General features: G+C 38.8%; 1 protein-coding gene across 4 annotated transcripts; it reads left to right on the top strand.

Moving 5' to 3' along the window:
• Positions 1-36,990: 36,990 nt before the first annotated feature.
• Positions 36,991-65,202, top strand: LYPLAL1 (lysophospholipase like 1). Of its 4 annotated transcripts, none has more exons than XM_030035640.2 (7): positions 36,991-37,223; positions 41,542-41,641; positions 44,798-44,876; positions 51,181-51,269; positions 52,471-52,640; positions 64,206-64,321; positions 64,945-65,202. In XM_030035640.2, exons 1-7 carry the CDS (start codon positions 37,139-37,141, stop codon positions 65,182-65,184), a joined length of 879 nt encoding a protein of 292 aa, XP_029891500.1. In that variant the 5' UTR covers positions 36,991-37,138; the 3' UTR covers positions 65,185-65,202. The 4 variants fall into 4 exon arrangements, with proteins under 4 accessions (XP_029891500.1, XP_029891502.1, XP_029891501.1 ...); XM_030035641.2 differs by lacking the exon at positions 36,991-37,223 and adding an exon at positions 37,441-37,653; XM_030035642.2 differs by lacking the exons at positions 44,798-44,876; positions 51,181-51,269 and having other exon boundaries at positions 37,024-37,223.
• The last annotated feature ends 6,887 nt before the right edge of the window (positions 65,203-72,089 follow it).

Genomic DNA, 72,089 nt, shown 5'->3' with positions numbered 1-72,089 from the left:
TTTTGGGAAGAGGACCGGAGAGCACCCTACTTGCATTGCCAGGAGGATCCCATTGTTCTAGCTCTGCTGCAGGAGCCAGAGCCACCCGAACCACAGGCTCTGCAGCCTGGGAGGGCATCTGTAACACGCTCCCTCCCTCCCTCATCCACAAATGCACATAACGCTAATGAGAAGGGTGAAAAACAGCATGGTGAAGCAACATAGCCACCTCCCTGAATTTGGCTCCTCTTAACTGGATTAGAAATGGCAACAACAGTCTTGTGTCTGTGAGTGTCTTGAAAGACTGTAACAACATAGACAAAAACGCTGGAGGAAGCTGAAAAAGGGAAAGAGGAACATTACCTGCTGAAAGAATAATAGACTTTTCACATGCAGAAAATATTATTTCACAATCTTGAATGTAATCATAACACTTCGTTCTGCAATATATAATCATAATACAAGCATATTTGCAAACAAGCACTTGTCCCTCTCTAATTGCATCATCTGTTCGCTACCTACGCTGCCTGTAAAGTAAATGGCACATTTTCTTTTTCGCTTTGCATCCAGAGTGATGTTTTTATTAATCAAAGTTCACACTTGATTAATGCTCCCCTGCCATCACTACCACAAAACTGACATTTAGCCCAACCATGAACAAGATGTTGGCTGCAGTTCTCCTATCATTAGAGTGTATTTCCCTAATATCCCATGCTAATATGGTGTATATGACTAGACAACTAAGACAGAAGCAGAATTTTCATATTTCACTTCAACACATTGTATTCTAGGAGTTGACGTTTTGGCACAACACAACACAGGCTGTAGCTCAGCAAAAGTATCATTTGCTTTGCGAGAATCTTGTGTACAAGTTGTTAATTGAAAATCCTTGCTTTGCGGTTGGTTGGACTGGATGAAATGTAAATATATGTTCCTGATACTTTGCCTGAAAGAAAGGGAACAAGGAAGCACGTTTTTAAGGTTTTGCTAGACTGAGATCTGAGGCTTGAACCAAGATGATACTCCATTTATTCAGTAGGCAGGGGGGAGGTTCAGAAAAAAATAAGAATCCCACATGTTAAAATAATAACCTGCTTTTTACAAAATCGAAGCTGAAACAGAACTTTCTGAGGTTCCAAGGTACTTGTTTTTATTATTTTTTTTTTGTTTTCTTTTTTTTTCTCTTTAGCACAGGAGTGGGAACACAGGTCGAGGCTGAGGAAGATGAATTTGTGTTATTCCCAACACAATCAGAATGGGTGTGTGAGAACACTTGGACCTCCCAGGGCTCAGTTTTGTAGAGGGCTGATTATTACCCAGTAACTCTGCTGCGTTTTTCTCCTGGCTTTGTGCTGCTCTTACACAGCCATCATTGCTCTTCCTTCAGAATAATTATTTCTGATTCATACCACAGGCTGTGAGAGAAGAACTGGCCTCTCATTTCCAGTGCGGTTGTACGGGGGTATATTTGACTCATGGGTGTCAGATAATCTAGGTCAGCATCAGCTACACATGCGAGCTCTTGGGTGGTTTTCCCAATTAAAACCATGCTACTAGCTCCCAGCATTTTTTCCTTCACAAATTGATAGCTGAAAAATGCACACAACTCTGGATGACAGAAGTTACTGAGCAATGAGGAATATTTGAAACATCATAAAAGGAAAAAAAAAAAAGAAAAGAATGCTATATTTAAAGCTCTGCTTTGTGCTGTGGTTGGTTCTTATTAATATAGTGATTCCCCAGATAAACTGCAAGGTGACTGACCCCATCTTCTAAAGTATGGCCATCTATGTGTGGCCCATGTGATTGGACATCTCACATACATCTATCACTAATGGCACTATGTCACTATGTATTTATTCACCCATATTATAAGTTATGCCTCTCACTTTAAATTTGAATTTACTCTCACCCTCATAAACCAGATGGTATCTTATTAGTAGTAGGAGTTGTGGGGTCACAGAATTTTTGGCTATAGAGGCTTAGGCTGTGAGCCCAGCCTGCTTTGGAGATCAAAGGAAGAATACAGTCTGAACATCTTCAGAGCCTGGTGAACAGACCTCCTTTTCTTTGCGAAAATGAACCTCAAATGAGGTCAGATTCACACTGCTGCAACTGACAGGTCCATTTGCATTACAGAACTAAAAGAAACACAGCAAGGAGAAAGACGCAAACTCAAAATGAAGAACAGGTCTTGTCTTACACAACTGCTGGTAGACCTTGCTTTGATTATAACACCAGGTTTACTCTCAGCTCTCTACAGAAAGCTTTGTGTATACTATTGCATGGAATAGAGCTCTGTCAGCCTTCTAAGGGAAGTATGACAAGGGAGTCCTATACATGCAACTTCCCAAATGCAGAGCTCTACATATAACATTGCAAAGTCAGGACTTTCAGTTCTTTGCACCCTATGTCAGAGGCTTAGAGAGGCATTAAAAAAGCTGAAATTGCCCCAGCAAGCCTTGTCTTGGGAAATCCTTCACTAAAGGAGAATTTCTGAGGAGTATAGTGTTTTCACACCAAGATCCTCCCATCAGTGCCACTGCTCCCATATTCAAGGTATGCTTGTGGTGGAGGGCAGTGAGCAACAGTGGTGGGATAGCAAAGTGAGCAGTGCGCCATTAATCCTCCAGCTAGTACAGTCACAGAGAGTGACTGTACATTCACCTCATCCAACTTGGCCACCTAAATTTTAGGCATACAGTCTAAATTAGTCACTCCCCCTCTGGTCTACATGGCCCAGTTAATTCCATCCTAAGACAGATTTGTGAGCGTGCCTACCTCTCTCCACTGACTCCAGACAGAGCTTAAATGAGCATTGCTGAAGTTAGATGAGACAGACCCAACTCTTAAGGATCATCATTCACTGGCATGATTCAGAGCAGCCCCTCAGAGATTTCAGGGAGAGGAGTTATTACAACCTGACACATGCACATTTCTCACAGTTAACTCCTGATGCACTTAACTGAACCAGCACAGTGACACTGGATGAATGTGACCCTGCTTATCCTGCAGCATCCAGCATCCAGAGTTCCTGCCCACTTGCCCACCAACAAAGAGTGAGAGATTACACCCACAGAACCTCAGTGATTTCACTTACTGAAGATACTATCCAGCCTCTGATGCTTAACCTCAAAGAAGGCATGATAAATAAAATCAAATAAACCCCATCTGTGATGAATTACAGCTGCAACACTAACTGGAGCTCTGTTCAAACACCAGTCTTCTTGTCGTCACTGTAAGGTATTTAAAAACTCGACACAAAGAGTTACAAATGAAATCTCTGTAATGCTTTAAATCCTTTCATTCAGTCTCTAAAGCTCTGTAGCTTTTCCCATATATTCCATGAATAATATTTTAAAATATATTTTAGTGGCAGCACCTGATAAATCCTCCTAAAGGATCATTAATTAGTTACAAGATCAATTGCTCCATTCTTTTTTTAATTTATTAATGTAAAATTTATTCAGTTACACAGTATTTATTTTCTCTCTTTTTCCCTTCTTGTTTTCTTCTTATTGCACTTTTTTTTCTGAGTCAAATTAACACACAATTTTTGCTAAGGCAGTATGAAAAAATCAACCAGCTTCCCTCCCTCCCTCCCTCCCTCCTTCCTTTTCTCTCTCTCTCTCTCCCTTCCTACATGTCAGTCCCAATTCATTTTAATATGTCATTGGGAAATGAAGGATGTTGCTAAGCAGTTCAGGATTGATTCTTTGAAGGACTTCCAAGTAGCAAAAACATCTTTAGAATCAAAGCACCCTCCCATGGGCTTTAGAATTCAGGTGGGACATTCAACAAAATGCTACCTTTTCTTTTTTTTGCTATCTACATTTCAATCAGTTCTTTTCTCTCTGTTATCTGTGTGCTCTGAAAAATGTCAGCAGACCTCTGTATTACACTGTACATGGAAAGTCTGCAAGTTTTCCAAAACTACTATAATTAAAGCACTGGAGAATTTAATTTGATCCCTACCAGACACTACAATGATTTAGGGATCTTATATTTTCTTACACTGCAAATCAGTAATAATTAGTGATCAGATTTTGACTTCTGGCAGCTTTGACTGATCAGTCCAGTTCATAGATGAGATGAAAGTCTTGTGGACTCTGGTTTTGTGATGGCAGCTTAGCCTACTTAAGTGGGCTGGTAAATCAGACTCCCAGGACTCTCTCTAGCAGAGATATTTCTCAGGTTAGTTCTGTAGGTCTCTGAAAAGTATAGCACAGCATTTAGATCACTAGATTTAAAAAAAAGAAAAATTCCCAGAAATGATATTCTATTTGAAGACCATCAGAATAGGATCCTGGAAAACTGATAGTCTTTTGGCTTAATAGCCCTATGGCATAATTGCTAGAGGGTGATTTATAGCAGGACTGTAACAGGATGGGTATCCCTCTTTACTGTTGTCCACAAAGGTTCTCTTCCCATCCCCTAGTTACTTGTTCCCACTCCTATAGCCCAGGGGAAAATCTTTGCCTGCAATGTTTCTGTGGCCCTTTTTCAGCTGAGGAAATGGAAATTTTTGGTGAAGAGGCAGAAATGGATTTTTTTTTAACTATTATTTTAATCTCTCACTGACTTGTCTATGTAGGACAATTGACAAGCCTAATTTTGACCTGTTGTCTTGGGTGTATGCCCCATTGCCCTCTATTGCCCAGGACCAGAGCCCTGTGATGGACCCTTCCCAAGGAAGACCAGCTCACCTTCTGGAACGCACCTGGGTGGTGTAAGAACAACAGGCTCCTCCTTACAGCTTCCTGACCTACCCTCACCCTAGAGAAGGAGCCATGGATTTGCTGTAACCTGAAATTAACTACAGCTGCCTCTCCAGAAGTCTGTATGTCCCCTTTGGACAACTACTTCAAGGTCCTTATGTTTACCTGTACGTCATCCAAAGTATGTGACCAACCTGGGTCCTCTAAGCAGGGTGGGAAAACAACCACCTTTCTTCTTCCTCTACTCTTGCTGACCTGGAGTGGAGCACCCTCAAGGAAAGCTAGGGAGGACAGAATTGAGAACAAAGAACTACACTACTAAAAACTGTATTTTCCTGATCACGATGGCACTGACAGATACTGAGCTCAGGAACTAGCAGCCAGATAAAAGGTGGAAGCCTTGTTACCTGGACCTGAAAATGAGATCACACACATGATTGTCACCGAGGACAGTAGTCAGGCTTTGAAGATGTGCAGAATATGGAAGACCAAGAGAGGAGCAGATGCTGTGTAGTGAGAATGATTTTCACAAACAGAGATCCAGCAGGGAACAAGCCAGAAAAACTTGACTTAGTGATTTTACAGTCTAATAAGGCATTATTAGCATTCCTTTGGCAAATAAGGATTGATTTGCTTGTGTATGATAGATTACCAAACGTGGAGTTAAAAATTGGTGCTATGCCATGTAACTATTGCTCAAGTCCCTTTTTAAAAGTCACTTGGTACATCATTTAAAATCAGTGTAAGTGGTCACTGGGAAACATTAGTTACAGAGCTCCCATTGAAAATGAAAGTACCTGTTTATAGTTATGTATTCATGCAAACAGACAGTGTAGCATAAATAAATATCACCATTCTGTACTTAACATCACAATGGAAGTGAAATAAGGCAAAACCCAATGCATAAAATCTTTATTGGATCTCAGGAGGAAGAGAACGGCAACTTTTTCACTGAAATGTCCATTGCTCTGTGCTGTCAACACTAGTCCTCCAGTGCAGAACAGTCTTCCTAATTGTCCACAGGAGAGGAATATAGTGTTATAGAAAACATTTGGTAACTTCATATAACCTGGTTTCTTCTGCATAGAAGTTTTAACTGTTTACTGATAGTTGTCACACTGTTCTTGAAGTATCATTTACTTTTCATTTCTTATTAGGGAGGTTAAAGTGAACTCTACTTTTTGCGCTTCAGTATGAAGTCTTTGGCCTCCTCGTCTGAGGAGTGAATGTAGGAACTTCTGTCTTCCATCTCCTGCTCTTTCCAGTACTCTTCCCACCTAGTCACTAGGAAATGATGCAAGGAGAAGGGTACAAGGACCCAGCCTCCTCTTCAATCCATTCTGCTCTCTGATAGGAGATGATTTGTTTCACTGCATGAGTATAGGAGCACAGCCTAAGGTCCACTGAAATAAACACTTTTCCTTCTGATTTAAACCCCAGTAGAAGAGTAGGTGCTGTCCCAAGCACAGAGGTTTCCCTTAGGCACAGCAGAAAAGGCAAGCAAGGAGGAAGGATGACCTTCTGCCTCCTCTCACTTGCACAACACTGCATGATGGCTAGTGTAACAAAGTTCTCAGAAAACCCTTAAAAAACAGAAAAAGAGAGAGAGGGGACTGTGCAAATACTGTAATCTTTAAAATTGGCTTGTGGACAGGAAACAGAAGGTGTTAGTAAGAGTGAAGAGTTCAATATAGGGCGAGGTAGCAAGCTGTGTGCTCAAAAAGTCAGTATACCATACATATGAATGGTCTTGTGGAGTGTGAGAGTTTTACTTCAAAACTGGTTTTACTGATAACACAGTAAGTGAGGGTGGGAAGCAAAAGAAACAGAAGAACCAAGTCAGAGGGACTGGGAGGGCAGAAAGGGAGAGGAGACAGAGAGGGGGGATGAACCTCTCATTGGTAAGTGGCAAAGTCATTTTAATGCAGTGAATAAAAGTGGAAAGGAAATGTAGAAAATATTTTCCTTTGCTCTCCTCAAAAATGATGGGTCTGATTCTCAGCTTGTATAATGATCACAGCTCCAAAATAAAGAATCAAGGGTTGAACAGATGTTGTTTAAATCAAATTAATTCTAGACAGTAAATTTAATTCCCACCAACTTTAGTGAAAATACAAAGTGCTGAGCAAATGACATTCTGACTTGGATTTTTGTCCTCAATAGAAAGGAAGAAGTTTACCAGTGTTTATGGTACTCTAAGATACCTATTTTTTATATAAAGTTCATGAACATAGGGTGTATCGAAACCAGCAGTAAAGAGTGTTTCCAGAATTAACAGGAAGAGTTTTGGAAATGTCATACTAGAATGTTATGACTTTATTTAAATAAAAGCTGTTAAAATCATATTTGCAAATCTAATATTTATATTTCATGATAAAGCAAAAACCATAAAGAACACTGGCCCCTGCTGTAACAGTTAAAAGCTGGAGGCATAATTATATTGTCATTCATCTAATAGGGTAGATTTTACATCCAGGATTAAAACATAGTTTAAAAAAAAGTGGGTTTGAATTATAAAAAATGTACAGTTTTATATTGCCCTCTTACTACAAAATTTTATTGCTTGGTAAAAACAGTGAAACACCTCATACCTCACTGGAGGCTCTTTTATACAGTTCTCTTCTGGCTGATCAGCAGTGATGCATTAAAACACACTGAAAAATTATAATTAATTTCTGAAAACTGACTTTTTCCATTTGTTTAAGGAGCACAAAGTTGACCTGAGGAGCTTGCAGCTTCTCTTGCCTCTGCTGGTTTGATGGTCCCAGTGCTTCAGGAAATATCATCTTGCTGCTAGAGTAATGGAGATATAACTCTTTTGTGCTTAATATTCATTTTTACTTCTGAAACACAAGGTTCCCACTTCAAGCTTTCACATCACAGGGAGAAATAATCCTTTACATTTTTCTATCCATATTTCACCCTAGACCCTAAATAAAAGAAAATTAAAATAAGAGTCTCCTTTCTTACTTAGTCTGTTTGAGATCTTTCACTTAGTCCTCTAAAAAGCATTCAGAGGCGTGTGCTCATGTGTATTGTGCGTGGATGGGTTGTTTCCAGATAGCTCGTCGTTTAGGTTTATCACCTTCCTTCATTTTCCCACAGTTGTAGTACCCCAATGTACTAAGGAAAAAGTTTTCCTGATGCCAGAAAAGAATTTTTTCATATTTTTCTTGCCATGGATACTTTCCTAGATGAGTTAATTTCCACCTAGAGAACCTTTTGAGTCATCTAAATCAGAGGAGACGAGCCTTTTCCTTGCAGAGGGCCAAGGAGACCTTTCACACACCTTTCACAGGCCACACATTAACACACAGATTAGTGTTATTTTATAATCTGGGAGGAAAAAAAAATATAGCTTCAAGTCATATAAAATGAAGTCGCAGGGTAATTCTGCCAATAGGTTCCCACATCTTCTGCACATGACCTCCCTCGCACAGTGGACTCCCATATTTATACACCTCCTTGAAAAACAACTGAACGCTTTATTAAGGGAAATATCACATATTCAGCATTCCAGCCCTGGAAAAAATCACAAGGAATGTCTCTGAAAGTACATAAAAAGTGTAGCTCATCTCTGACTAGGTGCTTATTTAGCTTAAAAAGATACCTGCTGAAGCAAGAGGAATACATGCATTTTCCTTTGCCAGCTGCTTCTCTACACTGATGCATTCACTAACGAGTGGCTGGACAGCAGCACCCATGCACTCCCGTTACAGGATGCCAGTTTTAACCTCCCTCCCACAAAGGTATATGTGTAAGCCGCGACAGCTGAGGGGGATGTGAAATCACCCTGGATCTGGGCACTTTGCACTGGCAGCCTGCAAGTCTTCTAACAGACGGGATGAACAGGCAGTGCACCCACCCTCCAGTCACTCCGGGCACCCACCACCCATCCACACCACGAGCTGCTGAAGCACGTCTTAAGTAAAATTCATACTTGCATTTCAAAGCAAGCTCCGGAGGAAATACCCACATCAGTATCTTCTCCGGGCTCACACTAGGAAGAGTTTGCAGGATTGGGTGCAGGTTCTCAAAGCTGTGCTCTGGACAGCCAACCCTTCCTCTCCCTTCCCACATCTCCTCTGTGAATTCATGCTCTTCTCACTCACACATCTGAAGTTTTCTTTATATCAGAGAAATTTTCCCATACCACATGAAATGCCTTTGTTCTCTCTGCAGTCTTTGCTGAGAAGGATGGATTGGATGCAGAAAGATCATGGTAGGCATGTGAAAACATACCTAAAATTTAATTTAAGCCTACATTCATTTAGAGTAGAGCTCAAGGCTTTTCTTTTCTGGCTTTTAGGACTTAATACTTGCTTGCATGCTGTCAGTTAATGAAACTATAGCATAGATTTGTGAAAGGCCACACGTAACAGATTGTGTCACTAGGTGGGGATACTAAATGTTTTGTGTTTCCCAGAATATATCCTCTCTTTCTGCCTGGAAATGTTCTCTGGGTAGTAAAAGATAATTTGTCCCATTTGTCTGGATAAGTTAGCCCAGAGAAAAGGTAGCTCTCTGGCTGCCAGATGCACAGCAGCCCCAGGCAAGTGTATGTGCAGATTACCAGGTGGATGTATTGCTTCATGTAGTAAGTCAGACAGACCCCAAATGCATCGATTCTGTTGTGTATAGTCTCTGTGCCACTCCTCTCTTGGGAAATCTGGTACAGAAATATTGGAGCCCTATTAGCTGAAAGTCCTTGGGTTTACATTACATTGTAGTATAGAAGTGACATCCTATACTTTTTCTTCTTAAAATTTTTGTGCCTGATTTTCTACATTGTCAGCAGCTCCCTTCCAGTTGAAAATCTCAGGCTCATCGCTCCCTGCTGCAACAAGTGTTTGATGCTGGTCTGATGATAAGTATTAGATTTAAGAGATCTCAACAGTGGGAAAATCCCAGCCCATGTGTTGGGGAGTAAGGGGGTTCTGGTAGTGCGTTGCTGCTGGGATGGCTCCTACAGCATCACCTAATCAACTCCATCAATTTTTGGCTGTCTGAACAGCCTGGAGTTGCTGGGAACCAGGCCAGTGGCTGAACCACTGAAGACTGAGGGGTGGATCAGCAACATGTGCTCCTGACCTCTCCGCTGAATGAAAAGCAGTTCAGATGTTGATCCATGGCTTGTGTATCTATGGAGACAGAGCCAGTCAGTGGAATTTATGATTCTAGCTATCTATGAGTTGTCCTGTATGTTTTACATATTGCCATAAACTGATTTAACTTGTACTCCTAGTTTTGATCACAAACTCACCAGTAAGCAACTGGCTAAGTGTATGGAAGTGGTGGCTCAGGGGGCAGATAAAGGGAGATAAATGCAAAATGGGCATTAGTGCTGCAGAAAAGGAGGTCTAAGATGTGATGTCAGAAGCAGTTTTTTATGCTTTACTGTGACCATAATTTCACCCAGCAGAATGAAGGAAAGTGCCCGTTGTCACACTGTCTTGCAACTGCTGTAATACACTGGTGAAATCTCATCCTGCCCTACACAGTTCAGCTATGTTCTCAATGCTCTGTGCTTTTTCAGTGAAAAACAGTAAGTGCTTCTTTTCTTCAAAGCAACAGAGAGCCACAGAATCTACCTGGCTTTGTTATCAGCTGATTTCCCTGAAGCTGTACATCAGCCTCCCAAATTTTCTGTGTGCACCAGGAGCTAAATGAGCTAACCTTCTGTCAAGGAGCGAATTCTGGGACATTTTTCCACTTTTGCAAACATTAGTCTGTTTAAGTGAATCAAGTACTTAACATGGCATGATGAGGAGGAACCCTGGGGAAAAACTAGTGAGCTCATAGTCCAAAACTGATGCAGTCACAGTACTCAAAGAAAAAGAAAGAAAAAAGTAGTCAAATTTTCCACTATGATAAAACCAGAAGCAAGCGCTAGAATAAGTAGGTTTTGACATCCATTGTTCAGTGTCACTAGAGTGTTATTTTTTCTATATAGAAGAACAGTGGTTAATTCACAGCTCTTGGGATTTTTTTTTTTCAAGCATAAATCACTATAGGGTTATTTTTTTCCCTTATATCAATCAGTGGTTTGTAAAAATCTGCAGGGAGAAATAAACCATACAAGCTGGCAAGTAGTTTTAGTGGCATTTAAAACAACTGTGGTAGTTATAAACAGTAAACAAAACATAGTAACCAATTTAAACACTAGAGATTGTTGTATCATAGGAGCATAAATCATTAACTTAATAATTTCAGCAGCAGTGACTCAAATACAAAATTAAGCCAACAGTACCCCCTGTGGCAATAATGAAGTACTGTATTTCTTACAGAAAACAACTGACACAATTTGTGGTTGCAGCTTGGAAATCCTCTGAACTTGATCCTTGGAAGACAGACCTCCAAGCAGCTTTAACACGAAGTACTTTTATAAGGAATTATATTCTAGACACATTTTCATGAACACAATCCAGAGCCTATGAGCAATGGAGATGAGGTTAGAGGTATTTAGAGAAGAGATGTACACATATAAATGTGATGGCAGACCACTGCTGGGATTCAGACAGTTCTGTTTTTAGACAACATTACTGTTTATTTTTCTGAAGAACCTAGTGACACACCAGTGTTATGAAGTATGAGATTAAAACATAGAAGGGCCTGAAGATGCAGTGTTCACTCTGGCTAAACTCCTATTACAGTAGGACTGAAGGGTTCAGTTCCAAATATCCCAGCTGGCCATTTACGAAACACTGAAACATATCTGAAATGAAACTACACTCTCCTCCCCTCAGCCAAATCCATCCTACATCTCTACTGCCTGGAAATGAAGCTTAGAGTGACTAGGCTTCTCTCTAGGCATTAGTCATGGGTCGAAAGTTAGGTGGCTCAATCTTAGCTTTAAGTCTCCTTAATTTTCCAAGAAAATTGCAGAACTTCTAGGATACATGAATGCTGCTCAACCAAAATTTCTTTTAATTATCATCTTCAGATTTTGATACCTCTTCATAGAGATGAGAAAATCCAAACATTGCATTAGGAGTTGGTAGGGAATGCAATTCACTTTCACCTTCTTTCTTTTTTTATTTGTCTGCTACTAGTCCTTCCAGTACAGCATTTTGGGGATGGGAACAAATCACATATTTCTGATGTTAGACGATACTATGGGGGGAAAAAAGTCATGTGATAATACCTCACTTCAGAAGTGCCTTTTAATTAAGGATCTCAGAATTCTTGTTCCAGACCTCTACATATGGATTTCTACATATGAAAATATGTAGAAATTTAGCCTTGGCTTTGGTCAAAGCTCAGGTAGAAAAAAGTAGGAAATATCACTGTTGAAGCACAGGGAATTTTGAGATGGAAGAAACAGAGACAATATTGGTCCCTGTTCGCCTTTCAAATAGCTGATGCAGTGCTACAATCTTTTCTGCTATTTTTATCTTAAAAAGAAAGCACATATAAGAATAGGGCTTATTTTTGATATATTTAAAATGTTTAAAAAAAAAAGAAAAGAAAAAGAGAAAAATGTAAACATTCAAACAGGAAAAGAAAAGACAATCTAATGCTATTACAATAGGAATCAGATGGAAGCTCTGATCTCCTTTTCTACATTATTAACACAGGTCCCAGTGTAAGTGTTGACTTCTTCCCTTTGCTTCAGTGCCTAAGAATCCTATTTATATGGCAGGAGCCTTGTACAGCATGAAATAAGGTAACAACCAGAGTCCTGGTGAAGTTATAAACTATAAGACAAGGAATTAAAAATTGAATCAGCGGTGCAGGGACACCTTTCAATTACATATGTACAATAACAATTTTTCAGTAAATACTTCAGTATACTGGTTTTCCTCACAGAAATTACTTGAGTCAAACCTATCTTCCTCAGTTGTCCTTTGTGATTTTGCAGGGTGGTGATCTGTAATTTCAGCCTAGTTCCTTTTTTAACACAACTGGATTTTTGTTCTGTAAGTATGTGCCATGACATACATTAATGCTCACAAGAAATATGAAGTCCTTCCCTATACCCTAGGGAAGTAACAGACTGAAAAGTAAGGGACTGATTGCAAACATTCCTGAATGTGAATCCAGACTATTGACTCAGGCCTACATATCACATATAATGTATACATTAGCAAATAAAGGTGATGAAAGGAATTTGCAGAAATGACAGGCTACAGCGCTGTGTACTCCATGACTTCCCTCCAATTTCTAAGATTTAATCTTAAAAAAATCATTTAAGAAAGAATCATTATCTGCAACAGTTTTAACAGTATTACCTTATCCACTTGTCTGAAAGCCCTGGAACAATATGACGTCTTTTTTTCTCAGTGTATCAGAGAAGATGCAGCAAAGTGCCACTACTGCTGGTAAGTAATCTGGACAATTTAATCTGAGTAACCAGCGGGGACTGAGCCAAGCCTCAGCTATCTGAAAGCCTTCCTCCCGGGACAGCCTTCTGAGAATTAAAGTACAGAACTAGGAAAAGAGAAGAGATTCAGGACGGACACTGTGAAGCTTGAAAGAGACATTTCTGTCAAGATAGCAGGCAATGGAAAAGCTGAATTCCCAAACCTGTGGCAAAGCCATCACATATGCAGGTGGTACAACTGCACTGAGCCCACACACCAGAGGAGCCCAGGGGTTAACTGCAATGGGCAAGTGCCAATGGCAAACGAGAGCCAGGACTCATGCCAGCAAGCCCAGATGATTGTTAAGGGCTGAGGAGCCATGATGTCTCCTGTTAAAAAGTAGCAGGCAATATTCTCTATGTATTTCCAAGTAACTGCATGTAAACAAGGAAGGGGTACTTTGGCATTTTGGGTAGCTTTAGGATGCTGTCATTTACATACTAACAGGTAACAGATGAGAATCCTTCATCCTCAGTGCTCCAGAGTCTCACATCACCTTCCAGAGTGACCATTCAGATTTATATTCATTTAATACTACTTTGAGAGTAACCCGTTGCTGTATACATTACCAGTTGTCTCTAAATCTAAACTGTATGTGAACTATGGGAGTGAGATATGCCAGACTTTGAAAGGGATGAATCCAGTTCATACACAAACACCTATCTGTCATGTCTAGCAATAACATGTACAAAAAATATCAAGTACCTTGGTTGGGCTGAGATTTTTTCCTTTCAGATATGCCCTAGTGTTTGCTTTATTTCTGAAGCAGCATTAGCCAAGAAAATCCTGACAATGGCCAACTATCATTGCTGCCTAGCCAAACTGAGGATTAATAACACATTTAGCCAAAAGCAGAAGGTTTAAGGATATTTCCCAACTGAAATATTTTTCTGGTATAAAACACTGCCATAGATCTTTGCATGCAGAAGGATTCTACCTCACTCACTAGGAAAAATCCCATCACCAAGAAGATTCCTTGGAGAAGACTGAAAACTAAATAGATAGCCTGGCCATTTATTCAGCTCTAGCTAATAGTAAAAAGGTGTTTAAGAGGAAGAGGTGGTTTGTGGAGCTTTGCACTGGACAATACATCCTGGGTTAGGGTTTTTGAGCTCGAGACTATTGGAATCACTGGTTATCTGAAAAATCATAGATACTGACCAAGACTCCAGCTGGGAGACTGTGGGAGAAATGAATGTTCCACAGGTGAGTGCTCCACCACAGGTACACCCTGGCCTCCTGGAATAAGTTAGGATTTTTTCACCAACAAAGGCTACCCATTTTTCACAACAGAAACCAGCTCAGACCCCAAAGCCATTGCTAGCTAGCACTGAGGTAGCCCACTATTTACTTACAGGCATGCATTAAAAAAAATGCTAAGAACTTTCTTGAGTTCACGGGTTTGTAAAGCATTGTGAAATAAAGACTTCCCTTCAAAATGTAGGCTAATGTTGACCACGGAAAACTAAGGAGGCCTTCTTTTGGTGTACATAGGCAGTAAACATCTTCCAACTCTGGGTCTAGTTTAATACACATCCTTGCAAGAAAATAATTAGGTTGTTAAGTGTGAGTCAAATGTCACTTGCGTTATGAATAGTGCATGTCTGTGTGATGAAGAAATGCTGACTACATATGAGGTCAGCCTTTTAACTAAATTTTCAGCCAAAACTTCTAGAAGTTACTTAATGTGTATGAACAACATAAACTGTAAACAAAACTAAACAGGGAAATTTGGTCTCTGGAATACACCCTTTTAGGACCCAGAGATTATTAAATCAGCAAGTTAGCTCTATCATTAATCTCTCTTGAATGAAAGTGGCCTATTTGTGTCCAAGTATATGTGACAAATAATGTGGAATAATGTTATAATAAACAAAGTTGCAGGGTTCCAGGCAACACTGTAAAGGTATGATAGAGAGCACATTGCTGTTCTTTAGCTCCTATCAAGAAACATCAAACACCTTTGCAACAGATTTATTTTTGAAATGTTGTGTGAGATATTTACCAAAATGAAAAGCTAAATGAGGTAAAATCACAAAGTTGGTACGAGACAAGATGAAACATATCTTCGTTTATCAAGTTCCTTATAAATTCCCATAAATCATGTTAATTTACCTTTAGAAATTCACAAATGCCCTCGATGTGCCACAGCAGTTAGTCACTATGACAGTGTACAGACTGGGAAACAAGTCACTGTTCTGTAAGCACCCTTCTGAAAGCACACCCACACTTCTTTTCCAAATTCTCATCCATGATGACATCTCACTGAAAAGTAATTGTCATGATCTTCCTGCTCCCCTTAATTTTTCAAAAGAGAATGTAAAAAAAATTTCACCTAAGCTGACAAGTCTGCTTTATGATAACTCTGCTGGCGAACTACTAGTAAGGACTTTTGCAAGCACTTAATCTTGGTTGCCAAAAACATTATTCTGATCATCTGGAAACACGACTCACCATCAGAAAGGGCTAAGGCAAACCTGATTGTGATTAATATGCTGTCATTATTTTGGTCACATGAACATTCTGTTGCAATGTGGCCCTCTTTTATGCACATCAACCCATCAACTTGATTGGGTTGCTTCTACTGTAACTCCAAGTATCTCACTAAAATTCCTACAACCCATGTTCCATCTTTAATAGATAAAATCTGCTATTTTAATGGCATAAACAAAACAGAACTCCAAATCCCATGTATGCTTAAAGTGATAAAGGAAAATGTGACTATTGATGCCTCCAGGATAATTAGAAGTGAAAGAACTTTAGCTTGCCAAAATTACCTTATCAGGAGGAGCCTTATACTTCCAAAAATATGAGCTTCCTGTCCTTCCTTCCTATTCTTACAGCTTATAGCCAAAATTCTGGGATTGCAGCATCACAAGTTGTACTGTAAGGCATATTTAAGGACAGAAATCCAGTATACATAATGTGTTTGAATGTAAAACCAATATTGTAAAAGATACAACCCTTTCAGGCAAAGAAAAGCTATTTGTGATTCCTATTTACCACTCCAAAATAAAATGAAAAAAAACCATATTCTCCATATAAAAATGCAGTGACAAGACCTATGTACAGAGATCACTTCAGCATAATCTTTGAAGATCCTGCATAAGTCAAGGAATAACTATAAATAAGCATGTATTCAATACTTAGTGTTACCTTTTGATGCTGCTTTGAAATGACAGATATGCCCAATATAAACAGAATGGAAAAACAAAATTGCATCTAGTGGTGTCAGAGGCAATCATTTTCTTGAGCAGCACAATCCACTTGCTTAAACACTCAGCATTTCTAACTTGCCTTTTCTGTTGAAACACTGTTATACTTCACAAATATATAATGTACTCATGTATTAGCAACACCCTGGTATGTTCACTGCCTGGAAGTGCCCATCAAAGTCAGACCCCATACAAGGCACTGTTCAAAGAAGATCATATGTCAGACCCTCTGTTGGCATTATGCTTTAAAATATCAGTCAGGATCTGCCTGGACTAGCTATGAACCTCAAGGAGGAAGTTTCCATGAGCTCTGGACAATATGGTCCCGGTCGGTTCTTCTCAATTGCATAGAATAACCATTTCAGGGATGGAGTAGCCATTAGTCATATTAAGATAGTGCAAAGATGGTTGCCTTGTCTTAGTAACATAATGGATCATGATACTCTCACATTAAAGAAGGCTGGAGAGTACGACAGAAACTAAAGAGCAAATGGGCCCTTTGTAAATGTTTGGATAAAGTTTGCATATGGCTTCTCAGTGCAATTGCAGGGCATAATTCTATGGAGTAATTCAAGTTCTATGGAACAGACAGAGGGAGTAAACACGAGCTGTTTCTGCTAAAGTCTGTAATACATGTCAGCCTTTATTACTCTGAGGAAATCAAAGGTAGGTCACTGAAGATTCAAGAATGAGATTTTTAAAACTCCTTTATGGAAGGTCCTGAACATTGAGGACAATTGCAGACACATCTATCTGTTTAGGTACCCTAAAACTCTTAAAACACCATAGAAAATTAGGCCCTCATTGTTTTATGTGTCTTTTTGGTTAGTTACAGGTCAGATTTCTTTTGCTATCCCACAGTGCTATATGTGGTGCTGTGTTTATTTTCCAGGTCAAGTAGTTTCACGCACTGGAAATTTAACTTTGAAGAAATAATATGAGGAAAAAAAAAAAAAAAAAGATAATCTTAAATCTACCAAGTTTAAAGGGAAGAGAAAAAAAGTTCAGTTCACATGATTAACTGTCATAAGCACAGTACATACCATCAGAGGTGCCAAAGCCCAACTTGAAAGGTTTTAAATGTTTCAAGCTGTGCAAGCATGCGTTTCTTCAAACAGGCAGAACTGATTATGATGATCACAGGCAAAACCTTAGTTAAACAGAGGATGTGCAATTTTTGTAAATCGTTATACAGCGATTACTAACTATTGAAATAAATGGCTTGCATGTTTATTAGCATTACAGTCTTTTTTCTCCCGTCTGTATCCCTGGGAAGAATATGGAATGTTGCAGGTGATGAAGACAATTTTCATCATCAACACAGGACAGGCAATGAGTCTGGAGAAAATCAAACTTGATCAAGTGTTCTGTTCCTTAAATTTCAAAAAGTTTGGCAAATTTTGGGATAGTTTTCATTTCTGAATAACTCTTTTCTAACAGTTAAGGTCAAAATGCCACAAAAATGCTATTTTTTTAGATTATTTTTTTTTTTACCCCTTTATTACCTAAAATATATACATTCTGGTCATACCAAGAAGCTGAATGAACATCTGTTCCTCACTGTGTCAGGAGCTGTACACACTCCTAGACACTCAACATTTTAGATGAATGAATGGAAAGAAGCACTGGAAATGTTGAAAGTAAGGATAAGGTCATGAAATCCATACTGTATTTTACTGTTCATGTTCCTAACTCTAAACAAAACCTTACTCAGCTGAGCTATATATATTTTTAAAAAACAACTTATTTAAACTGGCACAGATCATTGTTTGGACACTCCTAAATCTTATTTGACTTGCACAAGAGACTGAATTGACAAAAAGGTATGAAGCAAGCTAAGAGTTTAAACAGAGCTTTGCAAGGGGTCAGTTTTGTCAATTCAAAACTTAAGTTAAACTGGCACTGCTTTAAGACTGTAAAGGCACATATTATTCTAGCCATGTTGTACCTCCAAAACAGTTAACAGCCCACCTCCAGAACACCATCTTCACCATTCACCAGCAGATCAGAGAGATAAAAGCATCTGGAGGCAGACAAGGAAAACATCCGAAGATGGAAAACCTCTCTACCTAGAAGATGATGGGAGTTTACATCTTCAATTTAGGTGAAGGCTAGTTCTCCTCCTTGCTGGTAGCCTCCTCCCATCATACGGCCAAATGCATCGGTGGTTCCCGGGAACAGAAAGGGCTGCCTGGGCAGATCAGGTTGCAAACTGAGGCTTAAACATGTACTTCCTATGTTGTGTATGTCAGAGCCAGAAAGTTTAGGAACAACATTGTGAACTTCAACCTATTAAAACAACAAATGATCAATATAACTTGCTTTTCATAGAAAGACAAGATTTTTTCCCAAAGGGTCTCATTTTATTGTCTTACCACTTGCTCTCCCAGCTGGAGACAGCTGAAAGAGGTCTCATTTTCAATAAATGGTGAGTACTTGCCCTTCTTTTTAAAATGCTGCAATCGTAACCCTTCCAGATTACACTGCAGCACTCAGGTTGTGATTCATAAAACTGTCCCTTGTTAGGATGGACCATGCTTAAGTCCACTGAAAGAAGGAGGTGTTCAAACATTATCCTCATTAAGATATGTTTAACATTCTCCTGGCAGGGATTTCTGACCAGTTAAATTCAGAGCACCTTGAATAAACTGGAATTATTTGCTCCATTTTTTGGAATATGAGCAAATTTGATTTGTTCAGGGTGACAAAACATCCTGACTCCTACGCCTGGCTCTTAGTCATAGTTTCTCCTTTCTTCCATTTCATGATCTATTACATGAAATAGGATACATAACCAGCAATAAAAGATTGCGTTTGTATTTTTCTGTATACTGAGCATCTCATAGTGAACTGATGCACCCATTTGCCAGCATCTCACCTCCTCTTTAAATACTGAGACATACGCTTCCATCTATCTATACTTAGCTCTTTCTCATATGTGTACTCTTTACAAATATATATCAATTTCTGCACGCGTTATGCAGAAGAATAATATACAACCTATAGTATATTGCAGTTGTCATTCTACAGTATCCTTAAATTTGTAATGGAAAAAGCCAGATCCAAAGGGAAATCTAAGAGGTTGATTAATACCAGAAAAGGAATAAATAAGATTGGAAACAGAGTGGATGCCTGAAAATCTTACTTGTTTCTACCTAGGGTCACTAATTTAATTTTCTCCTACCGTCCATGTGGTTTTTGTTTTTTAATTTCCAGGAATTCATGACTGTTTATTCTATAGCAAACCAATGGGATTTTGAGGCCATGGTATGTTGTGGGAAATGTCTCAGTAGTATGTGTTCTTTGTTAAAAGTTGCTGAGGAGCTGCCTTGGTGTAATTGAATAAACACTAACTATCCCACTTTTAAAAGGGAGAGTAATCTGCACATCAATTAAAGCCAAATGTCTGCTTAATGGTTAAGACACTGCTATGTGTCATCCTCCCAATATTCAGCAAAGTGTTCCATAAGTGCCTTGAAATCAAATTGCCAATGTTAAAAAAAAAAAATCTTCAAATAGATGTATGAAGGCAGATGGCTTGTTTATATACGATTTTAATAAGAACAGTGTTTTTCTAATAAAATCTTGTGTGATTCATCCAACATGTAAAGCACAACAAAGGAAAACAAGGAGCGGGCTATACACACACACACATACCAGGTTCTGATTATGCAAAGTGCTCCAGCGCCTGCCCTAAGCCTGGCCAGCGATGCGCTCCTTCCCTCCCGCCCCCCCGCGCCCGGGCTGCCTGGATGAGGGTGAGGAGCTCAGCCTTCGGCCTCGCACATGGTAAGATGATGGCCACCATACTCAGTTTTCCCCTTGCCACATCCCTCCCTGCTTCTAATAGAATCTTAACATTAAAAATCGACATAATCGTGAAAGAAATAACAGAGGTGCTGCCACTGGCAGTTGGTAGAGGTCTGTCCCTGATCTAGGTCCAGCCTCACTTGTCCTTCCTTGCCTCCTCCCATTGCTAATATTCCTCCCAGTGCTTCACAGATGTTTTCTTATCATGCTACTGAGTGGTTATTTTTCAAGTGGCTTCTCAGAGCAGATGTTCTACAGGCACGTGCTCTTTAGCCTTCTGTTGACATTATTTCTCTTATAAAAGAAGTGTTATTGCCACGCTTGTTATTTCCTTTTTAAAAAAGGAAAAATAAACCTCAGAACTTCAAATAAACAAACAAATCATTGGGGTGTTTATAATATCTGCTTATAATATTACAAGACAACACTGATCAGCCTGGACGCTGTAGTTATTATTGTACATTTCACAAAGTAGCTCTTTCAAAATGTCTCTTGATCAGAAAGCTCTAGTCCTTATCTAGTTGCAGGACAACTCATTTAACACTTAGCAATAAAGGCTATATGAGAAATAAAACATGGTGCACACACGTTTACTCTTTAGACATACACTATTTCACCACCATATTTTGATTATTTGCTTTAATAGAAAAGTTCCACAATAAAATATGCATCATTTGGTTTTATGCCAGCAGGTGAATTAATTCACACTCAATGAATCCTGCCTCTGCTCCCTCCACCAAGTTCATATACTGGGGCATGTTCTTTTATTTACTCGGTCCTAGCATCTTTCTATTCCACTTTTAATATAGTGTTTCACTCCAGCTACTAATGCAGACGTATTCACTTGCTGCAGTTGTGCTCAGGTTTTCACAGGCTGTTTGGAGGTGCTGCACTTACACCCAGCTAGTTCTCAGGTCAACACTTCAAAATTAGCGAGGAAGAACTCATTGCAGAGAAGTATCATTGGAGGCTGGATTGCAAAGAGAAATGTGCAGCAAAGTAGTCATGTGGAAATAAAACTGGGTTGGAGGCGCTATCTGGGTGGAGAAAATAAACAAATGTTATATGAGTTTGGGAGCTACAACCAGTGGCCAGGTTTCCTGCAGCGAGTATAAAACTGGAATTGCGCCATGAATTAAAACTTGGTTTCATGGGAGCTGTGCCAGTTAAAACCAGCTGAAGAGCTAGCCCACAGCTTTTGGCTTTGACCAAACTGCACATCCCACTACATGTCCTTGATGTGGAAGCATGGCCTTGAAGAATGAGCACAAGAGCAGAAAGTCTTGACTCAAGCACCTCATGCCTCTGCCCCAGTTGGCCTTTCTATACAACCAGTTCATTAAACAGTACTTCAAGTGCCTGATTCATCCTCTTTTATGCCAGTGAAATTGTTGGATCCAAACCAGCATAAAACTGGAGCCACACAGGGCTCAATTAAGCCCAAGGATTTTGAAAGGGTTGATTAGCTAATGCTTTTTCAGCTCTTGTTAGTACAAAGCACCAAATGTGTTTTGCTTGCAGAGACTTTTTTGACCTCCAGAAACTTAGGACGTGGGGCTGGGGGACAGCAGCAGTGTGACAGTGACAGGTAATCAGGGAATGGGTTTTGAGATAGTCCATCCACCAGGTAGCTTTCTGTAAGTCTCCTAGACTTCTGCTCTGAAAGGCAGCTTCAGTCCTGCACTCATCAGTTTAGGAAAAACAAATCCAACTTTTTCTGTTTACAGTCTCTGCCTCCTTAGCCTAACATCACTCCTTTCTCACTGTCCTACATACCACCAAAACATCTGGGGTGGTAGCCTGTGCCAGAACCCACACCAAGTTGTCCAACGGGTCAGATGTCCGCAAGGACAGGACAAATGCCTCGTATCAGATGTACCTCCATCCCACTCATAGTTTTGCTACACCAAGAAAATAGTGCAATGGTTTAAAAAAAAAAAACAACAAACCACCCCAAAACACAACACTGGGATATAAGCCAAGGTGAGAGGAGAAAGAAAAAAAAAAGGCTAAATATAGTTGTGTGCGTCCATGCATGCGGGTATTTACTCACTGTGTATATATATATATATAGTGTGTGTGTATGTGTGTGTGTGAGTAAATACATTCTCTCAAAATACGTAAGGTGGCCGAGAAGTTTCAAGGGTGAGCACAGAATATTACCAGAAAGCATAAGAGAAATAAAGTAGCTGACTTTGAAAAGAGTGGAAAGTACTTTTGATTGGATTTCTACTAACTGTGAGAAAGCTACTAGGGGAAAAGTGGGAAATGTTTAAGCAACTGTTGGAAAGAGTGCAGTTGAAATTCTTCCCACTTCAATCTAAACAGGGAAAAGTGCAACATAGGCCATTGTGGTTAGGTAAGGAATGAAATGCAAAGAGTTTTACAAGCAGAGAGCTGAAAGCTTTTAAAAAAGATAAACAAATCTGGTGCAGAGGATTTGGAGGCACTGTATGTAAAAATAAGCAGAAGTAAGTTAAAGGATCAAATTAAAGGAGCAAATGGAATTACTGAATGCTAAACTACATAAATATTTCAACTGACAACAATGGGCTCTTTAGACATATTCACATTAAAGAAAAAGGAAAATACAATAGTGGTCTCCTAAAAATGCACAAAAAATGAGAAACAGGGACAAAGGAAATGGTCTAATAATAGTATAGAGAAGGAAGGGAAAAAACAAGGATTATATTACTGTTCCTGATTTAGAGCCCAGTCCTACAGGAATTGAAATGCATCTCCTTACACTTTTAGGGGCAGATCTTCATCTGCACCAGGTGGAGGCCAAGACAGAAAAGGCAGGACAAAGTGTGCCACTTTGTCCACCTTTTCTCCCAATTGTGACTGTGGGGCTGGTTCGGGCTGCTGTGCTTGTAAGAGGAGGCATGAAACTCCTGCAAATTTTGCCTAGCTGCAGTGATCCTAAAGGCAGCTTTCTGGTATTTCTGAATCACTGGGAGTCAGCTGCTTTCTGATCACTGACTAAATTCAGCCCAACTTGATGCCAGATAGCAGGGCACTATAAAGGTGTTATAACAATGCTTTAACACCCTTTACTCCAGAAAAATCCCAAGGCAGCTCAGCAACACGTAGGTAACTCCCTACCTATTTTGTTTACACCTTGTGTGCATGACAAGAAAAATGGATGCTAAGCATAAAACCAATATTAAATCTCAGTATAACATAACAGGCTTTGAAGAGCTATGAATGACAGTCAGATTGTCAGCGACCTACAATTTTTGGACCTGGAAGATTTGCTTTATATGGCTCTCTTCTGTCACATGGAGCTTCAGAGCAAGGCACTTAAGTAGAGGAGGATTTACAGAGGGAGTGGGCTAGGAAGGCTATACCCCCCCTCTGCATCAACACATGCTCATGCTGTTTGATGGAGAGAGGCACTGCACTACAGTGGATAAACTAGTATTTTTCTTTCAAGCTCTCTCTCCCCATCTGGCTCCACACCTGTTATGTGTTAAGCTTATTTTCAGTGACGATGAAAAACATTTAGGATGACCTAATAGATGTGTACAAAATAATGAAGGAAGTGATAATGATGCACATGGTAAAACATCCTCCCATCCAAGAGGCCCAGCAGTCATGAAATGTGGCAGAAGCATTCTAAACATAAACACGAAAAAAAACCAGTAAGAACCTTTTTCACGAAGATAAATAAACACCTGGAATAAGTGGTCGCACTGGGCAATAAAAACAAATTGCAACAGTGATTTAAGTATTTTCATACTGCAAATAAAGATAGAAAACACTGGAAAGCAGGAATGAGATAAATGTAACAAGAAAATAAAAAGAAGACACTTGGACATGTCCATGTGCAGGCTGCATATGGAATAAAAGCAACTGTAACAGAGCAACTGTTTATTATTATTAGAGTTTTCATTACTTTATTCATTCTTCTGACACCAAATGTGTATGAAGCCAAAGCCAGATACTTACAACAGCAGAATTATAAGTACATACATGCTTACAAGGTTTGCAACAATAAACCCTGATTTCTTATTTTCAGCTATCACTGTTGAAGACATTGGCACTGACATTACGCCTCACCACTCATGCAGAACGTTAAGCTTTCAGAAGTAAAACCGTTACCAAGAATATTTCCTGCTTTGAAAAACCCACCTGACCTCTCAAAGTGATTTGCTCTATTTAAAGTTAACCCTGAACCTGAACCCCAAATCCAAAACCCTAAATGTATGGTTCTGTTCCTAAATTTGAAACTTAGACCCTTCTCTGGGCCTGGTTCTCAATTACTTTATTGGTGCCATATTGATTTACACTTGCTGAGTGTGTGGTTCTCTACATTTATTCCCTAAAGATGAGCTGAAAAGGTACATGCACGCAGTGCCCAAAATATGTATGTTCTGACACAGCCTTTGAAAGTAGTGTTAAATCCTTAATATCATAAAAAACATAGAAGTACGTTCCATTTCTTCTTCAACAGCTCTATTCTCTCTCAGTTCTGCTAACTTTTGTCCCTGAGGCACAACACTCACGTGTTCAGATACTGCCCAAACGTGCTGGACGACAACCCTCTCTTTACACACAGGACAACTCTCAGTTTGAGTTTCTCTTCTCAGCCTTCAGAAGATGTTTTCATGTTGTTCTCAACAGACTGTGTCTCAGGGCAAGAAGCAACATGGTTTCGTTATTGCTTTGCTTGGATGATTGCTGATTACCACCCACTATGGATGTGGGGGTTTGTGCCCTGTTTTGGCCCAAGTGCGCTGCAGCTCTCACCCCACGTCCCACAGCCAAGCCAGCAGAAGATGGTAATGACTGTCACTCCCCATTGCCCTCTGCCAGCTTGGAAACCAGCCACTGAGAAGCTGCATCTCATTACTGCTGCTGGACAGTGCTGAGCTGCATTCACGTACAGTGATTAATTCAATGAATTTGGCATGCAGAAAAGAAATGTTTCAAAATTGCATTATTCCAGTGAAAACACCTGGATACCCTTAGGAAACAAATATAACAACACTAGTATTGAGAAAAAAAGATCACTAGGAATTTTAAAAGGGGGAAATAATTTGAAGTCACAGCTTTTATGTATCAGAACCAGCTTGGTAAAACAGATCCTTTTGTAGTGTTACCAAACGCTCTGGTACATGGATGGCATGCAAACTGCAGGTTTCCCGTTCTGTTAAAATATTAGGGCAGGACTTCATTCACTGACGATTTTGGTTTTATATTAAAAACTTTGATAAGTGTTTTCTATGCCACTATGAAACAAAACCATATCAAAAGGAGTTATAGTTGTATGCCCCATAAATTAGATAAAAATCTACAATTTTGACTCAGAGTCAGTAATGCCTCCCTCCTCCTTCCTCCCCCAGCTTTTTGACAAGACAAGGCACTGGAGAATTTGAGCATCACTCGGTTTTCTTGCTTCTCCCCTAATAAAATATAGTAAAATTGAAAGTTTTAGTAAATCCACACACCCCCATCCTCATGTATCAAAAGGCTGAAAGGAACTGGTAAAACTCAAAAGTCAAGGTGTCTAAACCAGTAACTCTTCCACGTCATTACCACAAAAGCTCTAATATTAAACCACTTCAGCTGATTCAAAGGTGACATAGTGGCCCAGTTTTTTGGAGCTGCATTCCTAAGCATTGGCACTGGATACATAACAATTGCATGTACACTGATATTCCTACTATGAATCTCTCAGTTACCCCTTTGAGGACAATACAATCTGATTTCAGTACTCTGAGCTAATCAAACTGGGGTGAGAGGGGTGAGTGTTTCTCATAGTTTTCTGCGGAAATCTCCCGTGGCCCATTCTATTAAAAAAAAAGCGTGATCCTTTTAAATCTATAATTTCTGTATTCAGTCAGTAGAGCTAAGTTCATATATGACCTCATGGAACAGAAGAAAGGGAATGTGATGATGTGACAAAGGTATTTATTTTCCATGTTCCGTTGCTATGAAGTCCTATCTTGTCAAGCTCACTGCCTATAACATCAATTCAAATAACAGGACAACTCATTCTCGTTCTGCTTTCACCTGGCTTGCAAAATCCTTTCAGTACTTACAAGTCCTTATTTACTTTCCTGAACCATTTTTTTCAATTCACTGGTGTGATGAGAAGAGCATTTTCTTCACACCAATGGCCTCTAGACCGTTTCTCTACACTCATAAATTAATTAGGATCAACCACCTTTGACAAAAATACAAGGGTTCAAAACCCACAGTGTTTCTTTAACTGAAGTAGAAGACCAATTTGCGCTTACAGTCACTGTGACAGCATACCCAGAGGTGTTATGTGTACACATAAAATACACCAGAATCTGAGTTGCACCAGTCTTGCCTAAACAATTGTACCTACATGTATAGACGATAAATGCAATATGAATAGCAAAACGTGATATAAAAGCCATATCATGATTAGTAACTGAAGCTAAGCTCAAATCCTTACACATTCAAACTGCTGTTTGAGTACTTGTAAATTAGTATTTGCTTGTTCAAGTTCTTACTGCAATATTTTGGATGAGACTCTTCAGTATAAAATACTGATTTTATTCATTATAAAACAAGACCATGACAGAAATCTCTTACCTGACCCTGTGCTGAACTTTTGCTTAACTTAACCAAAACTTAGATAGCAGCCACTTTTGCTTCCACAGTATCTCTAATAAATAAATACACTCATTTGAAAAAAATCTTCACCCCAAGTTCATCTTGGTCCTCTTCTTTAAAAAAGGGCATATTTTTTTGTCTTGACTTATTTCCTAGCAAAGACAGATAGATTGTGTGCAGAGTTTATTACGAGATCGATCAAGATAATTGAGGTACAATTTTCTCAGCTATTTCTGCCATCATTTTTAAAGGCAGAGATGATTATGTTTATCTTTCACCCATCTGGGAAAACACACTGTGTTCTCATGTAATTTGAATGTTTCAGCAAGGATGTGAGACCATCTTTTTGGATGTAGCTAATAGCTGTGCCATTAGGCCATCCTCTCTCGAGACTTCATTTTTCTTATTAATAATTGTCAACACTATCTCTTTTTCAGAAACAACCAACCACACCTAAGTCTTCTCTTCCTCTCTGGCACAACACCAGCCAATATTAAGTCCAAAATGTGGCTATGGTTCTGAAGATCCTTCAAGATTCACTTGCTCCTTATGAAAATCTTCATAGACAATCCCTTTTCTATAGCACACTTTTTCTTTTTAAGAATGATTATTGAACATTTATGTGAAAACAAGCTTCTTTTTTTTTTAAGGTCACCTCAAAATTAAACTCCAAGTCCTATATTTTTGCTGGAGTGACCATACGCAAAATTCTCTTCTCATTTATGCCAATCTTCCAGTGCCATAATTTAAGTGAATTACTCTTAATTGCATCTAACCTTTCAGAGAACAAGATCCTGACTGTCTGCTTTGTTATTTTTCACTCGATCCTTTTTTTCCCTCTGTGCTATTCTGTTTCTGGTAACTGTGATATCAGTTACCACAAGAAGCATTCCTGTTCTGAAATATTTTTTCTGATCCAATATTAGATAATTTGCCGTATCTGTGATGGTAACACTCTGTTTCACTGTAATCACTTATATTTCAATCTATTTTAACCACCAGTTTTCTACCCAGGAATTTTGCATCAGTCACCTCCAGTCCTTAATGCTTGAAAAGGTTAAGATTTCATTCAAGTCAAAGTTTTTACCTCTGCTTACCATTAAGGTAAAACCAAGACATCAGATAGGTTTACAACACATGCATGAGTGTATATTATTATGTATATATTTTGTATTAGTGGTTTGAACCCTGACTGTTATTTTTCTAGAACTGGCAGCGATAAACCATTCCTACTGGATTTAAAACCAGTGATTTTCAAGTATGTTTGTGACATAAGCATATCTAGGCTTCAGTGTCCACACCACATCCAAGCATCTGTGTCTGCATTAAACATGCTTGTTTATATATATGTACAGAATCTTTGATGTACCCTGTACACCAAATCCAGTCATTTTATAAACATAAGCATATATAGCTGCTTGCTCTGCATTTGACGTAGAGTAATAATATTAATAAATTTATACTGTTCCAGTTTACTCTTTAACATTTTTTTCTCTACTACCAAAAATAAGGCATTTGAACTAGATCGTTTTGTGAAAATAATTACAAAACTGAAAATTAAAATCAAATTAAATAGTAAGCTTTGAAAATTTGGATCATAATGGTGGCTTTTAGTTAAGCAGGACTTTTTTCAGGACTGTCAAAATCTCTTTTAAAACTAACCACAAATTATTCACTATCTATCTGGAAAGTTCAAAGCATTTCAACATTTTACCCAAGAGTTTGCCTGTTCTGACTGGCAGCAAAATAAATATGATGGGTGGTCTGTTTAAGGCACCTGTCCAAGCCCAATCACATTACATTTTCATAGTATCAACATTTTAAAACACTATAGCTGCTGCATCAACAAAAGTGCATGGGAATATCTCCAAAGCAGATGGCAACTAGCACATCACAAAAACATGCAGATTCCTGAGCCAATTTATATAGCAAAACAGCATCTACCACAGAGCAAAGGGAAGAATAATTAGCATATTCAAACATTCAGAACTTCCCAACATCACATGGTTTATGCTAAGGACCATGAAAAGTAATTGCTCTCACGTAATACTGGCTTTCATTTGGGCAGGGCGAACTTACAGCAGGGTTTATTCAACTGAGTAATTCCCTTTGCATCTGAAAGAATACACAATCCATTTGAAAATATTGCTAATTTTTGCGTAACAGAAAACATAGAAATCCAGACAAGCATCTTCTTAATTCAAACACTTTAGTATGTTGTTGTCAGTTCTTTTAAAGCAATATGGTTCTAATGTCATTAATTTATCAAATTTTATTGTAATTCACAGGTATCTAATAAAGGCCACATTTCAAGGCAACAGTGAGCAATCTGCACCTACATAATGCTTCATGCTGGATTTGTTCATATACTGCATGCCTAGGTCTCTTTGCAATTGTTTCTGAAAACACTGATTATGTTACACAAATGTAACTTATATGTTTCACATTGTCTGAAAATCTAATTATTTCATTTTCTACATAATACTCTCTGTGTTAATTGACTCAGAATGGAGTCATCCATTTATCCACAGGTGGCCTGGTTTTGCAGTTTTCACATGCGTGAGAATTCATTCAGATACGTAATGGAAAAACTGCTCTACAGCTAGGCTTAGAGCAGATCCAACACCCTGGTGGGTAACCTTTCTACAGTGACCTGTTCATATTTTTCATACTCTAATTCCATAGCTCCTCTGCTGCAGGAAACAAAACAAATCCTTGTTATTGCTAGCTTGATGGTGCCGATTTTAAAAACGTAGGTACATTTCAGATATGACAGAACTGGGTCATAACTATTTTGTTCACTCAGCCACCACACTCAAGCTACTAGAGTTTACAGATCCAAACTGGACCCGATTAGACTACTGACAGACATAATCTTCTGTGGCCTGCTAATAACAGCATGGCCATGACCTGGAATCCAAAACACAAAACAAAAGTAGAAGCTTAGGCTGTGCTTAATCTCACCTAACTTGAGATGTCCAGACTTCAGATGGATATAGCTGAGCTCATGCCCATAAGCACCCTTTACAGACCAGAAAAGACCCACTGCCTCTGTTGACTACAGAAAAGGGGCAATCTTACAGAGCGAGAAAAAGATACCTGCACCCTTAAAATGCAATTAAATGAAACGGTAAGGACTAACCATAGATTTTATCCTTAGCACATAGAAAAAATAGTACATCCAGAACTTATTAGCAGAGATTACAGAACAACTCTTTTGGGACATATTTCATTTTAGAAAAATAAATAAAATGTAATAAATATATATATGATAGCCACTCTGCATATTAGTTTTAGATTCAATCATAAATTTGTGTGTAGGAAAAATGTATTGATGTATATTGTATGTCCTTATACCATATCTGGTCTATGATGAAAAAGATACACCACAGTGTTTTATCTTAAGGCATCACAAATGTTATCTTAAAAGCTTGGAGTACATTATTGCACTGTTCAGTTTACCTCAATATTAATATTTTTTATATATATGTATGTATATACGTGTTGGATGCTCTGTTTTGGAAGAATTTGGTGCACTGACACTAAAATAATTTAAAGCATAGCCCATTCAATTTAAAGAAATGGGGTTTCCATTAATCCACTGTCTGAAAGTGGAGCTGCATATATCTTTAGGACATCCTCTGATTTCCAGTCTTCCAAAGGTCTTGGTGGTTGATCTTGTCAAATAGTCACAACATTGTACTGGAAATGTGAACAAGATACTCATTTTCCCAAATGAAAAGCTATAAATTTAGGCCAATATAAACCTGTCAGAATTATCCCTCTGTAAGTTTCACATCAGGGTGTGGTGCCACACAGCTGAGGAACTGAGCTAATAAGTGTTGAAAAATGAAAAATGCTGCTTTATGGCATCACATAAATTGGCACCAAAAAAAATGCTTGCACCTACGCCCCAGTTTTGACAAATAAATGCCGAACTGTGGAAGCCATACCAACAAAGTCCCACTGGTATGAAGCAGGAGGAAAGCAACAAATAGGTCTGTCAGAGAGTTCTGTAGTATACGTTTCCATCGTTGATATAAATGTCTACATTTTACCTGCTCAGGCTCAGAAGGGGTAAATTAAGCAAAACCAATGTGAACACAGTTACTTTCTACTTGCAGATTAAAAAAGCAGTTTCTGCCATTTCCATGTTCTAATGCCAGTACAGGGTTGTGAGTCCAAAAGTTTCTTTTGTTGGGTTCAACTTATCTTTGGGTCAACCAGAGGGAGTTACTCCTGACTGACAGTAAAGTAACCAAAACCAGATTTTAGCATTAAGAAAGCAAATTTAGATTTTGTTGTGACTGTATAAAGTCTTGCCAATATATTTATATGAGCAAAGCCCTCTTTCAGACTTCCAATTTATACTGGCAAAAGTACTCCACATTGACACGAGATACTTTGGTTTGATAGATTGCATTTCTATGGAGAAAACGAGAAAGCTTGCTAACACAGCCATGTTATTTGAGAGTGTGATATGTTTAACACTCCCGATTCACATACACATGAATGTAGAATGGGGCAGCACAGATCTGGGCACGCTCATTTATTAACTCCAGTGCAGTAATCTCACTAGAGCGCTCCTGCTAATTTCAAGAGTTCCTAATTCATAAATCAGAACTTTAGAAAATGAGTCAAAATTATGAGACATTTAAAATAAGAATATTGGGAATTTTTTTCTTGTATGTCTGGATTTTAAGGTTCATGTTTTCACAGCTTTTTCCTCAATTCAGAGAGCTTATATCCTTTTAAAGCAACAAGAACCTGAGATTTGTATTTAGTAACATATATGCAAGAACACTGGTCCTCAAGAGAAATACCAAAACACACAACGAAATCACAAGGCGTAACAAACTTGCCAGATACACAGTTGAAATCGACAAAGGAACCTTCATTCTGACTCCAGAAATTTTACTGGAGACTGTAATAATATTGTGGTCCCAGGACCAACATCTTCCCACAGGCAAAGCTCCAGTGGAGCCAAACCCTCCCATGGCACTTCAAACTTCCCCCAAAAGTCCTGAACTCAATCTCCCACAGCCAAGGTGATTTCACTACCCAGGGTGAGCGTCTTTGAAATACTGTCTGATATATAAAGCAGCTCTGCCAGCAACTGTCAAGTCAATGTAAAACCAGTCATACCAGTTAGCAGCCGTAGCTCTAATCAACGTATTAAATAAAAGGCAGCCAGCACCAGTCCACATATTAATAGAAAGCAGCTTCACTATTTGCTGAGAATACTGTTAATGTGTTTTTGGTAAGCCCCAAGCATGTCTGTGAGATCCCTTGGGGAATTCTGGTTGAGGAACATCCCTCCAGGCTCCAGCAGGCTATAAGCTGAACAAGATGGGCCAAGGAGCTTGCCTGGGAGATGCCTGCAGATGCAGCAGCTGAGTGGATGTCCAAATGACTCAGAAGCAGCAAACCCGCTGCAAAGAACAAGCAGAAGAAACACACAGACACCAGTAATGTAGCCAAGGCTGGATTTGTTTTGGCAGGGTGTTGGCTAGCTGCAGGCTCAGATTTGTGAAGAAGGGAACTGCCTCCTGTTGTCCCTGGGACTGTGCCCTCATTTGTTTTTAAATAAATTGGATGGCATGCAGTAAATATCTGGCTCCTGCTAGCAAAATTATCTCACAAGACCCTAAATACCAATTACCTCTTGGGCCAAAAAGAACATGATTTGTTTATTTATTACTTGTTTACCTTGCTGTGGTAACTAGAAACATTGGGTCAAGATCCCATTGTGCCAGACAGTATTCAGATGCAGAACACAACCTGCTTTTCTCTCTGTGGACTGATTTCCCCCACAAAACTCCATGGTAAATCATACTCTGAGGCACAATATTATGGACGTAGCCTAGCCAGGGAGCTTTTTTTCTAGTAAGGAACAGGAGAACTCAACATCAAAATATACTTCTCACTGGACAGGAAAACAACTTTTCAAAATCTACCAATCTTGAACATTGATTGTTTGTTAAGAACCTCAAATTTTTAATTAAAAAATATGAATGGAAATACATTTTTCATTTGGCTTGGTGAGGGTATGAATAGTTTGGCACGATAAATGGACCACTGGGCTGTCCGCCTGAGTAGCAACCCTTATGGCACTTCCTACCTCTACTGCAGCAGTTGTACTGTTTATAAGAACTTTTTAGAATAAAATATGCCAAGATGTACACTGAAAGAGAAGACCTAAAAAAACCCCCATGCCATATAAATTCTATATCAAAGCACAGCCATTGATTTCCAATGGATGAAACCACCTGCAAATTTGAGGATAGTTGCTTATTTTTATCAGATCACAGTAACTGGAATGATGGTCTTAAAAATAGTGGACAGACCCTTGTCGTGGTTTAACCCCAGCCAACAACTAAGCACCACGCAGCCGCTTGGTCACCCCCCCCCACCCAGTGGGATGTGGGAGAGAATCAGGAAAAAAAAGTAAAACTCGTGGGTTGAGATAAGAACAGTTTAATAGGACAGAAAGGAGGAACATTGCAATGATAATAATAAAATTACATTAATAAAAGAATTAGAATATATAAAACAAGTGATGCACAACGCAATTGCTTACCACTTGCCGACCAATGCCCAGTTAGTTTGGCAGCAGCTATGCGCTCCCCAGGCCAATTCCCCCCAATTTATATACTGGGCATGACATCATATGGTATGGAATACCCCTTTGGCCAGTTTGGGTCAGCTGTCCTGGCTGTGTCCCCTCCCAACTTCTTGTGCCCCTCCAGCCTTCTTGCTGGCTGGGCATGAGAAGCTGAAAAATACTTGACTTGGTATAAACACAACTTAGCAACAATTGAAAACTTCAGTGTGTTATCAACATTCTTCTCGTGGTAAATCCAAAACACAACAGTATACCAGCTACTAGAAAGAAAATTAACTCTATCCCAGCTGAAACCAGGACAATCCTTCAGCCTGTAAAAAACTTGGAGAAAGATAGGAGAGGGAAGGAATGTACAAAAGAGTCAAAGAAATTCAGTACTTAATTTTAATGCCTTAATAATGAAGAAAGCAAGTATAGGTTAGCTATCACTCAAGCAATAAAGACTAGATATTAATGATTTGATCTTCTGATATGGTGATGATAATGTCATGATACTGAGAAAGAAATAGAGGAGGGTGTGTAAAGATCCAAATACTTAATATTTTTATTGCCATACCAAAATCACTGCTTCTGTCAAAATCACCTAAATGTAAATATAATCAACTAGAAATCAGATAAACTTCTTTGTAATCATCAATGAAGCATCTGTGGACTAACTCAACTACTAAAAAAAACCCAACAGTAACTGTACAATACCTACAAACTGTTTTTCAATGTGGGGTGCAAGAGCCTTAGTTCTGCATATACAGTTATAATAGTGTTTCTGGATGTTACATATGTACACATGCTGGACATAAAAATTACTCTGCAACATACTGTTTTCAGCTAAAGTTAATTTTAAAGTGCAAAGCCATTTTAAATGAGAAAAATATCAAAATGGTTGCAAGTAAATTAAACTCTTCTGGTTTCTTCTGAATAGAGTCAGTGTGAGAGAACAGAGTTGGAACAGAGAGCACTGTGAGCAACAGCCTATCCTAAGGAACAAAACCCAGCTCACACTTAACATTTACTTTCTTTAGAAAACTTAAAATGGCCACATATTTACATTTCAATATTTATTTAGCATTTAAGTCAAAATTTAATCTATTTATTTCATTAAGCCCAGAAAAAAAATTAAAAAGAGAAGCAATTACAACAGAATATGTTTTTAAGGGTGTGGGAGGACATTTTATTGATCCTGTGAAATGTAATAAATTCCTTTTGGAGATGTTTCATGTCAGCAGTGCAAGACTTATAAAAAAACCATAAACATCAGAACTTAAGCATATGTTAGTTTAACAAAATTTGCTAGCTATTTTCATAATGCCTATAATTTTCTACAGTTATTAACATACTGTTAATTCATTCAGGATAGTCCTTTCAGTTAGTAAGGCTAGGTTTTAGCAGCAGCCATGATTTTCATGGGTTTCATCTGTCTGCTTCATAGGCTTCATAGCTTTGGCCCAGGGAAATAGTTATAGCCCTTTTCTAGTTCTTACTCCAACCATGTTCCCTCCTTCCCCTCCGTCTTTGGGCAGAAGTGGTAGGGGAGGGGACTCTATCATCCCTCTAACAACAGAAAACTCCCAGAAATGAAAGAATCATCTCCTGACCATTTCTGAGCACTCGATTCAGATCTATCACTGTTAGAAGGGGGTTTTGCAGTGTTGGTTTTTTTTAATATCATTAAAATACATTTTAATATAATTGATATACAATATCATTAATATACTTAAAAACATCCCAAGAAAGGCTTTTCCTCTGGTATAAATAACAAGTTCTCACAGTAAATTGGTTGTCATCAGAATTATAACTCAGCTCTTTTCCATTTATGTTTGTTCACAGCTCCTATTCTCTCACAAGTTTCTATGCAGTTGGCTATTTTGTCTTTAATTTTTGAAAAATATTGGTCTTTCCCCTGAAGCCCTGGAGACCTCTCCCTTCAGGGAAAGCTAAAGATAGCCCGTTGCTTGTTTTCTAATGGAAAAGAAAGAATATATCTCATGCCTTGACTATTTCTCTTAAAAAAAAAAACCAAAAAAAACCCAACAACACACAAAATCCTCCAAACCTAGAGTACTATTTTTGCACGGTTTGCTATTTTATCCTCTGTTTTGTTCCTGAAATCAAGCTTTATTTGTTGGCACAATGAAATCTGGTACCTCCAAGCTTGTAACTCAGAAGCAGGGAATGAAAAACCGTAAGCGTTAAAAAGGCTTGATCATGGTTTGTTGTCGTAACTGTGCAGAAGAGTTTGTCCAAAGCCACACATCACGTTTGTTCAGTGATCCTTTACATATAATAGCCCTCAAAAATTACAATGCTCATGAAAGATGGCAAGATAAATTAAAATATTACAAATAAGTATAATTAAATGAGTGAATATGTCCTATAATAATGATTAAACTTTCCCGCTAAGCTGATTTTTTAAAAAAAGGAGCGTTGATGTCTCCAATACCACAATTATTTTTGAATACTGCAAGTCAAATGAAGAGCAAGGTGTGTGTCCGGTACTAGCCACTGGCAATACTGACTTGTTCATGGTGGTGCTACTTTACTGAGATTTTGTATTCTTGAACTGGGCAACTGACACTGCAGAAAATTTTAGCTATCTCTTTCACCCCTCCCCACCATTCAATTTTCTCATTTCCCCAGCTATCGGATTTTTTTCCTTCTATTCACTTCTTGGACCTGCTGTAGAATGCTTCTTAGATATATTAAAAAGACAGCTGCGTATATTTTGAAGGGGCATCGTAACATGCCGTTTGTCAGCCTGCATTTAACTGGTGCCCTAACTAAATATATAGGAAAATAGTAGTCAGGACAGTAATTTGAACAGAAATACAAGCACAGCATGCTCTTCATATTACACACACACCGATGTTTCATCTACTTAACCCACAGGCCATTCTGAAGGTAATAACATGCTACCTCAAGAGGCTAAGGTTTCATTACATTTTTAAGGACTAACAGGTGTGCCCCTATGGCTTGCCAAAATACTTCAAGATGAACTGCAAAACTAATCTGTAAGCTTGCTGCTCACCCCCTGGCTTGCACTGCACCTGGCTAGTGAAATGGCAATAGCGGAGTTCATGCTTGGTCATCCTTGTTCCACTGCCGCAGCCCTCAAAGCACCAAGGCAGGTGGTTAATCGACACATCACTAGGAGAAAAAAAAAAAAAAAAAAAAAAAAGTCTTACAACCTTCAATGTGCGTAGGTTACCTAAAAGCGCACAAGAAAGCTCCTACTCCTTATCCCCCTCCAGCAGTTCAGCAGAAACTACCAAGAGCATCAGAGTAGCTGTGCTCAGAGGTGGATTAAGGTCAGACAACCTTTCAAGCTTCTACTGGACCTTTGGAATGTTGGTCCTTGCAGGCCCTTTGCTTTCTGAAGCCCCTCGAAGGAGCCCTCAGACCCCCCCGCTACCTGCCTCCCCTCCGCCGGGCCTTTACTCTTGAAAGCGTGCACCTGGTGAGGCTGCAGCCTAATTGCCTTTCCAAACACGTACTACGACATGAAAGGGACGACACCCTCTCCCCCCCTCACTGTTTGATCCCCCGTTTGCCCACCGTATGGCATTTCTAAATCTGCACAGATACAGTACTTTCTATAAACAGACAGAACTTTTCTGGTTTGGGGGTGGGAGAGCTGTTCCTCGGGGCGGCAGCGCCTGAGGAGAACGGGGCGGGGGGCGGACTACGACGACATGGCCCCGCGGCCGCGGTAAGAAGGGCCGGGAAAGGCCGCGGGCTCCCTCCCGGCCCGGCGGCGGGGCGCGGGGCCGCCTCTGCGCCGGCGCCGTGGGCCGCGCTACCGGCCGGGGGGGGAGGAGGAGGAGGAGGAGGAGAGCGACGGGCATGGCGGCGCCCGCCGCGCTGCAGAGGAGCGTGGTGTCCCCTGCGGGCAGGCACACCGCCTCCCTCATCTTCCTGCACGGCTCAGGTGGCTGCTTTTCCCCCCTTCCCTCCCCTGCTACCCCGCGGCGGGGCCGGGGCTCGGTGGGCGTCGCTTCCCGCTGGGGAAGGGCGCAGGGCTGCCGCCGGCGGGAGGCCGCCCTCCGGCCGCGGGGCCGGCGTGGTTGCCGCCGCCGCCTCCTGCGCGGTGCGGCCCTGCCGGCAGCGCGGCGGTGCGCGGGGGGGGGGAGCAGCAGCGGCGGCGTCGTCCCGGTGCTGCGTGAGGGAGCCAGCGGGGCCGGCCCGCCGCGGCTGGGAAGCGAGGAGAAGGGGTGTCAGGTACCCGCGTCCGCCCTGCGGCTCTAGCCTCCCCCGGGGACAGCGCGGCACCTGGGGCCGGCAAAGGAGGAGGCTCCGTGGGCAAAGCGGCGTGCCTGTGCGTGGACTGGGCGTCGCGTTTGGGCCTCCCCGGGCCTGAGGTGGGTCCGTGGGGGGCGTTTTAGGGACGGTGCCACCAGCCTGGCTTTCTTTGCCCTGAGAACAAATGTGTTCCAGAAGGTATTTTCTTAATTTGTCTCCTCTGAGGGTAGCCACGTGCGAAGAATGATTTTCATAATTAAAGTGGCTCTTGGTGTTTTTAGGATCAGACCGAGAGTATTGTTGTCGCCTTTTAAAAGCCAGTGTTAATAGACTGACTTCTCTCTGTTCAGAAGGGTGCTAGCCGTGTCCAGACTGGCTTCGTGGCCACCACCTGAAGAAGGTAGTTATCTTCATCAGTGACCGGTCTGAGGGAAGGAGGGGAGTGTGTGTTTTATTGGGGTTTTTTCTTAAAGGTTATTTCTAACCTGTTAAATAACAACAACAAAGTCCACATGACTTAAATAAAACAAAACCAAAAAAACCCCACCCCAGAACAATAAAAACAACCCAACAACAAAAACCCACAGTACTCATAGGTCTTTGTTAGATCAAGGTCTTGGGAATCAAATCTGTTGAGATGTCCATGTGCGCATGGCAATGTGCTCAACTCTTTCAGTGTCTTTCTCTTAGTTTTACTTTTAGCTGATGCTTCTGTTTAGTTTAACAAAGATGTATGTGCTTATTAAATTAGTTTCATTTTTATATCTAGTTTAATTTTGCTTTTCTCAAGTTCTGTGAGTTAAAGAATGAAAGAGAGTTCATAAGATGCATTCAGCCCTCTTGTTAACGCTAATGCTTTAATGCTTGAGGAAATAATTTTCTCTCATGTTGGAGGAGTAAGGGAAGATTATGGTTAGAGGTTGATTCCACATGTGGTTAAAGTACTCTACAATTTTTTCATTTTTGATATGATTTCATTCGTAATGTTTGCAATGGCAAAGTACAAGGGTGCTTTTATTTGGTTTTGTTTAGCAGTTCCACAGAATAGAATTTAAAACAGAAGTAGCCACAGTGCCGTTGCTGTGGGCTGGCCTGTAAACCTGAATTGTAAACCTTCTACAGCACTTGTGATGGAAAGTGGCAGTAAATGGCATGAATCCATTTTGTTCATAATGCTTGCTCCAGACAAATTATAACAAGTGGAGAATGTAAATACAAAATGGTATAGAAAAATATTAGAAAATTCCCGGTATGATACATCAAATTTAGGTAGAGGATCCATTTGGTAGCTGAGCAGGGAAGGCAAACGGACATAACAAATGTATAATAATTTTTTAGACTTAGGTTTACTACTTTGCATGTTATAACATGCATAGAATCATAGAATTGTTTAGGTTGGAAAAGACCTTTAAGATCATAAAGTCCAATCATTAACCTAGCACTGCCAAGTCCACCACTAAACCATGTCCCTAAACACCACATCTACATGTCTTTTACATATCTCCAGGGATGGTGACTCAACCACTTCCCTGGGCAGCCTGTTCCAAGGCTTGACAACCCTTTCAGTGAAGAAATTTTTCCTAGTATCCAATCTACATGTTACGTGTTGTTAAGTTCAAACTTTGCACAGAAAGGAAATTTGGAAATTCAAGCTATATTTGAAAGGAAAATAATTCATCTTTTACTTGAGGGGGAGAAAGATAATATTGCTGCCATCGGTCTGTTTCAGGTTCATAAACAGACTCAAAGCAGAATTGTCTGTGCATTGTTTGCTTCTTTTTAGTAGTGTTCAGAAGAACGTATAATGCTAAAATCTAAGAACAGCCTGAAAGACAAACCTTTCAGAAGGTTGTTGGGTTTTGTTTGGCATCACAGTCTCCTCTCTTTCTCCCTCCCCTCCGAATTCTATTCTTACCAAATCAAAATGCAATACCTCTGCATGCAAGTGCTCACAGCAGTTGCAGAGCATTTGGACCATAGGGACCCTTGGCACACAGAAGGTCATAGTTAAATTTTCTCTTAATGAGTTTTCTATGAACTTTTCATGGACCAGCTAGCTTCCTTAACTGTAAATGTTTCTGCTGATCTTGGTAAAGCTTAAGAAATGTGAATAAATAATAAAAGATGTGTCCTGCACCATTAAGACCTCAGTAAGTCCCAATTTTGTAAGCATTCAGATAGCTGCTTAGGTTGACCTGCCTGAGGGTTGGTCCTATGCAAGTATTTGCAAAGCCTAGACTTCTGCTTTCTAACTGAAAAAAGAGGAGCGTATAGGAAAAAAATGTTTATTCAAGCCTCCTTAAGATACGTTGTTCATAAATTAGGTGACAGCAACCATGAGGAAAGCATGTCAAGAGTGTCTGCTAAGAATCAGAGGTGTGTTTGGACTTCAGACCATACTACTCATGTAAGCAAAGTGCTTGTGGGAATGTGTTCTGAAGCATCCAGTTAAAGATGTAACTTTGATTTTAGCGTTTAACATAGCACAGAATAAGGTTTTGTGTCAGTTTTGCGACCCTATTGTTTATTTGTTGCTTGGAGTGTTTAGGTCAAACAGAAAACTTTGTGGTTATGCCATTTGTGCTCAACAGAAAAAAAAAAATAATGCTGGGTTTGAATCCTTCTTGCCTTCTGCTTTAATTCTGAAGATGCATTAATTGTATGTGTAAATAAAGATCACTGAATTCTGTTTGAGTGCTAAAGCAAGAGCAAATCTCCATTGGGGAATTATAAACATTGTAACAATAAATTGTTATATTCGTGTGACATTGTTCAGATGAACCCATGTAACTTGGCAGTAAGCCTGGTTTAGGGAAGTGATTTTTATTTTTTTTTCTTTCCCCCCCTTGTGGTTTGGCCATTTTATTGAAAAGAATAGGGTGAGTTCTAAAGTCAAACTGACCGACTTCAGATAAAGTAATAGAGAATATTGTTAACGCAATTTAGCAGTTTAAGTTGATAATATGTGGGAACCTCAACTTCAGACAAGACTGAAGTCCTATGGCATGAGTGGCAGTACTGAAATTCCAGTTTGCTGAATCCCCACCAACTGTTTAGGTTGCACATGTTGTATTACTGCCAACTATAAACCATATTCTTTGATGGGTCAGTTTCCTCAAGGTTGAAGCATTGTTTAACTCTTATTGTTAACTTGTTAACAATATTGTTAACTTGTGTGTGCATGCTGTTCAGAGGGGTGGCAGTGAAGTTACAGTTGAAGATACCAGTGCTGCAAAGACAAGCTCTAGAAACTGTCTGGTGTATATATGTATCTTTGTTTGAAAGGAACACGTGCTGTCTGCATAAGAATTCACCCTGTATATCTGTTCATAGCACTTCAATCTGCAGGGGTTTTGGCTATAGGCTGAGTTGGTAAGACTAGGAAAAAACCCATTGAGAGTCAGATCTCAACTAACTTTCAAACGGAACTGTGGCATTAAGGTTTTTGAGGAGCCTGCCAGAGATTTTAACCCCAACTCATCTCGAGCACTTTTACAAAACCTTGGGAATATTTGATACTTCCCTTAAAGCCTGTGTGTAATATTAGCATAATTAAATGTGAAGATCCCTTTTATTGCTTTCGACTAGGTTTTGAAGAGAGTTAACATAAAACTTTGTAGTAAAATTAATTGTCTTTTCTAAGGGGAACGGCAGATATTTTATCTCGCTTCTTAAGAAGTTCATCAGTATTTTTTGTTTATTGCTGTTATCAGCAAATAAGGTAAGTTGCAAGTAAGAGGTAAGGCCTTGTGCCTCATTAGGAGGTACTTAAGCTATTGGATGTAGTAAGTATTTATTAAACTTATGCTGTGGGACTAGGAAGTTTTGAGTCCATCTTCATTGGAAACGGGATTGAGGTTATTCTAGAAAGTTCTTTTTTAGCATTTTGGAGGATTAACTTTGTGATTTAGAAATTAGGTCAATCTGGTATAAATATATTTGGCATTGTATAGTTTTCTTTCTAAATGTACAGAATAATTCTTGTTGTACACTTCTGTGTGTTACAGGTGACACTGGCCAAGGAGCAAGAACATGGATAAAACAAATTTTGAATCAAGACATGGCTTTCCAACATATAAAAGTAATTTACCCAACAGCTCCTGCCAGGTATTGTTTAATATATTTTAACTCTAGGATTAAATTACTCTATTCCAGTACCGTAAAATACGCTTGTGAATGTTGGTACAGACTGTCATAACACTACTTCTTTCTCATGTGTATTCTTTTTGGCAAAACTGGAGCTCAACAGTGCATTGCTGCCCAAGGACTGTGATTTTAAGTGGTTAAGACTCTAAATGGTTAAAACTTCACAGAAGTCAGTCTCTAATTCAAATTCAGGTATTGTCATCATAGCACCTTTCCATCTCCTTGATATAAATAGAAGATACTCCAATGTGTGTTGTAATGACAATATAGAGCCATGTTCTGGATCACCATCCTACCTATATTAATTCTCATAAATTAACCACTAAAATATTCTGTTGTATTTAATGCCAGGTTTCAGTTCTGAAGGTGGTCGGTCTTTTTGGCAAGTAGGATGTGAAAGATCTTCAGCTGCTGGAGAAAGGACTGGGAGTTTAAATTTACATATTTCTTCTAGTTTGAATCCTGACCCAACTGTTTCAAAGAGAATTGAATTCAACATTTGCTGTAGACACAATTCTCGTTATTAAATGACACTGCGTGTTCAGTGGTAGACCAGAAATATAGATTAAAAATATTTACCCCTGGGAATTTGAAAGCGAATGAAGGTAATGAGGTCAAACCTAAAGGCTAAAAGTTGGACACCTAACTCCATATTTAGCAATGTAAAGACATGGTCTTATATTTCAGAGATGTTTAATTTTTCGTAATACAAAATCATTTTTAAGGTGTCTGTGGCTCTAGGTTAGGAAAATGTTTCCTTGAAAGGTAATGGGGCTTAAGTTTCTTTCTGAATTTGTGTGTAAGTGTGGATGAATGCTGAAAGGAAAGGGAAATTGTGACATTCTACACGGACTTTCGAGGTACAGAGGTTTGAAAAAATTTTCTTGGAGGGTATAAACAAGTATAATAGCAGATTTTGTCTGGCACTCACTAATATGTGGAAAAAAAACTTGCCTTGACTATGTATTTTTATGATCTACTTAGGCAGGAAAAGCAATTGAGAGATTGCAGTGTGAATGTACTCACTGTGTTACCGAAAACTCAAGCCCGTGAGTGGAAGTCTTTGAAGCAGTGTGTTTTGGGTTAGTAGGTAGTGAATGTGATTTTCTGTAAATAATGTGCTTATCACTTCATTGATGACAGGCTAAAGTGATGCTAGAGTTATCAGTGGCACATCACACATACTGACGGGCTCTATTTCTTCCCTATCAACACAGCAGGAAAATGCAGGAGGTTTTGCTTCCCTATGAAATGATCTATCTTTACATGTTATATGCAGCCAGAACACTTCAGACCACATCTGTTAGGCCAGTGCTTCACTTTTCCATCCCACTGCACTTCTGGGGTCCAAGCCTTTTCCCGTTAGTTTTAGTTTATTTGGATAATAACAGCTGTAAACTATGTATAAATGATTAACCAGCAAGATCTCCTGACTCAAATGAGTTGCATTTATGGGGAATTTGTTTTTATTTTAAGTCTTTGGATTTCAGTACTTTGGCAAACAGATGGGAAGATAGTGTTGTAATTAAAGGATGTGAATAAACAGTTAATTCCACTCTTTTGCTTTTTTAAATTGAGGTTACTCTTTTTCTTCTCTAGGGCAGATAGACATCATGCATGAGTTGATTCAGAAGTGATTTTTAGCAAAACTCTGAACAGTTGTATATTCAAAGAATAAAAACTACCACAGTGTTTGTCTTTGACTGGCAATATGAAGTACGCTTGGGAATATTAGTGTTGCTGATAAGCACCATTAGCTGACGTAGTGAAATAAAACAGATGCCCTTAAGTACAATAATGTTTGCCACTGCAGCAATGCTGAAGTGAAGTTTGTGAACATATGTATTAGTGGTTGAAACCGAAATAACAGAAGCCTTTATAGACCCATTTCATGTTGTTTTGGTATTAAAGTCCAAAACACACTATGCTTTTTGAAACATTTGTAATGGTTTCTCTCCTTTCTTCCACAGAAAGGAAGAACAAGGCCTAGAACATCCAAACTTGCATGGCAGACATTAAAATAATTATATCTGCATTAGGAACTTGAATATATGGTCTGATTTTATGTGTGTGTGTATGTATATATGTTTTGATAAGAATTCCAGATGCTTCTGGCACCAGAGGCAGAATTCAGCATCCTTGATAATGAGACCTATAGGTAGATGGTTATGGGTGTGCAGATATGCTGAAGAAGGTTCTGATCTAGTTTTTGATTGTGTAGAGACAGAGTGATATGCTGGTGGAAAGCTTACTGATGTGAGTGAGAGTAGAGCCTCTGTGGGTGGCAAAACCTGCCACTGCATTGTCAATTATAGGAGCAGAGTGCAAAGCTTGCTGGCAGGTTTTTACACTGATGATGAAATCATATAAAAGCTTGAAGCTAGGCAAGACCATACTGGGATTGCTTGGCTAATACGCTCTTCTGGCAAAATACTGTTAATGTGGATGTAGTTCATACTCTATAAACTCCTGTCTTTTCCAGCATAACTTACCACATACACATTGAGCGCTGTTTGTCAAAGTAGCTATGCCAGTAAAAGCAGGTTTGATGATATAACTGCAATGCAAGAGGCTTTGGCAGAATAAACTGCAGGTCAGGAATACCTCTTCACGTTTTTGATGGATATAATTCTGCTGAAAGGTCTATAGACTAGTCTTGTACATTCTTCACCTCTATTAAATAGATGTCTGAAAGGCAGTGGAATTCACACTTTTTAACAAAACATTGAATTTTTTTTTTCTTTGTGGAGGATGGATGGAGTTTATATTTACATTTTGTTTAGATTTTTATCCCAGTCACTGCAATATACATATTTTTCATTTACTACAATATCAGAGGTTCAGACATGTTTTGATTCAAGAGTCAATATGTTTGAAAATTATTTTGGAAAACTAGCCCAGCATATAATCTGGAAGAATTCTAAAAACATGTTCTCTGGCTTCATTAGCATTGATTTCAGCAAAGGCTAGAGAGGATACTTCATTTTACAGGTAAAAGCAATAGAACATTACTGAACTATGTTTTATAAAACTGTTTTTTACTATTCTCTATAGATCTCTGTAACATGTTACACTTTTTAAAAAAATATTTACTTTAATCATTTTTGTAATGTGCAGGATCTGTGTACAGAATGTTCGCCAGATGTTCCCCTGGCCAGGTGAAGTGTTTGCAGCACTGTCACTTTTGGAAAGTCCTGTGAGTGTCATATTTGGCTTTTTCCTGAGCAAAAATAACAGAACATAGATAGTACAATTTACTATTAAAAAAGAAAAACTTGCAAAATCTCTAAGTAAAATATGTGGATTTGAATTCTCAGTGGGATGTAGTGAGAGTAGTGGCACCTGAATTATTTGTCATATGTTTGGAAATTAAATGCATGTAGCTAGGGCATGCAAATTTTGCTTTACAAATGAAAATTTTTAGACATTGCTTGGAGAGGTTTTGTTTTTTCTCTGCAATGTAGGCAACGGGCATACTTAAAAATGAGTATAGAACTTTTCTTCTTTTAACTTTTGTCTAGCTTTATTTCAAGGTCAGTGCTTCTGTACATAGATTAAACTTGTTAAACACCACAGAGTTCTATTTCCTCTCCCTTGTAATGCTAATGCATATCTTTAATTAAAAAAAAGAAGCTCAAATTGTAACCCTAGCAGCTGATGCAATCCCAAAAGCCACGTCTACAGTAATAGTTTTAAAGGAAAGGGTTTCCTTTTTCCTTTTTTATTTGGGTCAGGATGGCTACAGCTTTAAATACTGTTTCAGCTGCTACAACTGTGACTTAAACATTAGGTTTCTATTGAGTTTCTAAATCAGAACTGAATACCACCCAATATAACCCTCTCTCTCTCTCTCTCTCTCTCTCTCTCTCTCTCTCTCTCGATAGTTTAAATTGGCATTGCAGAAGCTAACGTGGTAAAGTTAAAACCATTTAGGCTCCTTGTTTTAATAAGTATACCTTACCTTCTATAATTCCCTTAAAAAATCTAGGTCAAAGATTCTTTGCGTTGTCTAGCATTCCATTCTGACAGTCTTCTTTTGCAAGTCAAAAAGTAAACTATAAATACTTTTGGGGCTATTTTGTGGATCATTTTGACATCCCCTCAACATACCTTTCTGTGGCCAATAAATGTCTATGCGGAGTTTGTTGTCTTTTTTTTTTTTTCCCCAATTTATTCTAATTTCCCTTGTCTCTAAGTATGGGGCTGGTAAGGACTGCTCAGCATTATATGGCCTGGTACTCCATCCTTTCACCTAAGTTTACGTCTTTGCTCAGCTCACGGGTGGAAATGAGTTTCATCTCATCGTAGTCCCCATTTGGCTATATCGCAAAACCACCAGACAGTTTGGCACCATTTAGCTACATTGGCAGTCTCTGCTTGTGAGAGGCCTAGGATTGGAAAAGCAGCAGGGGTACTGCAGGTCAGATTTGAGATGGATTGGCAGAGCAGTGTAGGGGAGCATGCACAATGCCTATCATACTATTTTTGGCTCAAGGAAGTGTTATTAATCCTTCACTTTGGTAAGCCCTAACCTCATTCATAAATTTAATACAAACAAGTCTTTTTAGAGGAAATTTGTGGGACAAATGGAAAGGGTTTTGGTTGGTATCATGGGGTGGTTCTTTCATCTCCTTCTGTAAGTAGAAATTTAACATATTCTGCATAATAATGATAGAAGCATGCCTGGATAAACTTCATATTTTCCTTTTATTTCTTCTCTTGCATTAGGTGAGGAAAACATGGGTCTGCATACATGTAATGCTTACATCATATACTAAATACTAGGTGGAACGCAATAAATGCTTGTCAGAGATACTTTAGTCATGCTTGGTGAAAACAAAGTAGAACATGATGGCAATGATCTTGGATTTCTAATCCCTTTAACAACATTGTATTCTTATACATCCTTCCTCTTGTTTTTGTTCTCTCAACCGTCTTCCAATACAGAAGAATCAGACACAGTGGTATTTATATGGCCCCTCCGGAAAGCAGTTGTGGGGTTCTAAGTTATGTGTTGTTCTATGCTCTTGCTTTACAGTCTTTTCAGGGGTCTCTGCTTCGCTAGTGTCATTCATTCATCCACCCTCGGTATTGTTTGCAACCAGCTTGTAAAAGATACCACTTTGTATCCCAGAGTGTCTTTCAAACCCTGTAATGGAGAACTGATTCAGATTGGACCCTGGTTTGCCTCTTGCCACTTTCTTCGAGTGAATTCATAAAGCAGCCACTATTAGCTGGTTGCTGAGGAACTGGCAGTGTGTAGAAAAGGTAATTTATGGCCTTCTCAACCATAACATTATTGCCGTTTCTCTGATTAGTACAAATCCCCACAAATTACAACCCCCCCCCCCCACCTTCCCCCAAAACCAGTCGAAAACCAACCCAACAAGCCAACAGAAACAAAGAAACAGAAACAAACTCAAAATTTGTCCTGCTGAGTTTTGTGTCAGCTTCTCTTGCGGCTTCTTTTGTCTTGAATGAATAAGGTTTGTCCCAAGTAACAGAACCTATCAACATAGTATTTCTTCAGGTAACCATTCACTACTGGTTCAGTTAGCTCTCATTTCAGGCAATATACATCCAGAACAACTTTCAAAAGCATTTGCATGTGGTTGAGTGAACAGGCACAGCCTTTTCTGAGGAACAGTGAAAATTACTCCTCATGGAGATGACTCTTGCCTTCCTTTTTTGAAGTATACTTCCAAGTTTAAGCTGTTTGAATTTCTGACACATCTTATGCTCTGTTACCATACCACAAAGCTTCATTATTAAGATATGTTGAACCTCAGTTTTAACTTTGGATATGCCTTGGACTAGAGCTTTGAGTTACACTTCTGATTTGAATAGGTGGATTCTCTGCCTTCCCCCGCCTTTTCTTTTAAAATTCACTTTCCACTTCAAGCAGACAGTGGGAATTAAAAAGTAGAATTATGAACTAGATTTTCTATTGCGCTGTACTAGTATAAGCAGTGAGGTTATGCTCAGAGAGAATTTGGGACTGGGGAGTAACTTTGCTTTCATTAGAAAAGCCTGCCATCAGCTTTAAGAGAGTCAAAACTTGCTTCTAGAATCATAGAATAGTTTGGATTGGAAGGGACCTTTAAAGGCCCAACCCCCCTGCAGCGAGAAGGGACATCTTCAACCAGATCAGGGTGCTCAGAGCCCTGTCCAGCCTGACCTTGAATGTTTCCAGGGATGGGGCATCTACCATCTCTCCGGGCAACCTGTTCCAGTGTCTCACCACCTCAGCGTAAAACATTTCTTCCGTATATCTAGTCTAAATCTACCAGTTTTTTGGTTTAAAACCATTACCCCTTGTCCTATCGCAACAGGCCCTGCTAAAAAGTTTGTCCCCATCTTTCTTATAGGCCCCCTATAAGGCTGCAATAAGGTCTCCCTGGAGCCTTCTCTTCTCCAGGCTGAACAACCCCCACTCTCTTACCTTTTCTTCATAGGAGAGGTGTTCCATCCCTCTGATCATTTTTGTGGCCCATCTCTGGACCTGCTGCAACAGGTCCGTGTCTTTCCTGTGCTGAGGGAAAGCAGGCAGGGTCTCACCAGACCAAAGCAGAACTTAAGCAGTCTGGCAGTGTGCTCTGTAGATTTTCTCAAAGGGATGCACAGTCTTCCAAAAGAGGCCATTACAATATCTCATTCGACTCTGCCTCCTAACTGAGAGGAGATGGGTTTGGGAAGGAAGTAAAAGTGAGGATTTAAAAAAAATTTTGGATCTTTCTTTACTTGAATCTTGAAGCCTAACTTCACTACAAATTCCCAGTTCTGTCTGACATCTCAGGAAGTTCTGTCTGGAACTTCAAGAAAGCTGTAAGCCAGCACCAGTGGTCTGGGTTTTATGTGACTGCGTTAGCAGGGTGATCATAGCGCTGAACATGAAGGCAGTGATATAATTGTGCATCAGTAGAAAGTTTTGGGGGAAGAATATTTACTATTTATCAGTGTGCAGTCTGCTACTCTTATGTTTGTTATTTAAAGCAGCTAGCAGTGCTGGCTTTTCTTTTAACTTAAAACATTGGACAGGGACAATGATTTATTGGGTAAAGAACAAAAATACCTGTAGTTTTATGTGAATCGCTAAACTAATAGCATCATTTTGGAGATGGAATTTGGCATGGTTTTGGATCTGAACTTGAACTTTGTGTAGCATCATTCGGTTGTTCTCCACTTCTGTTAACTTCAGATAATTTCAAGCTACTTAGCACAATTCTAAACATGATTAAGAAAGTGTAGAGTATATTGTCTATGCTCCAGGAAGGTGGAAGAAGATGGTGTTATTTCTTCCTGCTTTCATTATATTTTCATTGTTAGTACATAACTCACATTAGCAGAAACTAACCTATCTTCAGTTTGTGAAAACCTGAATCATCGGTATTACTTTGAAATTTTGCAGTGAAATCAACAGTGAAAATTACTTCTATTTGAATGCATTTTAAAGGTTGAAAGGATGATAAATACTTACAGAGGTATTGCAGAATTTTAAGACTTTCAAATATTAGGTGTGTAGGATCTTCCTGAAACTGCAGTCTCACGCAAGAAGTGTATGTGTGAGAAAACAATTGTAGATCAATGCACACCCTTAAAAAATAAGACCTATAAAGTAATCGGAAAACATGGTCTAGACTGATTTGAGGATGTTGGGAAGCATTTTAAAGATTCTTTTCCTTGGGGTGCCTGCAGTTTCTTAAATGCTGTTTGATATTAGCCATGTATCTTTTACATCTTCTTTTCTCTTTCTTTTTAAATGTTAAGAATTAGTTCAATTTGTAGGAAATAGTGTTTAAAATGTCTCTTAAAAATGGGTGCAAGTTTGGATGTTGGATATACTCAGAGAGAGAGTTCTTGATTTTTGTTTTCTTGTACGGATTTGAATCTTTTGTGTGCTCCAGAGCAAGCAAAACAAAAACACACCCACCCTTTAAAACTAAAACAACAACAACAACAAAAAAACCCACACAGCTTGGGGGGCTATATATTTTCATTCTGAGTTTCAACAGCACACGTCTTGGAGACATGGAGCTTTATTTTTAGTATCATTTAAAAAAGAGATAAAGTGAGGCACCGAGGAAAAAATCATTGGGACTACAGGTACGAGTTTTAATTAAACTTAGGAAAGCAAAAAATCTAAACTTAAAGCTGACCATTTGGTCTGACACTGTCCTTAACTGACCATGCTGATCTTACCGGATGGACTTTTCACTCCACTCTGTATTTCTTTGCTTTTGTGTATTTCAGTCCAGCCTCTTGTGTCACTGTAACATAGGGAATTTTTTTTTTTTTTTCTTTTGTGGTTTAATTGTATGAAAAAATTTTATGCTGTATTCTTGGAGCTGTGCAGATGGTTCCATGCCAAACATATTTGTTTACCGTGGTAATGTCTGAGTTGTAGTGTGCCAGCTAATAAAGGGATTTATTTAAGGAACAAGGTGAATGACTAAAACAGATGTGCCAGTTGGGTGAACCATTAAAAGAATCTTACTTCTCAGCTTTATGTAAAGGTTATTTTTAATGCATTTCTGAGAAATCAAGAGTGGTTGCAAGGATGTTTTTGAGACAACTGAAAGCATCTTGTCTGTTTGCTTGGGAGTTCTTTTTATGTGGGCTTGAGACACATTAGTCTTTCATCTATCTTATTGAAGAATTTGCAAAGATAGCAGGTAAAAGTCCTGAATTTTGACATCTGATCAAGTATCTCATCATGGATTTTGTCCTGTTTATAAATTGTAAGATTCTGCCTTTCAGTTGTGGGGAAAGCTGTTTTAATATTTCTGTAATGTAAATAGAAACTTCCGTAATGTAGTACAAATATGTATCTTCATTCCCTGGAAATCCTGGGTCAACCTGCTGTAATAATACTAAAACCTTACACATCTTTTCTCACAGAAATATAAGGAACTCTGGTTTTGCTAGAAAATTAAGCATTCTGGCTGCTAAGCATTTTAACCAGGATTGATGTAGATTTGTGTGAGAGAGAAGCTAAAACCATGAATTAAATGCTGTTTGCCCAAGCACTTAGTCTGTTGTACATCATATCATCCAAGTGACTTCCAGAAACTCCACTGATTCTGCTGTTGTTGGTACTTTTGACTGGAATGTCTCCTCTTAGAAGTTGACTTTTGTGAATTAGAGATTTGTAGTCTTGTTTCTTAGGTGTTGATCAATTCATTTGGGAAGAATCCTGGAGACAGTGGTAATGCTAAAGAGAAGTTAAAAAAAAAAACTTGGCTTTAGCTTGGAGTGTACAAAATAATTTGTTAATTCTGGTGCTTAAGTATATGGTCTGTTTCGAACTATGCAAGTGAGGGGCTACTTAAGACACACACTGTGCTAAACTTGACCACATACTAGTATGCCATTTTGAATAACAGTAGATTTTAGATAACTTGTTCCTGAAGCTGTGCTCAAGAAGATGAAACAGTGTAGTCTGTCTGTCTGTACCTAACTGTTGCTGTTGTTTGCCCCTTTCTTTATATTTGGCTCACCAGGTTTTAAGTCACGCACTTTATTTATTTCATGTTCATGGCACTGGACAGAAGAAAATCTGTATTCTCTCACTTTTGACATGTGTGACCAGGTAATGCAAATAGTTTACTGCCTCTTGTACACTCATACTAGTGGCAGTATTTCTGGTTTAGAAATAGCCATTTACATATGTGAAGCCTCTCTGGTATTAATGAAGGCAGAATTTGTTCCTTCATTAAGAATAATTGAAATAGTGGGTTTCTCATTTTAGGTTAGTTGTGTTTTTGTTTAATCCTAGTACTGAAAAAAATCCAGAGAGCACACAGAACTCAGTGTTAGCATTTTCAGTGGGTTCCCATCCAGACAAATTTATCAAAGGCTGTCTGTTAGTAGGCAATGATTGTAATCTGATCTGAGCTCATCTGAGCTTAAGTAAAAATGAAAAATGTGCCCCCTGATTAAGCATTGCAATTAGGGATTTTAGGGGTCTTGGTTTTGAGATGAAGCATCAATCTCATAGCAGTATGTTTGGTATTAAATTGTAGAGCCATTGCAAAGCAATTAGATCACCTTTCTTGGGATTTCAGGGCTCTATTCATCTTCTTTATTTAAAAACAAAGAAAAGGCTGCTGGAATTGTAGCTTCCTTGATTATTTGAGGTTTGAGCAGCATGTTAAAGCACTTAAAATACTAATCTGACAACACAGTATTATGGTGGGGGGGTGTCATGTCTCTAATTTGTGTCTGTGTACCAATACAGTAAGCACATGGCATTTCTTTCAGTTATTTTTATGAGATACCTGCCCCATTAAGGCGAGGATGGCTGTATTTATTTAAGAAAAAGAAAAATTGACAGAAGGAAAAAGTTTTTGTAAAGACCTAGAGGTTCATAATACCTATTTCCTGTCAATTTCAACAAGACAACTGAATCCCATAAAGTTAGCTCCTGCAAAGCTTTCTTGTTTAGCAGTTACTTCAGTTTGTCCTATTCCAAAGTGGATTTCAGCCCTAACTTTGTTTAAGATTAAGAATGTCTCAACAGAATTAAGATTTAAAACGTTTAGCTGACCTGATCAGCCTTGACATTGAACTGACTGAAACTTGCATTTTACATAACTTCCAAATGCTGCCTTCATTCTTGAAGGACCATGTTTTGAATGCAAGGAAATGCAATGTGACTGGATGTAAATTGAGTTAGACCTGGAAGAGGTTCCTTCTTTTCCTTTGCTGGAGAGATACTGAATTGTTTTTATTTAACACGTATGCTGATATGCTTGGTTAATCATTTGTTTTCTTTCCTTCCACCACTCCAGGCCATATACGCCTATGAAAGGAGCCTTTTCCACTGTGTGGTTTGACAGGTATAAGATCTCTAATGACTGTCCAGAACACATTGAAAGTATTGATTCTATGTGCCAGAGACTTACAGACTTGATCAACGATGAGATTAAAAACGGCATTGCAAAGAATAGGATACTAATAGGTAAGAGAGACTTACTTTTAATGTGTTTATTTTAATGGTTTTTAATTGTTAAGGGATCATCTACTTTGAATTTGCTCCATCCTGAAAGCTTGTAAGGATGCCTTGCAACTGCTGAACAGCCTCTTCAGCAGCCAATCCTCAAGAATATTGAATCATTATTTAAACCTGTTATAACATGGAGAATGTGGCTAAATGTAAGCAGTGTCCTCAAAAATGTAACTTTAAACTGTTTTTATTGTAAATGGCAATTTGTAATAGTTATTTAAAATGAAGAGTGGGCAGTTATTTACTTCAAAAAGTCCATATTTTTACTATTTCCTTTTAGCCCTTTTTTAAGGATGGAAAAGTATGCTTTCCCAAAATGACTTGTATTTTGGAGAGTGGAGATGTAGCATATAAATAATCACGAGCTTTTCCTTACTGCTCTGATCATTTTGGGTCAAGTTAATTCATGGGGAAAAAATTTGCATGTTACACATCACTAAAGATTAACACTTGATAACAAGTGAAGTATTAACTGTCATACTTCATATGTGTCTATATTCCTGTCCCTCCTAATTTCCACAAATTTCCAGTAACTTTTACAGTACTGCTGTGAAATAGATAGTGGGATATTGAGGCACAGGAGTTGAGGGCAATGGAGTAGCCTGTGTCGGAGAGGGAATGAGAATTCAGGAGTCCTTGGCTCCCTGTCCTATCTGTAGACCACAAACTATTTCAGGTTGGGGAAAAAACTCTTAGTGTGGGAACTTATAAATTTATGGCCAACTGAGTCATGCCGTCAAAATCCTGCGTGGCGGAGCCACTACCATTCAGCCTACATGTTTTCTTGGTCCAGCCCCATGTTGCTCTTTGAAGGCCTCTGTTTACTTTCCCTTTCTGGCTCATTGCCCTGGCTGCAGAATGCATTGTTTTGGATGGCTGTCAGCACAGTCTCTTTGATCTGTCTTTCCTGTGTTATACCTGCTGGCTTGGAAACGGCTGAAGAAATGCAGGTGCTTTTCTGTAGAGTGAGCTGGGAGATGTTCTGTGTACAGATCCAACTTGCTACTAGGCTTTTCTCCTTTTTCTGTAGCCTTCAAAATTAGAACTGAGAGTTCTAATTAGTGAGACTGCAGAGTATGAAAGTTCTTTTACAAGTCATAAGCAGAGTAAGGAAGTTGGTATGCACCAATTGTTTCAGCCTGTAGATTCTTTGGAAGTCCCCATCTCTGTGTGTTTGCATTCCTCATCTGTAAATCAGAAATAATTATACTTATTTTCTCACTCTTGAGAGCTGTGATTTCAGGCTTCTAGAATAAGGCATGGTTTCCTTGCCTCTGTGACAGACACTACGTGCATACATCCTCACAGTTGAATCTAATATTAATGCAACAAGCAAAATAAGGCAGCCCTGAATTAGCTCCGTCCAAAGTGCAGAAGGGGACCCATGTGGATGCAGAAGAAATTTGCTAGTGGAAAATGAACCGTGTCACTTGTGGCTGCACAAGATTAAGTGTTCTTCCCCAAGAACTTTGTGCCTTCTCTGCACTGGTTTTGATGATTAACCAGTGTGTGATACAGTGGAGAATGACGCTTAGAGATCCTGTAAGGTCTCTGTGCATAAAGGTTGGGTGTATTATCAGTCTGAGTCAGTCTAATGTGACATTCTTAGTTGTTTTAGATGGGACTTGGTATAAATAATTGCCCATCTTCTAGCATTGTTTCTTACAGGAAATGAAGAATTCTTTAAAGGCACCTGGCAGCTTTATAAAATTTTTAATCAAAAGAAAATATGAGATCAAGGTTTGGTTATGAAGATGTAGTCAGTATGTCTACACCAAACTGTAATGTCCACTAGAAAAGGAGAAATGAGTGGCCTGAAATTTTTCTGAGTTTGGGAAAGATTGGTGTACAGGAAATAATGGAAGATATGGTCACTTGCTCAGAATGTCAAAGAACTAAGTCTTGTCAGATCTTTTCAGATTTCTCTTTGAAAAAGTCAGGAATATCCATCTGGTACAAGAAGAAGAGGCTTGAGGTAACAGGTGGGGAGCAGACAGTGGATTTGTGACTGCTGGTACCGTAGAGTTGCAGGAGGCAGCCTTCTTGAGGTGAAGGGAAAAATAAGACAATTACAGCAGAGGAAACCATAGTGAAATTTTGCTATGAATATTTCCTCAGTGCATTCAGTGATGTTGAGTCATGTTGGAGATCCATAATGGGAATACTGGTACATATCTTATTATGGAAAGTGGAGACAAAAGAGTTGGGAGAAGAGACTGGAGGACTTGGGACTATGAGGAGCGGTGGGGGCCTTTTCAGGCGGGTCACAGAAGCCAAGAGAGCAGAGCAGTTGCATGAAGAGGTAGTTAACAGGGAATTAAATGGATGTTAAAGGGTTAAGGAGAACTGGGTTGTGGGACTGTCTGTTTTGTAATGAGTGGGAGTTTTAATGAGTGGAAAGAAAACAAAATGAGTATGAGGAAGGTAACAAGATTGAAGGTTATGGTTTTATATGGAATAGCGGACTAGAAATTACAGGCTGAGGATGAGTGTCAGATATTGTTAGATGAGGGCAAGCGAGGTGTTAGGCAAGCAGGAAGGTGGGTAGCTGCTGACAGCTCAGAGGTGTGGGATAAGAAGGCAAGATCTGAGGGAGCACTGTGCAAAGGAGAACGAGTGGGAAGAGAGGGGAAGCAGGAGCAGGCTCTCAAGCAGTGGAAAATGAGAAGCCCAACACCTGGTGTTCTGGGGGATGATTCTCCTTCTGGAGCCATTCAGACTTTCCACAAGGCTCAAGATTGTGGGTACAGTAAGATCATTTGTTCTGAAAGAAATTATAGCCTGCGCTGTTTGTTTAGGTAGCACAGTTGGCTCTGAAATCCACAAGTGGCTGCTTGTAGGGCAGAACTCTAAAGCTGAGGATGGAGTCCAGGTTGTGCAATGCCACTCCTCTTTTTCTATATCAAGAAAAATATTGGTGCAACCTTGTTTTCAATAGCTGCTCTATGAATCTAATTCTAAAGAACTAAATTACTTTATTTACTGGAGGTAAATGAAGTCTTATTATTAAAACCTCCATATCAATTTAGCGTAACAACCAGCACGCAGTAGTACACGGCTCATCTACCCATTCCTATTTCCTGACAGTTTCATGAGTTGCTTTCCTATTAATGCAGAAGTCTTTTGAAGGAAGTAAACCTTAATGAGCCAGAAGTCTATTTCCCCTGACCTTAGAGGAGGAAGGAAGGGAGACTGACTGCAATATATAATTATTCAAAGATAATTATATCATCCCCAGAATTTGATAACGGAAGTCACTCTTTAGCCAAACATTCTTCTTGAGTTACTCTTACTGGTCTTCCTGGCTAAAGTGCTTCCTGGCTAAAGTGCTGCTTACAAATAATCCTGTAAGTAGGTTTATATTGACTTTGGAGATAGAAGAGGATGATAAAATTAGTCAAATTCTGTCACTTGGAGCTTTGATAGTATCCCTTCTTAAAAACTGGATGTATTCCTTCTTTATAAATGCCTGAATTCATTGCTAAATTAGCTAAACAAGCAAATAACCACAGTTTGAAATGTGGGACAATAATTTCTTTTTCTATTTAAAGCTGAGTTTTCAGGTGGTGGTGGTTTTGCTTTGTTTTGTTTTCTTGTTTGGGGTTTTTGGTTTTTTTTTGGGGGGGGGGTTGGTTTGGTTTTCGTTTTTTGGTTTGTTGGGGTTTTTTTAACTGCTTGCATAGTGATAGTGCACTATAAAATACTCCACTTTGTTGAAATCTTTGACAATTTCCACCTATCTTACTCAAGAATATGTAAGAAGCTCTTGAAATAAATGGCCACTTCACATTTGGAGCTTTCCAGTAGTGCTCGCTTTAGTCAACTACACTTCAGTGAAAGGCAGCCTTTTTGTTCTCTTTTTTTGTTCTTAATTTAGTGCTGCTTTCCTACTTTTACAGGTCACTTTTTGTGTAGTACAGAAATGCTGATCCAAGCTTGTTGGTCTCTGCCACCTGTAGTCACTTGTGTAAGCAGCCAGTGAAAATAAACTTTCCATAACAGTCCTGTAGATTTGACTCTGTGCCAAAAAACACATGCATGATTCCTGACCCCTTGTACTGTAACAATAACACAAGACACACAACCACTTTTTGTTTATTGCTAGGCTTCTTACATAGCTACTGAACCATGGTGGAAGTAACATGAAAGCACTGTGTTTCTTGTAAATATTAGCATTTCCATCTTTCTCAGTGTGTGTGAGAATGGGATGGGAAGGAAATATCTTGGCTTTGACATTGCAGAGAAAGAGGATTCTGTAAATATGGGAAGATAAAAAAATCAACAATAAATCGTTAAAACGTTGGGCAAACTATTTCACCTACAGTCTTGGTATTTTATGTCTTTGGCTTCTAAGCCTTTTGCTGTCGCTCATCCTATCCTGTATCTTCTGTCTTTATTAGGAATATGTTGTCTTTCATTTAGAGGCATTTACTATCTTGCTCTCACAAAGTAAATTCATGGGTTTATATTGGTGTTTGTCACTGCAATTCAGATGAGATTTATCTTTCTTTATCACCCATTATGTGGCTTTGTGGTTTATCTAAATTATGCCTGTGAGATGCTGGGCTCAAAGCAGTCCTGTTAGTCCATCTCCCCCATAATACCAGCAAACATTTCATTAATTTTCAGTGCGTCAGTGTAGATTTGCATTGCATTTGTACTTTGGGACAAATGTTTGCTCCTCTTGTTCGTTTGCACCTGAACTGGCCATTTATGTATCTTTTGGATCTCTACTACTCTTATACTTCCTGATGCACAAGCAAGAGACATTAACAAATGAATGTTTCTGTTTCCTTCATAAATCATTCAGTAGGAGGTACAAATGCTAATAATTTTAACCAGAGAGTAGGATCCACCACTTGTCACTTTGTTTCCCAGCTCTTGAGGGTGGCCATATTAATGTATCTAGAAATGAGGGTCTTTGAAAGGTGATACATTCTCAGTTTTGATCTGTGTGGTGAATGACAGGCTTAGCAAATGACAGTGAAAATTAGGAGTAAAAAGGCTCACAGCAGTAAAACCAAAACCAATTCAATCTTGATATTGTCATCACATGTTATCATCAGCTAATAGCTTTGGGAAGAAAAGAATTATAAAGTGAATCGAATTCTGATCTTTTTAACCTTAGCAGAAACTCTGTTGAAAACATATGCTTACTCATCTTTAATAAATGCCTGAATTCAGTGCAAAATTAAATGGATGGATGGGCTTTTAGAATGCTTTGAGAGTCATGTGTAGACATGCCACAGGGTGCACACTAACCTATGCTTTCTTCACAGTTGTGCCTACAGGACCATAGAAGAGTGAGGCTTAACAACATTTGCTAATCCATCTTCATGTGTTAGTGCAGGTTCAGCTCTTTAGGCAAATCCTTACCATTGCTTTTCTGACTTCTAAAAGATCTCCGTTAATGGAAGGTTCACAGCTTTCCAAGGCAACCCATTCCTGTGCTTCACTATTCTTCAATTTAGAGAGCCTATTTTCTAGTTTCTTTTCTGTGATTCAGTTTAAAATCATGAATACCATGAGCATAAAGAATAGGTTATTCTCTTCCTTTTTCCATGTTACGTGGTTATGCTGACTGTAAAAATGAGAGGTAAGTGTTGTGCTGTTATCCTCAGAAACAACTGAGAAAACACACTAGGTAAATAAAGCAAGCCATAGATTTGATAGAGTAACATCATAGTAAAAATTTATTTGAGACTTTTCGTGGATTTTATTTTTCTTTTAGTGCTAAAAATTATGATTCCTTAGGTACACATGTTGGGTTCCCCTCTTACTACCCATATCAGTTGAAAATAAACCCATGACTCGTTCTGGTTTTACTGCAAGTTGATACGTTAGAAACTATTGTATACTTGTTTTTACAAGAAAGTGGTAAAACCTGTACCACTTAAATATGCATTTCAAAATGTGTTTTGGCTGGGGAGAAAGCTGGGTAGCAAATCGATTCATGTTCCTAATGAGAGGAAGCGGCTGAGCCACCCAAGGGAAGTTGGCTTTGTTCTTGTAAAGACCTCAGTTACTGAGTAACAAACAGAATAAAAAGGCTATCAAAGGTGGAAACGATTCATTGCAGTTCTGCTAGTGTGTAAGGTCAGTGTTTAGTGAAGTTTCATGGATAGATTAAAAAGAGAAAATGGCTGCTGTGAGGAAATTCACTTGAGACAAAGTACATGTTTGAGCACTTACACAGGACCAGTGTTCAGGGAGTTCTGTGGAGAAGGGAGTTTGCTGTTCCGCTGGCATTTGTACTCTTCACTGATACTCATATATGAATGCTGTTAAATGTATATAATACTTCCATTCATGGATGAAAAAGGAAGAAACAAAAACAGAAAGTCAGCTTCTTTGCAGATGATGTGTAGAACAAGGTTCTGCTGTTACCATTAATAGAAGGTAAATCACAGAAAGTCCCTAGGGAGAGCAGAAAGTAAACTGAAATGTAGCTTTAGGGAAAAATTCCTGATGACAAACTGATTAAAGTAACTCTTAAGTTGAAATATCTAAAGAAAAGAGAAATTGAGAATGAAAAATGCTGGGAGAATGGACAGAAAATGAGGCAAGAGTATGTAATGTATTGTGATGATAACAGAATGGGCAAAGACAATTTCTAACTGTGCTGATGTAGCCTTATACAATGGAAGAGTGTGTGTCTGTGCACAGGCACTCTAAGCTGTAGCATTCATCTCTTGCCACTTTGTTACCAAAGCTGTACTGACAAATTTGAAGAAATACAGGGAAGATGAACAACTACTTGAGAGAAACTAGTGAAGAAATACTGCTTAAAATAAACACCCCCAAACCCACCCCTACACCCAAGTCCGAATCTTTATCTCATCAAAGTCTGGGGCTTAGCTTCTCCTCTTCCTCCTTTGGTTCTGTGCTGTAATGAAGCAGTTTCTACCTCTGCCACTCAAATTCATGGGAGAAGAGCTCAAGGTCTGTCTCTGCAACTAGCAGAAGATCTGTACTCAATGCAGATGGCAGAATTCATGTGTTAAATGTGATTAATAACTAAAATTTGTTTCCTATGGCTGTGATTTCTACTGTGGAAAACAGCTTTGATCACGTTTTAAAATTATACTGGGAAGACCGAAAAAGTGATCTGGTTTGTTGTTTCTTAAGTCCATAATCACTATCTAGAACAAATTGACTAAGGCATTTTACGGTCAGATCTATATGACTTGGGAAGCAATCGGCTATGTCAAACCTGTGTGTGTTAGAGAAGTGTGTTTTCTGTAAAGGAGAATGAAAACCTAAAGAGCTTTCTGAACTCAGGAATAGGTCATTGCAGGCACTAAACAGGAGCATGGGGGAGAAGGCAGAGTTTTTAGCATTCTCTCATGCATACAGGACATAAGAGGGAGAGACTAAATAAAGAAATCTTTGTGCCAGATAATAAAGTTGGTCATTTTCTGAGATACAAACCCAAACATTGTTAGACCAAATACATAGAAATGAATAAAGCTGAAGTTTGACAGTAGGTAAATATTTGGTTTCCTGAACTCGATATAATGTTGAAGTGTCATCATGGACCAGATTATCATTTCAGACAGATACAAATGAGGAGCAAATTAATATAAATCAAGATCTTTAGCAGAAGTGAGCTCAAGGTTTTATACACTTTGATGTTTAAAAGGCTCCTAAGGCCATTTACAAGCTCTGGAAAGAAGGTTTTATCACTGAAAAATGGCAGCTGTGATGAGGGTTTCTGTTTTATTCAAGCAGGAATAAATTACATATGAGAAATTCAGTCTCTGTTCACTCTGTGTTACATCATTGTATGGCTGGGGTTACCTTAACATAGTTACAAATGATATTCCAGCAGAGAATGGTGGGTTTTTGGTGGGTGTTTTGGTTTGGTTTTTTTAGTAAAGTATTGCATGGCAGTTTCCTTCTGATTCAAATTCTTTAATTTGGAAGTGTGATGATCCTGTGATTTCAGCAGATCTTTCTCAACTAGCAAAGCAAGTTACAAGGAGCTTTCTTCTCACTGCAAAAGGGTATTGCCTAGAAACCAGCACTACACAGATGCAGATTTGACGTCATAAATGTGTACTTGAGTTAAGTTTCTTTGCAACTGAAAGAAAAGTGCTTTACTTAATTGAGTCTGGTTTGTATGTGCTTACATTTTCGCCTGTGCATAAACCTCCTTTTTAAGGCAGGAAAGTTAATGCAGATAGTTAGATGCTTTCCTGGTATCCTGAACATTGTAGAGCCAACCCTTTTTAACTGTTTTGAAGCATTAATCACAGATCCCTTTCAAAATAGATAAAAGGGGAAAAATGGAAAATGAACATACTTTTTATGTGAAACCTAGTGGCAAATTCTGAACTTCTGTACATACCCTTTGTACTTCTTGGAAGTAGATTTGTCTCAAGTGAATGGCTTGCTATGTTCTGCCCATCTAAGGTTGAAATGTTGCTGTGTCATTTTTTATATTGATTAACACTCATGACACAATCTGCTTAGCAATGCTCTGAGGTTTACGTATTCTTTATGCTGAGATTGGTGTACATAAGCATACTTGTACTTTTGTGTTTTGCTTACATTCTGTCACTTCATATGTGTTTTGTGTAATATCTATACCTGCCTCTTATTTTTCTTTAATCCAAAATTTTTGAATTCTTATAAAAGGTCTTGACTGAGCATGTCTTTTATGTGTTATGTCAAATTTACACTTATACTGAAATACTTGTAATAAAAAAACAATTGTCTCCAACTACAAGTGCTTATTCTAATTGTTGTTCCAGAAGCATTTACTATACGGCATTTACTCAGAGATTGTTGTGGTATCAAGTGATAAACTTCAGGTTTTCCCCTGGAAAACTAAATTCAAAGAACTAGTCCTTTGTATTACATTCGCTCATAGTAGTATGAGCCACATAAAAGAACCATTACCTAATATTCTTCTAAACAGAAGGTGACTGCATTGTCAAAGACTGCTGGTGAGTAATTGCAGATAGTGTTGCCAGATGGTGACTAACTGGGTACAAAATTTTAGATTAAATCATTTACAAACTAGTAATGAGTTTTCAATGCAGCTTTTTCCCCTGTATTCTAAAATACTTAAAATGGACTTCATTTTATATGTGGACAAAGTACATATGTATTTATTTGTAAGCAAATGCAAAATGGTCTCTTAAAGTGTAAGTGCTACTTTTGGGGTTTGGGGATGCCAGCGTCATTCAGGATGATCAAAAGGAAATGAAGAAGTAAATGATGAGATTCCACAGAAGAGAATAAAGGAAACTTCAGTGCTAGATACTGTTGTTTACATAGTAACTTTGCGTAGCTGTTGTATTCTATATACTTTCTCAGAAGGCTGTATTTTTCTCTCTCTCTGAATGTGGGGTCAACGGTGTTGAATTTTTGTGATTACTATGACATGCAATTTTTTTTTTTTCATTGTAGCATTCTTTTACATGTGATGAGAACATCTCTGATAGGAAATAGTGATGCAGATGAAAGGCTTGCAGTAGTATTTTCAATATTTTTATTTTTGTGAAGATACATTTATTCAAAATTACAGGTGATGTGAGCTCTCTGAGTTTTTAAGGTGTGCTCTGAACTTGTTTACCACATTCATTCCTACTTTTCTTCAACTACCTTTGTTTCTGAACTGCCACTAGGCACTTAGACATGCTACATTTAACTTTGAACTGGTTAAAGATTGATTCATAGGGTAAATAGCAGGTCCTGGCTTTATTTACCAAAGATAAATATCAGGGTATTATCAGGCCCTTGGGTGCATAGCTATGGGATCCCAGGTATATCTCCTGGTTTTGAGGATACAGCTCTCATAATTCAGTTAAGGACTCTGTTTGAAAAAGGAAAGCAAGACTCCAGTCTTTGACATTGTGTGGTCTTGCTCCTTCTCCCTAAGATTCAAGTTCTGTAAGTCAGGAACCTGCAGTTACTGCTTTTGGCCATAATCGTCTCTTAAGACTACAGGGTGACAGTAAGTAGAAAGAAGAATCAGAAATTCAGCAGAAATTCGGATCAGAAATTCATCAGAAATAAAAAAATAATGTGTGGGTGAAAGAAAACACTTCATGTCTGGATTATTCTGGTGTTTTCAGGAAAATTTCCTACACAAATCCAGCCAAATCTTCCAGTCATAACATGGGATGGAGCGTGAGCTAGAAGGGCCTCGGACCTGCTGGGACTTGCAGATAAACTGCTGGAAGAGGATTCCCCATTAGGAACAGTCAGTCCGTGACCCAACTAATATTTACAAAGTGCAGTGTTTTCTGCCTCTGAGCTTGTGTGCATCAGAGATTCCCTGTGTGGTCCAAGGATCCTGTCAAGTACCAAAGTTGCAGGGTGTCATTGGGCTCAGTTTTGGTGCTGCAGTGACACTGCTTCCTGGCTGGGTTTTGTTCAGCACCCATGTCAAACTTCTGCATAGCACAGAAGTCAACCCCAGAGGGCTTACGTAGCCCTTGCAAAAGAGCCATTCCCATTCTGGAGTCTTACTGTAATAGCTTCAATAACAAGCTGAAATGGTTTGGTATTTTGTCTACTATTTTTGCACTTCTTCTTCAATCCCTAATTCATCTCTTGTGTGTGAAAAGGTCTGGGCTCAGAATTTTGCAACTAATTAACACCAGTTAATTAACACCAATTAACATCTGGCACAAACCAATTGTATCACCAGTACCCTGGATACAAATGCTGCTCTAAGTAGAGCTGCAGTCATAACCTTTCTGCTGGTTGCCATCTGTGCTAGAAGAGATTTCAGCAGCAAGTCATTCTTCACCCTAGTCATTATCTGGATGCAGTCGATATAATAGCCTATGTACTGTGTCCTTGTGAAGTAATGCAGTAGTCTGGATTTCTTTCCTAATGAATAAACATTTGTCATGTAAAAATCATCCCTGAGGAATTATCTCGCATAAGGAATTAGTGTAGCTGAAGAGACATATGGAATACAGAAGGCCATTAATTCAGAGATCCTGTTAGAGCTCAGGTAGCGTACATTGCAATCTTACCCTACTTATTTTATATCCTAAGGTGTAACAACAAAAAAAAAAAACCCTCAACCTCTATGTACTAGTCTAATGTGGTGAATGTGCATTGATTATGTGCAGTAGTGATAGAGATCTTTCATGTGTGAATGCTACTAGCCTAGGGGAAAAATAAGTTGAATAAAAAAGCAGTGAGAATTATCTGTTCATAGAGTTTTGCTTTGTTAATGTCAGAGAATATATGGCCACAGTGTTCAACTACCTGGTAGGGACCATGCACGAATGGCTTCTAAAGTAATGGCATTTTGGCTGATTTTTTTTTTTTTTCTTCTCTCGCAGTAATGAATCTTCAGCAGTACTTTAGCTATCCAACTTCTTAATTGAATCATGCTTTGATTTAAGATGATTGTAACCTTTATGTTACTCAAGATGTTTTTTGATTGCATTGTGTATAAAAGAAACAAGTCTGAAGATAAAAATAAATTGCATGCTCAGTTGCAAAGACATATAGCAAAATCCAATCTTTGTTTCTTTTGTTGCATCCTAGGAGGCTTTTCGATGGGAGGTGGAATGGCAATGCATTTAGCATACAGGTTTCATCAAGATCTGGCAGGAGTCTTTGCTTTGTCTAGTTTTCTCAATAAAGACTCTTCTGTTTACCAGGTGAGTGTGTGGTAGACTTTACAGAAAAACTTGTTAGCTAAAAGAAAAACATGATAATTAAAATTGAGTATAGCAAGTTTATTCATCTGAGGCAATTGATTAATATTCTAAACTTATGACGTTTCCTGGAAATAGGTAAGCAGACTATTAGGGAAGTGAGACTTTAAAGCTGTCTTTACATGATATTTTGTTGCTTTTTTGCACAGACAGTACAATTATTTTATTCAAAGTAAGTCAGAATAGAAGGCAGATTAACAAATGAAATGCTTTGCATGTTGTCCTTAGTTGTTAGAACTCCATGTAACTGTAACTATTCTTTGAAAATTTGTGATGAATTACAATACTCATGGGCTCCATCTGCTGTCATGAATTTTTTCTATTTCTCTTATTTGGAGAGGGATATAGACCTTAAAGTAAACCCTATCATTTGTCAAGTTAGCACATTGGAATCTGAAGTGCAGGGTTTTTTTCCAATATTTCCTTGTTTCCTTTTGTAGAGATAGTACAATATGACCACTAAAACGCAGGTTAATAAATGAAATGCTATGTAAACTGTCACCATATAATTGTAACTATTCTAAAATTTGTAGTGATGCATCTGACAGTGTTTCTTCTCCATCCAGGCTTTGAAAAGAAATCAAAGTGTTCTTCCAGAATTATTTCAGTGTCATGGAACTGCTGATGAACTAGTTCTCTACTCATGGGGTGAAGAGACCAACAAGATGCTAAAGTCACTGGGAGTATCAGCATCACTTCATACTTTTCCGAACCTTAATCATGAGTTAAGCAGAACTGAAATAGAAAAACTAAAAACCTGGATTGTAAAGAAATTACCTGTTGAAGCAGCAAAGACAAATGAATAAAAGAAGATGCAGCTTTCATATACTTTCTGATTTTTGTGATTTTAAGATCATGCATGGCATGTATATGGGTGTCCCATATACGTTATATAAGCAAGCTTCACATAGACACTGTTATATTCCATAAAGTTCACTTAAGTGGTGAAATGATGGTGCTGACTGTTAACACTCATTTTATCATATGGGTTTCTTTTTCTGCTTTCTTGTCCAGTTTTTAAATACACATCCATGTCAGTCTATGGAAAATAATGAATGATAATATTAAAACCATTCCTAAATAATCAAAACAGTATTCAGGAAGCATTGCTCTGAATTTCCCAGATACTTTTTTTTTTCTTTTGGTGTGTGTTCTAAGATGGAAAAACATACAGTGGTATGGTTGTCTTTCTAATGGCATTACAGCATAAAAAGTCCAGTTATTAAAATAATGGACTTTTACTTGTAGAAATACATGCATATATTCAAGTTAGTTCACTGAGAGGAACCATATTGGCTTCAGTTGGATTTTCAGCATGTAGGAATGAACCTGCATCAAATCAGAGTTGTATGTCACCTCAAAAAAATAACTGAGGTTTGTGTTATATTTTTTAAAGTCATAAGTAGCTGTGTGTAGCTAGCTACACCACAGGCTCTTGTTATTGCCCATTCTCATTGGTTTGTTACTTGGAGATCTAGCTTTATGTGAGTTGCTTGAGCCCTGTGCCGTTTATAGTGTAGGTTTAAAAAAATTAAAAAGTGCTATCATGACTGTTAAGATCTATCCTGTTTTTGAAGAAATCATTCTTTGGGCAGTGTTCCTGTAGAAACTTATTTTTGCCAACAGTTTTATTTTGGCCTGCAAGAGCACATTTTAAATTAAAAGATCAGGATACTTGACTCCTCTGTGAATATTTAAGAGTTGTAAATAATGATTGTGATATAAAGAAAACTTGTATCCCATTATTTTAATGGTGGATGATTCATCTCTGTGTCAGTTTGATAAATTAACTCAGAGTATAAATATCTATTCTTATGTAATTTTAATGCTTTTTTTATTTCCCCCCCTCTGCCCCATTTTTTCCTCCCCAAATTCAGTAATTTTATTAGCATGACAAGGTATTCAACCTTTTGCCAAAGCCAATAGATCCAAGTCTCTTGCTTAATCTTCTCCTTCCCCCTTTTCTGAAGAGTGGATCTAGGACACTGTTGTTTGCTCTGTCACAGCAGATTGCTGCCAGTATTGGCTATGACTCCAGAAGTGTCGGCCAGCTCCAGGGACTAAGAGTTTTGTTCGAATCCTCATGCAGTGAGACCTAAGCCAGTTTTTACCTATCTTGAAGAATAAGCAAAGGGGAAAAAATGTCACTGTTCAAGTACAAGGCATGTAATTGGCAGTAGCAAGTAACAACTTCCTGCTGCTAAAAATATTTTGCTTTATTTCATTTTGCTAGCATTAGCAAGTCAGCAGTCTGTTCTGAAAAACAGGATTTTAAATGGCACATGAAAACTCAGCTATTTGAAACAGTAACTGAACAGCATTTTTTCCTGGTGCTCTAGGCTTCCTAATTACTACAAATTAAATTGAAACAGGTGTGTTCAGAGGCAGCTGAGCTAACATTGCCTTGGCCCAACTCTAATTACAATCCTTGACAAGTGAAGTTGTGGCATTTTAGGGATAATACATCATTTTGAGTTTTGCACCGCTTTTTGTTCTTTCTGCAGCTCCTATCAGGAGGCTATTTGAACCGCTTATGCAAGGTGGTAACTCCTTCTGGTGACAAGTGCAGTCAGATGGGAAAGTGGCGGGCTGCTGGCAAGGTGGCTTTTAACAAGGTCAGAGAATAACGTAAACAGTTGAAATAAGATCATGGAGGGAATAGAAATTATTACTAAGACAAACCCAGTTCTTCAGATTGTTTTTGCAGTCTCAATAATTGCAAATACAGTGAATACAGAGTTTGGTTTTGTTCCCCTGATACAGGCTGAAAAGCAATTACAAAGGTCTGCATTTCATGACTTTCTTAGAAAACAGTGAAGTCCCCAGTTTGCATCTGTTTTCTTCCATCTTCCTCAGCTTGTGAGTGAAATACCAACTAATCAGGAGATGCATTGTGACATAAGAATGGAAATCTGTTAGGTATATGCTGTAAAGGGCTCCCAAATCTCAGAGTTTTGAGGTCACTTTTGGGATGTTGGAGAACTTCTCAATAGAGTTTTCCTTCAGTCTGCAGGTAGCTACAGTGAGGACAGTGTGAGTCACCCCTAGCTCATTTGCTGAGGATGGTGTGGCTCTATGTCCCAGATGGTGCCTAGCTCAGGTTTGACAAACAGATTGAAGTTTAGCCCAGAAGAAGCTGGACTGCTGGTTGGTATTGAGAAGCAGCCAGAGACAATATTAGTCCTTGAAGACAGTGAGCCTGCTGTTAGATCTCTAGTCAAATGAAAACTTTAATAGTCAAAATTAGCCCAGCTGCTTGACAGCATGTTTCAGAAGTAATCCAGATAGGTTTTTGACTGACTGGCCCCTTCTTACTACATTTAAATTCATTTTCAAATTGATACTGGAGCACAGGGCAGGGCTTCATTTGCTGAAAGGGCATCTCAATAATGCTTATGGCACTACAGTTCAGCATCTACCTGTTGGTTGCTGGGTGGAGTTTGAAGTACTTCATAGAATCTTCAAGGATCAAGAAGAGTTCCCTTTTGACTAACTGGTCGCGTGTTGTTGCAACAGAGTTACACTAGCAGGTGCCAGGGCATACAGAGCCCTGAGCTGGTATGTCCTATCAGTTGTATCTAGATTTAGATGAAGGGAATGGAAAAGAATGCAACTGTTTTCATTCATCCCTAATCTTTCGCTCTTGATATCTTTAGGAGTGTTTACGTATCATATGAAGATGTTAAGGAGGTAGATGCCATGTACTCTTAGGAGGAGCAAACTCAGGGCTCTGTCTCTTCTTTTTCTTCTTTTTTTTCCCTTGTACATGGGCTTTCTCCCATCTCTCTTACAGATTGAAGGAGAAAAACATGTCTAAAGATACAGTCCTGTACATCATTTTGAGGAATAAATTGCAAAATTTCTGTGCCAACCATGGATCTGTATCACTTGAGCTACTGAAGATATGATAACATAAACTAGAAAGAAGGCGGCTCTGTGCTGTGCTGATCCAGAGCAGGCAGGAGCAATTAGTTGGCATCCTGTTTATGTCCCTGCTGTAACTCTTTCAAGGTCTCTTTTTTCTTTTTTTTTTTTTTCCTTCAAATGTAGAAAAGACTTTCGCATTTAAGTACAAACTTTTAATACCATTTAAAAATATGATCAAAATAACTAAGTGAGTAAATCCATTCAGATTGATGTTACTTTTTTGGAGCTTGGTACTGTTTTGGTGAAAAGCACAATTCAGTAAGCAAAAGAAAACTAGTTTAATTTAAACTTTAACTCTCTTGGGCTTGGTTAGAGTGTTCCATACTGCTTCAGAAACAAAGCACTAGTGTTTGGACTCTTTTTTTTCTTTCTAATTTTCTGACATTACACATTTGTATTTCAGATGTTTGAAATTAGTGACTAGATCATTGCTTATGAACTTGGGTGACTTCTGAGTAATTAATGTGCTAGTACAGACATACAGAGCCAGAGAACAAATGTGAATAAGGCAGAAATCAGCTGATCAATGTGGGAAGCCAGAAGTCATTGGTAACATAATTTTGACATTAAAGTGAGAAGTTCTCTACTTAAATTAATCTCTTCTCATGTTAAATCTTTAACTCTAGCTTTTTTAGTAAATCATCTTTAAAGCCATTTAACAAGTCTCTACAGATGAAGTGAGCCAAGTGGGTGAATGTAAGTTGTATTTATAAAGATGAGATCCAGATGGCAAAACACGGAAATGGGAACCTAGCAGATGATGTTAGAATGAAATTTGTTAAGACATAGATGGAGGAAAGCAATAGGAGTTTACTTTCCAGTTAGAGACACGTTCTAGGACAGCTGAGAAGGTTGTCTGGAAGATCTTAGAAGAAAAAACTATTCTGTGAGTTTTCCAACTTGAGTCAGCCTTCATTTGTGATGCAGTTGGTTAAAGGTGATCTAGAGAAAGGAAATTACACAATTATGAATTAATGTAGTTTCCTACTTTGTTTGTTTGTTTTCCAACCCTCCTTCCATTGTGGGAATCTGATATTGCTACTCAGAAGAAACAGCAGCTGGCAATTCTATTTTCAATATCAGATGGTCTGCTCAAATGTTTCTCTGTACCCTGCAATGGGACTTAACAGCATCCCGTTCATGTCTTAGTTACCAACTGATCAGCAGCACTCACCCAGCATGCAGGAGACAAGTGCTTTTCCTGTACAGAACTGAGAGAGAGTATTTGTCTCTACAAAGAGAGCTAGAAGGAAAAGGCCATGGTTTCTCCACCCCTATTCTGTACTTCAGTGGCTCTAGTGTTAGCTAAAGATGCAAGACATCTGGATTTAATTCCTCTGAGCATATTCACCTGTGTGCCAGACCTCAAAATGTTACCTATTAGTCAATTTATCTAATATCTTTTCAATATAGACTGTATGATCATTCACTAGAACAGAGAAGGTATTCTACATTTTCCTTTGCTTAGGTGAGTACCTGCAAAAGAGTTATGCTTGTTCTCAAACGCTCCTTAAGAGAGAGATGAACTGTTGCAGTTGAAGTAGAGAAGAGAGAGCATCCTGCATCAGTCTGCTCATCACTGGTTTGAGTAATTTCCTGTGAGTGTGGGATACCAACCTGCACCCTCTCGGGCAGAAGTGAGAAATGAGCTTGTTGCCCTGTCCTGGGTGAGCACTGTGTTTACTGAACAGTTAGATTAAAAAAAAAAAAATTTTAGAAGAGCCAGCGACGTGGATCTAGTAAGGTCCCTTATTCCCCAGGGCACAGCGGTGAGCCTGACTGCCTTAGCTAACCTGCTGTCATCAAGATAGGTTTTGTGAGTTGGATTTGAAGTACAGACATTCCACTCTTTTGTTAAGCATGTGAGGGCTGTAGACACTGATTTGGTGAGGAGGCACCTGAGATCTTTTGTGGGTTCATTGTGTAGATCTATAGGCTCCTTTGAAAATGCAAGCAAAAGTTGGTTGCTCCTTATTAAGTTCTCAAAAACAGCTGTGTAATGAGTGTTAAACATTATTCTTGGATCATTAATTGCTAGTGACAAGGAAGTTAGATTCCTGAGAACAAAGCCAATGAGACTTTGTAACCTGGGTCTTAAATCATAGTGAAGACAGTCAAAATAGACCAGAGAGTATACTTACAACTTTTCCACTACTTCCCAGGGCCGGTATTTTTGTGGTTGGAGGATATGTTGCTCAGGGTTCTTTAAAGTGCTTATTGTTTTGAGTTAAGTGCATCATGAAGGAGTAATAATCTAATACGCTGAAGCTCAGAATAAAACTGTAGAAGAATTAATTAGTTGCTTGTGCTCTCTTGGTGTAATTAAAGGTGTTTGTCAGAATGTATACTGGTAGATGTCAAGCACATCAGATTGTAGTTTGGATTAAAAAAGCCATCAAGAGATGTTACTGTCATGTATACGGTAGAGAATTTATAAAAATATGACTTCTGCTGCTTCTTGGCCTTTAAAATATGCAGAACTAAATTGGACTGCAAGCCTTACCTGCTGTCATAGTTGATCTTGCTGTAAAAAATCCTTTCTGGAGCATGTTTCAGCCAAATACTGATATTCAAGCATGTGAACAACCTCTGCTACCTTAGAGCCTGTGGTTCCCACTGATGGATCTATGTAGAAAGTCTGGCTTCAAAGATGGAGTTTGTTTTGTTTGAGTTTGGAGGGTTTGGGGCGAAGTTCTTAATGTAGCCAAGGTCTTGTGGGGGGCAGCCAAAATAATTATGAACCTTAGTCACAGTAGTATGCCAAAAATGCAAAGGCAGTGATTTAGTACTTCCAGAGTAATAAGAATGGTTGAATGCTCAACCGTCCTTCCCTTCCATGGCTGTGATTTTTAATTGCTAATCTCTCGCCCAGTTAAGGTGTGCTTGTATCTGAGGGAGGTCTCTCTTTTGGGTTTAGTTTTTTATGAAGTGTAAGTTAGAATAATTTGCAGGTTAATGTGATACATCATTCTGGCAGGAAGGTTCATTTATACTTAAAATGGAGCTTCCCTTCATTCTCTTTGCACTGCAGAAATAGTAACGGCTGATTGATGGCCTTCTGGGCAAGAACTATTGCATTACCATCAATAGGATTTTTCCAAATATGCAATAACTTAAGTCAAGTTTATCCGTAGACCCATCTTGACTTAAGCCTTGATTCTGCACCCTTCAGAGAAATGAATGTTTTTCAGTGTTCCACTGAACAGGTTACAGTCTGAATCTGCTAAATAAATGCCCAATGAGGAGCTCAGGGTTTGGAAATGGGATGAACCCTTTCTTTGGTATGCGTTAGAGTATTTTCCAGTTAGGACTTACAGGTGCCTGTCTGACTGCCACCTTTCCTTCCCCACTGGTTTGGGAAGGGAGAGGAAGCTCATTTAGAAGTAGATTCCCTCTGCTGTTTGGCAGTCAGCCTGTGCAGAAATGTTTGATCTCATGACACATCGCATTAGATTTACGCTTAGAACCACGCAGGTTTGTCTTTACAGGAATTGATTTTTGTACTATGGACACCTGCAGCACGTACAAAGGTGATGTGGAGTGCCATGTGCTAATTTAAAATAATTTCCTCAGTAATGAACTGGAACAAAAATGAAGGATGGTGCTGCCAGTATTTTTAATAATATGTTGACATATTTTTTGGAAACAGTGTGGCCCATGCTTCCGTTTGTATTTATAATTTAGCATGACTCATAACCAGAAGTCAGAACTGTCCTGGTGAAAAGAAAAGAATGGATATTAAGATTACAAGTGCCAAGGCAGATTTTGTATATCGAAAGCTGAC

The sequence above is a fragment of the Aquila chrysaetos genome, chromosome 13 (genome assembly GCF_900496995.4).
Source record: "Aquila chrysaetos chrysaetos chromosome 13, bAquChr1.4, whole genome shotgun sequence".
In the NCBI taxonomy this organism is placed as follows: Eukaryota; Metazoa; Chordata; class Aves; order Accipitriformes; family Accipitridae; genus Aquila; species Aquila chrysaetos.
This window is presented reverse-complemented; position numbering and strand designations above follow the sequence as displayed.

Bases quoted from the DNA above. Each gene is read 5' to 3' on its own strand.
- LYPLAL1 (XM_030035640.2), top strand. From the start codon at position 37,139: ATGGCGGCGCCCGCCGCGCTGCAGAGGAGCGTGGTGTCCCCTGCGGGC. The intron at 44,877-51,180 runs GTGAGTGTCATA...TTGGCTCACCAG, and splicing joins TGTCACTTTTGGAAAGTCCT to GTTTTAAGTCACGCACTTTA. The intron at 52,641-64,205 runs GTAAGAGAGACT...GTTGCATCCTAG, and splicing joins AAAGAATAGGATACTAATAG to GAGGCTTTTCGATGGGAGGT.